The sequence below is a fragment of the Salmo trutta genome, chromosome 34 (genome assembly GCF_901001165.1).
Source record: "Salmo trutta chromosome 34, fSalTru1.1, whole genome shotgun sequence".
In the NCBI taxonomy this organism is placed as follows: Eukaryota; Metazoa; Chordata; class Actinopteri; order Salmoniformes; family Salmonidae; genus Salmo; species Salmo trutta.
The window spans coordinates 32,487,859-32,551,954 of NC_042990.1; the positions used below are offsets into that span (position 1 = coordinate 32,487,859).

General features: G+C 43.3%; 1 protein-coding gene across 1 annotated transcript; it reads right to left on the reverse strand.

Annotated features, from left to right (window-relative positions):
- Positions 1-7,570: 7,570 nt before the first annotated feature.
- elp2 (elongator acetyltransferase complex subunit 2) lies at positions 7,571-55,756 on the reverse strand. The gene is made up of 22 exons (XM_029732653.1): positions 55,602-55,756; positions 55,331-55,409; positions 55,104-55,174; positions 54,796-54,937; positions 50,475-50,552; positions 50,158-50,222; positions 49,948-50,014; positions 44,825-44,968; positions 44,351-44,446; positions 43,897-43,997; positions 31,600-31,731; positions 30,361-30,510; positions 25,471-25,662; positions 25,031-25,100; positions 24,831-24,929; positions 22,824-22,881; positions 19,834-19,906; positions 17,141-17,339; positions 14,500-14,621; positions 13,804-13,949; positions 12,104-12,217; positions 7,571-8,309 (listed from the first exon to the last, which is right to left on the reverse strand). The coding sequence occupies exons 1-22, from the start codon at positions 55,731-55,733 to the stop codon at positions 8,138-8,140; spliced, it is 2,502 nt and encodes an 833-aa protein (XP_029588513.1). The 5' UTR covers positions 55,734-55,756; the 3' UTR covers positions 7,571-8,137.
- Between the last annotated feature and the right edge of the window lie 8,340 nt (positions 55,757-64,096).

Sequence of the window (64,096 nt, forward strand, 5' to 3'; positions counted from 1 at the left end):
CACAGGGCGCCAGTGGCAAATTTGCCAATCTTGGTGTTCTCTGGCAAATGCCAAACGTCCTGCACGGTGTTGGGCTGTAAGCACAACCCCCAACTGTGGACGTCGGGCCCTCATACCACCCTCATGGAGTCTGTTTCTGACCGTTTGAGCAGACACATGCACATTTGTGGCCTGCTGGAGGTCATTTTGCAGGGCTCTGGCAGTGCTTCTCCTGCTCCTCCTTGCACAAAGGCGGAGGTAGCGGTCCTGCTGCTGGGTTGTTGCCCTCCTACGGCCTCCTCCACGTCTCCTGATGTACTGGCCTGTCTCCTGGTAGCGCCTTCATGCTCTGGACACTACGCTGACAGACACAGGAAACCTTCTTGCCACAGCTCGCATTGATGTGCCATCCTGGATGAGCTGCACTACCTGAGCCACTTGTGTGGGTTGTAGACTCCGTCTCATGCTACCACTAGAGTGAAAGCACCGCCAGCATTCAAAAGTGACCAAAACATCAGCCAGGAAGCATAAGAACTGAGAAGTGGTCTGTGGTTACCACCTGCAGAACCACTCCTTTATTGGGGGTGTCTTGCTAATTGCCTATAATTTCCACCTGTTGTCTATTCCATTTGCACAACAGCATGTGAAATTTATTGTCAATCAGTGTTGCTTCCTAAGTGGACAGTTTGATTTCACAGAAGTGTGATTGACTTGGAGTTACATTGTGTTGTTTAAGTGTTCCCTTTATTTTTTTGAGCAGTGTATATATTCATATATTTGTATATATCATCAACGGAGTTTCTGGAAAATCTATTACAAAATATAATATGAGAAATATACAGTACCAGTCAAAAGTTTGGACACACCTACTCATTCAAGGGTGTATTTATTTTTATTATTTTCTACATTGTAGAATAATAGTGAAGACATCAAAACTATGAAATAACACATGGAATCATGTAGTAAGCAACAAAGTGTTAAATCAAAATATATTTTATATTTGAGATTCTTCAAAGTAGCCACCCTTTGCCTTGATGACAGCTTTGCACACTCTTCTCTCAACCAGCTTCATGAGGTAGTCATGTGGAATGAATTCAAATTAACAGGTGTGCCTTGTTAAAAGTTAATTTGGGGAATTTCTTTCATTCTTATTGCGTTTAAGCCAATCAGTTGTGTTGTAACATGGTAGTGGTGGTGTACAGAAGAAAGCGCTATTTCCACATTATGGCAAGAACAGCTCAAATAAGCAAAGAGAAACAACAGTCTATCATTACTTTAAGACATGAAAGTCAGTCAATCTGGAAAATTTCAAGAACTTTGAACGTTTCTTCAAGTGCTGTCGTAAAAACCATCAAGCGCTATGATGAAACTGGCTCTCATGAAGACTGCTACAGGAAAGGAAGACTCAGAATTACCTCTGCTGCAGAGGATAAGTTCATTAGAATTACCAGCCTCAGAAATTGGAGCCCAAATAAATGCTTCACAGAGTTCAAGTAACAGGAACATCTCAACTGTTCAGAGGAGACTGTGTGAATCAGGCCTTCATGGTCGAATTGTTGCAAAGAAACCACTACTAAAGGACACCAATAAGAAGAAGAGACATGCTTAGGCCAAGAAACACGAACAATAGACATTAGACCGGTGAAAATCTTTCCTTTGGTCTGATGAGTCCAAATTTGTGATTTTTGGTTCCAACCGCCATGTCTTTGTGAGATGCAGAGTAGGTGAATGGATGATGTCCGCATGTGGTTCCCACCGTGAAGGATGGAGGGGGAGGTGTGATGGTGCTTTGCTGGTAACACTGTCTGTGATTTATTTAGAATTCAAGGCACACTTAACCAGCATGGCTACCACAGCATTCTGCGCGATACGCCATCCCATCTGGTTTGTGCTTTGTGGGATTATCATTTGTTTTTCAGCAGGACAATGACCCAACACACCTCCAGGCTGTGTAAGAGCTATTTGACCAGGAAGGAGAGTGATGAAGTGCTGCATCAGATGACCTGGCCTCCACAATTTTCAACCTCAACCCAATTGAGATGGTTTGGAACGCAGAGTGAAGGAAAAGCAGTCAACAAGTGCTCAGCATATGTGGGAACTCCTTCAAGACTGTTGGAGTGAATGCCAAAAATGTGCAAAGCTGTCATCAAGGCAAAGTGTGTCTACTTTGAAGAATCTAAAATATATTTTGATTTAACAAACACTTTTTTGGTTTCTACATGATTCCATGTGTTATTTCATAGTTTTGATGTCTTTACTATTATTCTACAATGTAGAAAATAGTGAAAACAAAGAAAAACCCTTGAATGAGTATGTGTGTCCAAACTTTTGACTGGTACTGTATATAAAAATAAACTTAATTCTGTTACTGTCTTTGTCAATTTAATATGTGGTATTCCATACACACATTGTAGAATTTAAGTTCAATTTAATAACCTTATGTTAAATGCAAAATATAATATGTATGAGAAGGGCAATAACTTGTTTTATTATTCCAGAAACATAGAGAAATATATATACCAATCTTTATGTTCTAAACATAGATTTTTCATAAGAAACCTTGACGTTCACAACGGCCACGATGATACTTGGAACTCATTGGAAGCGTTTTTTTATTTACAGTATCTGTAACTATGGTATGTACAGTTGAGATAGATATGAAAACGTGTATAAAATAAGTATCACACTGGAATACAATAACATTTTGGAACCATGGGTTGTTATGGGGCGTTTTGAACAGAATTCTTCTTTAAAATGTCTGAATGTTATGGAACAGCCTTTACTTTTCACATCGTCGTCAAATAAAGTGAGACTGAAAATAACTTTAGAAATGTTTTGTTTTGATCAATTCAAAAAGCCTAATAGGTTAAAGAACTCCAGATTGTTTCAGTCTGCCCGTATTCAGAGGCCTATTTATGTACTGTTGCCTACCTTTAGGCTAGTGCTTTTTACATATAGCTTTAAATGAAATAGGAAGTCAAGTAAAGCACAGTTAATGTTTTTGTTATTGTGATCTCAGTTATGTTCATTATAACGGCAATTAAAACAACTGTTTTATGCACAAGGCAAGGTTGTCGAAGGCCTCGATTCAATGTTAAGCTGTGTTGGGCGACATCCGCATAGCAGATGCTTTACAGGTGTAACTGCGGTATGAGCTGTAAAATCGGTGAGCGGCTGCTCTTCCGTGTCACCAATCACGCCCTTACTATCCCTACCATGTTAGAAGTTCATAACGCCGGTAGAAAGTGTAGACTCTATTGATGATAGAAATAAGGACATGTTTTCAAGTTCATTTGGAGCGGGGAATGTATAGCCTAATTGAGGTGTAGATAACGGAACATTACGCATTTGAGTGTTTGAACTTCTAACACAGCTGCGTGGGCTTTGTCTGAATGTCGGGTGTGGTTTCGTTGCGTCCAATGGCAGTGTCCGCGATAAGGTGATGCAAGCAGCCGCTTGTGGATTTGACAGCTCCAACACAGTTCCACCTCCAAAACAACCGCTATAGGGATGTCAGCTAGCGCAGATCTGATATAATCTAGCCCTGATCATTCATGAGCTACTTTGCTTTATCACCTCAGAACCCTTCTAGGAGGAGTACAAATGAATGCATTACCACAAAGAATGGAGTGCAATTATTTGCTGTCGAAAAGCATTGTGGGGAAAAATGGCAGTCATGATTCCACAGTAGTCTGGACCTTTGATGTATTTTTACTTGCGCAAACAGGGCATTTTAAATTATTATGTTTCTCTTACTTACAGAAAATCACAGAAAAAAATATTTATTCCTTTTCTTGCAAAAAAAAAATTCAGATGCATGGGATTATCAGATTTTTCAAATAAACAATTGCAAAAAATCTGTTGATTAATAAATTGCTACAGTGATTACATTTTTATTTCCATCACTGATCATCATAAAGAAGAAAACAAAATTAAGAAAAAACAAAAAAACTAAAATTGCTTGAAAGTGTAAGGCCTAAAGCCTACTAAACTATAGCCAAATATGATGTACGGGGTAAAATGGAATCAGGCATAAACAGACCGGGTCGCAGCACATGAGCTCAGCTGTCTACAATCCATACACATTACACAGAGAGAGAGCCAGGAAGGCAAATACATTAGTAATGAAAATATCCATGTGCAGAGGTTGATAAATAATACAACTGTCAAGGCACAATGGCAAACAAGATGTGGAATGTGTGTGGAGTCCTGTGAGTGAGTGTGTGAGAGACAGAGAGAGAGCGAAAGAGAAAGCGAGAGAGGCCTTTCCATCGTGCTGTCAAATATTGACCATGTAAGTGCTAGACAGAGGGCTCAGAGGCCCAGAACAGTCCTCTATGGGAGGTAGGACTGAGGCTACAGCAAGACAACCTCAAGGCCTACTGTACTGTACACCTATGGACCTCTGTACACTTAAAGCTGCAAGCCAATATGGTATTATGTAATAATCTGTTTTCTGTTCAGAGGCTCTGCGTTTATACAGCCAGCCCAATTCTGATCTTGTTTTCACTAATAGTTTTTTTGATCAATCAGATCAGCTCTGAAAAATATCTGATGTGATTGGTCAAAAGACCAATCAGTGAGAAAAAAAAAAAATCTGAATTGGGTTGCCTGTGTAAACACAGCCAAAGTGATCCACTGATTCAAAGGATAATGTATACATAATGCAAATCGACTGTGGAAAAGGGTTTCTGAGCCCAGCTGGCATTGCCCAGTTCTACCACTACTACTGGTATTGTGGAAGATATACCATTTAGGTTACTGTATATGACTGGTGTAGAGGGGAAGGGGGGTGCTACTGTGCTCTGGAGAGATGTGTTTAACCTGAACAGCCTCTGTAAAGGTCACACTGTATAAAGGGAAGATTGAGGGCTAATTAAGCTGACCTGAGTGAGAATACAATGAATGCAAGCATGTACAAATGATAGGCCTTCACATGGTTTTTCAGGTGTGGTTGTCCCAATCTGGAAAACAATTATGGTTATCCAATATGCTGCTGTGTGCTAGTTAAGGTACTACCTACAATAGGAGGAAGAGTGTTGTGAAATTATAGTACATTTTTTTTGTAGTGTTACTACCACTGCCATATCTTACCATCATGAATCAATTGTGGAAATATGATTCAAATAATTAGAGTAATTTGTATGGGATATGACGGTATTAAAAATCTGTAAAAAAAATGAAAATAATATTTTTAACCTTTATTTAACTAGGAAAGACAGTTATGAACAAATTCTTACTTACAATGACGGCCTACCCCGGCCAAACCTGGACGACGCTGGGCCAATTGTGCGCCAACCTATGGGACTCCCAATCACGGCCGGATGTGATGCAGCCTGGATTCGAACCAGGGACTACAGTGACGCCTCTTGCACTGAGATGCAGTGCCTTAGACCGCTGTGCTACCGGTCAAAAGTTTTAGAACACCTACTCATTCAAGGGTTTTTCTTTATTTTTACTATTTTCTACATTGTAGAATAATAGTGAAGATGTCAAAACTATGAAATAACACATATGGAATAATGTAGTAACCAAAAAAGTGTTAAAGAAATCCAAATATATTTTATATTTGAGATTCTTAAAATAGCCACCCTTTGCCTTGATGACAGCTTTGCATACTCTTGGCATTCTCTCAACCTGCTTCAGGAATGCTGTTCCAACAGTCTTGAAGGAGTTCCAACATACGCTGAACACTTGTTGGCTGCTTTCCTTCACTCTGCGATCCGACTCATCCCAAACCATCTCAATTTGGTTGAGGTCGGGGATTGAGCAAGCCAGGTCATCTGATGCAGAACTCCATCACTCTCCTTCTTGGTCAAATAGCCCTTATACCGCCCGGAGGTGTGTTAGGTCTTTGTCCTGTTGAAAAACAAATTATAGTCCCACTAAACGCAAACCAGATGGGATGGTGTATCGCCGCAGAATGCTGTGGTAGCCATGCTGGTTAAGTGTGCCTTGAATTATAAATAAATCAGACAGTGTCACAAGCAAAGCATCCCCACACTATAACACCTCCACGCTTTACAGTGGGAAATACACATGCAGATAATCTGTTCACCCACACCGCATCTCACAATAACACGACGGTTGGAACCAAAAATGTCAAATTTGGACTCATCAGACCAAAGGACAAATTTCCACCGGTCTAATGTCCATTGCTCGTGTTGCTTGGGCCAAGCAAGTCTCTTCTTATTGGTGTCCTTCAGTAGTGGTTTCTTTGCAGCAATTTGACCATGAAGGCCTGATTCACACAGTCTCCTCTGAACAGCTGATGTTGAGATGTGTCTGTTACTTGAACTCTGTGAAGCATTTATTTCGGCTGCAATTTCTGAGGCTGGTAACTCTAATGAACTTATCCTCTGCAGCAGAGGTAACTCTGGGTCTTCCTTTCCTGTAGTGGTCCTCATGAGAGTCAGTTTCATCATAGCGCTTGATAGTTTTTGCCACTGCCCATGAAGAAATGTTCAAAGTTCTTGAAATTTTCCGGATTGACTGACTTTCATGTCTTAAAGTAATGATGGACTGTTGTTTCTCTTTGCTTATTTGAGCTGTTCTTGCCATAATATGGACTTGGTATTTGACCAAATAGGGCTTTCTTCTGTATAGCAACCCTACCTTGTCACAACACAACCGATTGGCTCAAGGAAAGGAAAGAAATTCCACAAATGAACTTTTAAGAAGGCACACCTGTTAATTGAAATGCATTCCAGGTGACTACCTCATGAAGCTGGTTGAGAGAATGCCAAGAGTATGTAAAGCTGTCATCAAGGCAAAGGGTGGCTATTTGAAGAATGTCAAAAAATATATATATTTTGATTTGTTAAAACTTTTTGGTTACTACATGATTCCATGGGTTATTTCCTAGTTTTTATGTCTTCACTATTATTCTACAATGTAGAACATAGTAAACATAAAGAAAAACCATTGAATGAGTATGTGTTCTAAAACTTTTTACCCGTAGTGTATATTATTAGACAAGGGGGCCCAGATTGAATAATGTCTCCATATACATGCTCTGCCATTAGAGAGAGTGAGTTATGGCCTACACTTGCACGCTACCATGAGTATATTGATGTCCAACAAGTAACCATGGCTCCCTCTGGTTTCTTTGCAGCAATTTTACCATGAAGGCCTGATTCACACAGTCTCCTCTGAACAGCTGATGTACAGTACATCCTAACCATAGGCTATGATCCTAATGGCAACCTATTCCCTATTTAATACACTACTTTTGAACAGAGCCTAATGTGCTCTGCTCAAAAGTAGTGCACTATGTAAGGAATAGGGTGGCATTTGGGACGCACTCATGGATTTCCTCTGGCTCTCTCCTTGAGAATGATAAACTGTACCCTATTCTACCCTAGTACTCTACTGTATCAAGCATAAGAGAAGGGAATCTACTGCTAAGTTGTAGTCTATATTAAGTTAATTGTATGGTATATCAACATATTTTATAAATGATTTATATTTGTTTAACTTTATTTAGCTAGGGAGGTCAGTTAAGAACAAATTATTATTTATAATGACGACCTACCCTGGCCAAACCCGGACGACGGGTACTGGTTCTGGTACTAACTCACAGGAATCAATCTATGTATACAAAAAGAGCTTTATTCAGATATGTAACTTATTTTACATTAAAAGTATCAGTACTGTGTCATTTTTTTCTAAGGACATTTCAAGCATTCAGAACATGAAGAGACCGCAATACACCACAAAGAAAGAAGATATGATAATCAACAAACCAGGGGACATTCAAACATGACTTGATTTGACAGTTACTGAACCCTAACAAATGAATACATTAACATAAAAGTATGTTGAAACGGTGAGCCTAATACCACTCATCTCAGACCTTAATAAGAGCATAAATACAGAAGATTAAGACCAGGGCTGCATCGAGAGAGAGAGAAGTCCTGGGCTAGGGGCATCCTGAAAGCAGCCTGTAGCCCAGATCACCAGACAACCAGACCTGGCCGTGTGACTATCTTGTCTGAGCTAGCTGGCTGGTTGTCACACAGGGTGAATGGAATGACCCAGTGAACAGCCAGCCCCAGGTCTGCTCCACTCCTCTCCGCTCCAGACAGCCCTGTAGTCTCAGTCAGCAGTATCAGGATACCACGATCTAATGGTGTCAGTGTCTCCGGCCCAACGCAAGCTACACAGCCAGTCTGTTGATGTTAAAGATTTTGACAGAGTGGTCTGCCCCTGCACTGGCAAGCTGTACCCAGGAGCTGCCCTCGCCCCTGCCTTCCTCCTCACCCCCCTGGCCAGCTCGGCCCGCCCTCGGCCTCCAGCGCAGCCTCTTCACCGTCAGCGAGTGACTCTGACTGGAGGGGGGAAGCGTTGTCAAGGAAACAACACAGACAGTCATAGTGTATGATTGTGTTGTCTCCATACTGTACTACAGTCATAGTGTATGATTGTGTTGTCTCCACACTGTACTACAGTCATAGTGTATCATTGTGTTATGTCTCCATACTGTACTACAGTCATAGTGTATCATTGTGTTGTCTCCATACTGTACTACAGTCAGTGTATCATTGTGTTGTCTCCATACTGTACTAGTCATAGTGTATCATTGTGTTGTCTCCATACTGTACTACAGTCAGTGTATCATTGTGTTGTCTCCATACTGTACTACAGTCAGTGTATGATTGTGTTGTCTCCATACTGTACTACAGTCATAGTGTATCATTGTGTTGTCTCCACACTGTACTACAGTCATAGTGTATCATTGTGTTGTCTCCATACTGTACTACAGTCATAGTGTATCATTGTGTTGTCTCCATACTGTACTACAGTCAGTGTATCATTGTGTTGTCTCCATACTGTACTACAGTCATAGTGCATCATTGTGTTATGTCTCCATACTGTACCAGTCATAGTGTATCATTGTGTTGTCTCCATACTGTACTAGTCATAGTGTATCATTGTGTTATGTCTCCATGCAGTACTACAGTCATAGTGTATCATTGTGTTGTCTCCATACTGTACTACAGTCATAGTGTATCATTGTGTTGTCTCCATACTGTACTAGTCATAGTGTATCATTGTGTTGTCTCCATACTGTACTACAGTCATAGTGTATCATTGTGTTATGTCTCCATACTGTACTACAGTCATAGTGTATCATTGTGTTATGTCTCTATACTGTACCAGTCATAGTGTATCATTGTGTTATGTCTCTATACTGTACCAGTCATAGTGTATCATTGTGTTATGTCTCCATACTGTACCAGTCATAGTGTATCATTGTGTTATGTCTCCATACTGTACTACAGTCATAGTGTATGATTGTGTTGTCTCCATACTGTACTACAGTCATAGTGTATGATTGTGTTGTCTCCATACTGTACTACAGTCATAGTGTATGATTGTGTTGTCTCCATACTGTACTACAGTCATAGTGTATCATTGTGTTGTCTCCATACTGTACTACAGTCATAGTGTATCATTGTGTTGTCTCCATACTGTACTAGTCATAGTGTATCATTGTGTTATGTCTCTATACTGTACTAGTCATAGTGTATCATTGTGTTGTCTCCATACTGTACTACAGTCAGTGTATGATTGTGTTGTCTCCATACTGTACTACAGTCATAGTGTATGATTGTGTTGTCTCCACACTGTACTACAGTCATAGTGTATCATTGTGTTATGTCTCCATACTGTACTACAGTCATAGTGTATCATTGTGTTATGTCTCCATACTGTACTACAGTCATAGTGTATCATTGTGTTGTCTCCATACTGTACTACAGTCAGTGTATCATTGTGTTGTCTCCATACTGTACTAGTCATAGTGTATCATTGTGTTGTCTCCATACTGTACTACAGTCAGTGTATCATTGTGTTGTCTCCATACTGTACTACAGTCATAGTGTATGATTGTGTTGTCTCCATACTGTACTACAGTCATAGTGTATCATTGTGTTGTCTCCACACTGTACTACAGTCATAGTGTATCATTGTGTTGTCTCCATACTGTACTACAGTCATAGTGTATCATTGTGTTGTCTCCATACTGTACTACAGTCAGTGTATCATTGTGTTGTCTCCATACTGTACTACAGTCATAGTGCATCATTGTGTTATGTCTCCATACTGTACCAGTCATAGTGTATCATTGTGTTGTCTCCATACTGTACTAGTCATAGTGTATCATTGTGTTATGTCTCCATGCAGTACTACAGTCATAGTGTATCATTGTGTTGTCTCCATACTGTACTACAGTCATAGTGTATCATTGTGTTGTCTCCATACTGTACTAGTCAGTGTATCATTGTGTTGTCTCCATACTGTACTACAGTCATAGTGTATCATTGTGTTATGTCTCTATACTGTACCAGTCATAGTGTATCATTGTGTTATGTCTCTATACTGTACCAGTCATAGTGTATCATTGTGTTATGTCTCCATACTGTACCAGTCATAGTGTATCATTGTGTTATGTCTCCATACTGTACTACAGTCATAGTGTATGATTGTGTTGTCTCCATACTGTACTACAGTCATAGTGTATGATTGTGTTGTCTCCATACTGTACTACAGTCATAGTGTATGATTGTGTTGTCTCCATACTGTACTACAGTCAGTGTATCATTGTGTTGTCTCCATACTGTACTAGTCATAGTGTATCATTGTGTTATGTCTCTATACTGTACTAGTCATAGTGTATCATTGTGTTGTCTCCATACTGTACTACAGTCAGTGTATCATTGTGTTGTCTCCATACTGTACTACAGTCATAGTGTATCATTGTGTTGTCTCCATACTGTACTACAGTCATAGTGTATCATTGTGTTATGTCTCCATACTGTACTACAGTCATAGTGTATCATTGTGTTATGTCTCTATACTGTACCAGTCATAGTGTATCATTGTGTTATGTCTCTATACTGTACCAGTCATAGTGTATGATTGTGTTGTCTCCATACTGTACTACAGTCATAGTGTATGATTGTGTTGTCTCCATACTGTACTACAGTCAGTGTCTCATTGTGTTGTCTCCATACTGTACTACAGTCATAGTGTATGATTGTGTTGTCTCCATACTGTACTACAGTCAGTGTATGATTGTGTTGTCTCCATACTGTACTACAGTCAGTGTATGATTGTGTTGTCTCCATGCTGTACTACAGTCATAGTGTATCATTGTGTTGTCTCCATACTGTACTACAGTCAGTGTATCATTGTGTTGTCTCCATACTGTACTACAGTCATAGTGTATCATTGTGTTGTCTCCATACTGTACTACAGTCATAGTGTATGATTGTGTTGCGTCTACCTCAAGCAGACTGTATGGTAATATATAAGAATGAATTATATTTCTAGGGTTAGGTCAACCATGGTTGCATGATGAGTAGTGTAATATGCCTGAGACCTAAAGACTTGTGTTAGCTCCCTGAGTGTGTCACATACAGACATAATGCACAAAAAGAAAACCTGATGAAGCATAGACGTTCTCATATGACATTTCCAAAGGTGCTGAATCTGCTAAATGTTGTTTTATACAGTAGTAGAGGAATAAACCAAACGTTCACAGATCAGGTAACATTACAACATTGTTAGAACATTCCACAGGCGTTGGCCTTCAGTCCATAGATTTCCTGTCCTTCTCTTCATGACTCAGTGGAAACGGCAGCCGGTGGGGCCTTCACAAAAAGAGCCTGTTGATTGCAATTTCCTCTTCAATAACCCTCCGTTCAATACACAGCTATTCAAACCCACTTGAGGACGTTCATTCTCTGGCTACCTTCCAGATGCCACCCTATTCCCTATATAGTGCACTACTTTTGACCAGGACCCTTAGGGTAGGGAATAGGGTCCACTTTGGACGTACTCTAAAAACTCTCGGCAGAGTCATAAAACCTCCTGCCTAAAGAGTTAGAGTACCTTTTGTTTTTTTTTCTCCATTGAGATATATTGTCTTGAGGCTTGAGCGTAGAATAATGGAACCAGTGCTTATAGGACAGCTGGACTAAAGGCCTGTAGTTAGTCAGTGCCAAAAGGTGTGTGTGCGGGGGGATATTTTAGAAACTGAAATGTGTGATGAAAGCTTGGGATTGTGTGTTTTTGGGGCGTGCATGCATGCATACCGGTGTGTGTGTGTAAAGGATACGAGGAGTCTGTTTCTCCATATCTGGTCCAGTCTGATGCTCCAGCAGGCTCCTCAATGCGTTCCCACTTATACAGCAGGACCTGACCACTCTCCAGCCCCACCGCCAGCAGATAGCTGGAGGAACATACATCAATCAAACTTTATTGACCCAGATGGACATGTGGTTAACAGGCAGGCTTATTGTCCCAGATGGACATGTGGTTAACAGGCAGGCTTATTGTCCCAGATGGACATGTGGTTAACAGGCAGGCTTATTGTCCCAGATGGACATGTGGTTAACAGGCAGGCTTATTGTCCCAGATGGACATGTGGTTAACAGGCAGGCTTATTGTCCCAGATGGACATGTGGTTAACAGGCAGGCTTATTGTCCCAGATGGACATGTGGTTAACAGGCAGGCTTATTGTCCCAGATGGACATGTGGTTAACAGGCAGGCTTATTGTCCCAGATGGACATGTGGTTAACAGGCAGGCTTATTGTCCCAGATGGACATGTGGTTAACAGGCAGGCTTATTGTCCCAGATGGACATGTGGTTAACAGGCAGGCTTATTGTCCCAGATGGACATGTGGTTAACAGGCAGGCTTATTGTCCCAGATGGACATGTGGTTAACAGGCAGGCTTATTGTCCCAGATGGACATGTGGTTAACAGGCAGGCTTATTGTCCCAGATGGACATGTGGTTAACAGGCAGGCTTATTGTCCCAGATGGACATGTGGTTAACAGGCAGGCTTATTGTCCCAGATGGACATGTGGTTAACAGGCAGGCTTATTGTCCCAGATGGACATGTGGTTAACAGGCAGGCTTATTGTCCCAGATGGACATGTGGTTAACAGGCAGGCTTATTGTCCCAGATGGACATGTGGTTAACAGGCAGGCTTATTGTCCCAGATGGACATGTGGTTAACAGGCAGGCTTATTGTCCCAGATGGACATGTGGTTAACAGGCAGGCTTATTGTCCCAGATGGACATGTGGTTAACAGGCAGGCTTATTGTCCCAGATGGACATGTGGTTAACAGGCAGGCTTACAGCTAGACATGTATAACAGTTTAACACATCACACAAAAGGCTAAATAACACAGAAACGTCATCAACTTTAGAAGCCAGCTGGAAAAAAAGTACATGTGGAAATAAAGCGCATGTGGAAATAAAGTGCATGTGGAAATAAAGCGCATGTGGAAATAAAGTGCATGTGGAAATAAAGTGCATGTGGAAATAAAGCGCATGTGGAAATAAAGTGCATGTGGAAATAAAGCGCAAGTGTGAATAAAGTGCATGTGCAACTCAAAGATGGGTTACTAGGCCATAGACAGACAGCGCGCACACACAGGTGGCTACAAGGGAAGCATACACACTCCATCCATACACACTACCATCCATACACACTACCATCCATACACACTACCATCCATACACACTACCATCCATACACACTACCATCCATACACACTACCATCCATACACACTACCATCCATACACACTCCATCCATACACACTCCATCCATACACACTACCATCAACATATGAAACCCCTAGGAACTCTTGTTGATCTGAAACGATTGGACAGGTTAACGGCTAAAGCTTCCGTATGCCTTCTGATAGGCTGTGTATATATTTCAACCATATTGCTAATACCTATCCAATTGTAGGCCTACAATAGTGTCTAGGGTGAAGGGGGCTAGTGGATCAATTGTACCTGTTGCCGGGGCACAGGATGGGGCAGAAGGAGACAGCAGTGGCCGAGTCTCCTACGTCTAATATGGAGGAACAGGGCCGGATGACTGGGGGTTCATCAGGGGTCACACTGGCCTCAGAACTACTGCAGTCACCCCACACTATCACCTGTAGAGAGAAACATGAGTTATACTGGAACATCACACTAACACACTGTGTGTAGAGTCCCAGGTGGTACCATATAGCCTATGTAGTTCTATGGGCCCTGGTCAAAACTAGTGCACTGTAAAGGGAAAAGGTTGCCATTTGGGATGCAGCCTATGATGAACACTATTTACGGCCTCTTCCTTACTATTGTGACCTTTATTTACTGAGGAGCTCATTTGTAAGGAACAACCTTCGAAGGTTGATGCTGGTTTGAGATTAGCACATCATTATGTTTCATGCCAGTCTTGCATTGACGTCAAAGGACTCTTAGGCTGGGGATCAGGGCCCGTTTCAAAAAGGTTCTCAGAGTAGAAGTTCTGCTCTCGGATCGGAACCCCCCACCCTCTTATTCATCATGATTTAAACGGCAAAACTGATCCTTGATCAGTACTCCTTCTCTGAGAAACTTTGTGAACAGACGCTCAGACCTAAGTGAATAGACGTTGAAGTCCGGAGAATACAAGCTACCTCTACTAACACCACCAAGGTCTTGCTGGTGTAGAATAATTACCTTCTTGTCTCGACTCGACGTCACAAAGTACTTGTTGTCGGCGCTCCAGTCACATGACCATATGATGCGCGTGTGTACGGCCGTGTCCTTCCTGGTAGATGTGTACAGGGAGAAATGGGGTTCTGGACGGGGGAGACACACACAGGCACAATAAATACCCATCTACCTTGCACTTTGCATTAGTATTGAACCACAAAACTTTCAAAACAGTACATAACTGCTCAGTGGTAATAATGAATCTCTCCACTGACACACAACTAAAGCCAAAGACTCAGTTCCTCCTCTCCATGTCTGTCATTAATGTTGGTTGTGACACACTGTTGTCTGTGTTGTTCCAGCAGCCAGCCCTCTAGAGAGACACTGTTGTCTGTGTTGTTCCAGCAGCCAGCCCTCTAGAGAGACACTGTTGTCTGTGTAGTTCCAGCAGCCAGCCCTCTAGAGAGACACTGTTGTCTGTGTAGTTCCAGCAGCCAGCCCTCTAGAGAGACACTGTTGTCTGTGTTGTTCCAGAAGCCAGTCACAGCATTGTTTTCCCCCTCTAGAAAGGATGTTTGTGTTCAGGCTGGCTGTCTGTCTCCGTATCAGCCCACCTCCAGACAGAAACACACAAAACACAGACCCAGACACACAAAGCATGTTTCTAGTCCCACCGTTTGTATAGGCATGTTTCCAGTCCCACCGTTTGTATAGGCATGTTTCTAGTCCCACCGTTTGTATAGGCATGTTTCTAGTCCCACCGTTTGTGTAGGCATGTTTCTAGTCCCACCGTTTGTGTAGGCATGTTTCTAGTCCCACAGTTTGTATAGGCATGTTTCTAGTCCCACAGTTTGTACAGGCATGTTTCTAGTCCCACCGTTTGTGTAGGCATGTTTCTAGTCCCACCGTTTGTATAGGCATGTTTCTAGTCCCACAGTTTGTGTAGGCATGTTTCTAGTCCCACCGTTTGTGTAGGCATGTTTCTAGTCCCACAGTTTGTTTAGGCATGTTTCTAGTCCCACAGTTTGTATAGGCATGTTTCTAGTTCCACAGTTTGTATAGGCATGTTTCTAGTCCCACAGTTTGTATAGGCATGTTTCTAGTCCCACAGTTTGTGTAGGCATGTTTCTAGTCCCACAGTTTGTATAGGCATGTTTCTAGTCCCACAGTTTGTATAGGCATGTTTCTAGTCCCACAGTTTGTATAGGCATGTTTCTAGTCCCACAGTTTGTATAGGCATGTTTCTAGTCCCACAGTTTGTATAGGCATGTTTCTAGTCCCACAGTTTGTGTAGGCATGTTTCTAGTCCCACAGTTTGTGTAGGCATGTTTCTAGTCCCACAGCTTGTATAGGCATGTTTCTTGTGTGCGAACTCAGCGTGTGTGCGTGTGTGTGTGTGTGTGTGTGTGTGTGTGTGTGTGTGTGTGTGTGTGTGTGTGTGTGAGGGGGGGTCGGAACACAATTGAGTGAAACGCTGAGGGGAAAGGGACTTTAAGAACTCTGTGATTCTTGGCATGGTTTCTTTTTTTTGTTGTGCCGCGCAAATTAACATGTACAAGTGGAACACTAGAGTCAAAACAAATAATAAATACAAAAAATTGTGACAAGCCACAAAGCACATTCCACCCAATAGTTGTCACAGTATTTGGAGGTAACAAATGTGATCTCTGGTTAAAGAAAGAGTTTTGACTTCCGTTTGATTACTAATACCTAGTCTGCCTATATCAGCCCATCTCCAGATAGAGCCATGCTAGTAGCAGTGTACACACACACACACACACACACACACACACACACACACACACACACACACAAGCTGACAAGGTAAAAATCGGTCATTTTGCCCCTGATCAAGGCAGTTAACCCACTGTTCCCCGGGCGCCGATGACGTGGATGTCGATTAAGGCACCTCCCCGTACCTCTCTGATTCAGAGGGGTTGTGTTAAATGTGGAAGACACATTTCAGTTGAACACATTCAGTTGTACAACTGACTAGGTTTCCTTTCCCTGTCCTTTCCCTGCACACACACACTTGTTATGTCGCAGCTTAGGGAGGCCTGACTTCTCTCTACCTCCAGCTACAGCCACTCTCCATCCCTGTCTTAACGGGCCGGCTGGTCCGTCCTGTACTGTGCTTTCCAGCCCCTTGATTAGCAAGTCTAGACTGGTTAAGAGAGAGAGTGTGTCTGTGCGTGCACGCATGTGTGAGCCTGTGAGTAATTCAGGGCTCAACTGGAACAGACTGCCAGTTGGCCGGGCGCAGGGGAACCCACCAAGGCTCCCGCCACAGGAAAATAGGGAAAGAAAAACCGTTGATTCACCGGTTAGGGCCGTGTCACTGGTGATTTACCTGACTGGGTTTAAATGGTGATTTACCTGACTGGGTTTAAATGGTGATTTACCTGACTGGGTTTAAATGGGGATTTACCTGACTGGGTTTAAATGGTGATTTACCTGACTGGGTTTAAGACGTTGGTTTGAGACGTTGGTTGTATGGCTCTGCACTATCCTTAGGCTAAGTAAAACAGGACTAAACTCAAACTAAACTAGCTCTTGGCTGCTTAAACACCTGACATGAAACTGAACTCCAAAAGCAGGGAGAAAATACTATTAAAAGAAAAAGCATAATACCAGTAAAGCAGACAGACAGGACCCCTCAGCTCACCTGTGTTTGTAGTGGTGGCAGCGGGGTCGTCCCGTCTCCATAGCGACCAGGTCCTGTCCCGGGACACGGCCAATAGGAACAGTCCGTTGGGAGAGAAGGCCATCTGGGTGACAGTGAGGCTGTGGCAGGGCAGCGCCTGTAGCTGGCGCCAGGAAGTGGCACTCCAGAGCAGCACGGCCGCATGCTCAGCCTTAGAGGCCTAGAACCAGAGAAGAGAAGCAGCTGGAGGACCATACTGAACTAGCTCAGCTTCAGAGGCCTAGAACCAGAGAAGAAGAATAGTGGTTGGAGGACCATACTGAACTAGCTCAGCTTCAGAGGAATAGCACCAGAGAAGAGAAGCAGCTGGAGGACCATACTGAACTAGCTCAGCTTCAGAGGCCTAGAACCAGAGAAGAAGAATAGTGGTTGGAGGACCATACTGAACTAGCTCAGCTTCAGAGGAATAGCACCAGAGAAGAGAAGCAGCTGGAGGACCATACTGAACTAGCTCAGCTTCAGAGGAATAGCACCAGAGAAGAAGAATAGTGGTTGGAGGACCATACTGAACTAGCTCAGCTTCAGAGGAATAGCACCAGAGAAGAGAAGCAGCTGGAGGACCCCACACATAGCTGACAAGATAGTCATTGGAACCTATACCATTCATTCTATGTTAGATACCATACCATTCCAGCAATTAATGCGAGCTTGTCCAAGTGCTGTATAGATTAGCTAATACCATCTCCATTCCTCACCAGGGGACAAACAGTATACAATTCTCCTCCCTCTGTGTTTGGTAAACACTCATTTTAAACTTTGACTCAAAGATGTACTAGCAACCCTGGTCTAGTCTATTGAAGTGGCTTAAAAAAATAGAGGCCTATGTTTGTATTGGCTAAAGGAGAGACAGCAGGAAAGATAATGGGCCAAGTTAGAACCCACAGCAAATATGTGCTGTAGGTGACGGCATGGACTGCTGGACCACCCAGATCAGGTGAAGTCTGCCTTCAAATCACATCATTCCAGTTGTTAGGAATCTGAATGATCCTGATGGCTGCTAACGGACTTCAACTGACAGATAACAGGTTATTTATCTGAAAAATAGACACTTTCAGATTGATTTTGCTCCGATTAAAAAGCTGACTGTCCACCCGCACTGACACTGACCTTTACCAAGTCCAGCAGCAACGTTGGGTTTCCCGTGTGCTAACGTGTGTATGTCAATCTGTCTGTCTGTGTTTAGTGAGTCTGCCAGATCAGAGGCGGTAGGGGTGACCAGGGATGTTCTCTTGATAAGTGTGTGAATTGGACCATTTTCCTGACCTGCTAAGCATTCAAAATGTAACGAGTACTTTTGGATGTCAGGGAAAATGTATGAAGTAAAAAGTACATTATTTTCTTTAGGAATGTAGTGAAGTAAAAGTAGTCAAAAATATAAATAGTAAAGTACAGATTGGTTTTTGCCTTAGCACTACACAGCCGATTCAAATAACTAATCATCAAACTTGATCATTTGAATCAGCTGTATAGTGTTAGGGACCCCCAACAAAAATGTGCACCGAGTTTGGGAAACCCTGCTGTAACCAGTAAATTACATATTTAAGGAGGAGGATCTACAACACATATTTAGAAATAAGTTATGATGCAATGTCAACATGATCAAACACAAGTTAACCTTTAGTATTAACCCTTCAACTGATATATCATTGTCAACTAACAAGAAATCAAAAAGATCCTTGTGCGCTCAGTTGAGAACCGGGATACTGTCTCTGGCAATTGAAGTAGGTAGGTTCAATACCATAGATGAAGAAGAGAGGATACGTCTGTGATTTAGGGGGATGGCTTAACATTGGTTGGATCAGAGCTAGCTAGCTTTTGTGTGTAGAGCGGCACCAGAATTTTAAATAAAAACACATCTTACATTTACGTCAGCAGCCAACAGTAGACCCGCAACGTCAGCAGCCTACAGTAGACCCGCAACGTCAGCAGCCTACAGTAGACCCGCAACGTCAGCAGCCTACAGTAGACCCGCAACGTCAGCAGCCAACAGTAGACCCGCAACGTCAGCAGCCAACAGTAGACCCGCAACGTCAGCAGCCAACAGTAGACCCGCAAGGTCAGCAGCCTACAGTAGACCCGCAACGTCAGCAGCCTACAGTAGACCCGCAACGTCAGCAGCCTACAGTAGACCCGCAACGTCAGCAGCCTACAGTAGACCCGCAACGTCAGCAGCCTACAGTAGACCCGCAACGTCAGCAGCCTACAGCAGACCCGCAACGTCAGCAGCCTACAGCAGACCCGCAACGTCAGCAGCCTACAGCAGACCCGCAACGTCAGCAGCCTACAGCAGACCCGCAACGTCAGCAGCCTACAGCAGACCCGCAACGTCAGCAGCCTACAGCAGACCCGCAACGTCAGCAGCCTACAGCAGACCCGCAACGTCAGCAGCCTACAGCAGACCCGCAACGTCAGCAGCCAACAGGAACATAAAATAAAATAACGTTATTAAACGGCTCCCATTATTTAAATTAAATGTTTCGGAACAGTATAGATCACTTTCGTTCCCGGTTCTGATTCCTCTATTTGTTAAAACAATTTATATGGTTTTCAGTTATGTTCCCGGAACCAGTTCCAACCCGCTAATAAAAGTACAATGTGCTTTGCTACAGTCACAGATCGACGTTTGGCATTTGACCTCCAGCTTGTCACACTACCTTACATGCCGACGCCACCACCATCCTCCCACTGTCAGACGCCAGACAGAACATCTCAAAGCCATGTCCGTACCTGGAGAGAGAGGGAGGGAGAGAGCGAGAGAAGATGAAAAAGAGAGAGAGTGGAGGGGAGGGAGGGAAGAGGAGTGATGAGAGCTTAGTCACTAGATAAGACTGTGTAAAAAGACAAGTGGTCAAACTTGAAGCACAAACAATCCTCCTGAAAGCTTTAAAATGGTGCATCTAAGAATCTCAGAATCACGCTTCTGGTGTCAAAGCTGCCAGGCTCTAAACAGGGGCATTTGAAATGGAGCGACTACGTCCCAAATGGCCCACTATTCCCTATTTAGCGCACAGGGCTCTGGTCAAAGATAGTGGACTACATACAGTTGAAGTCGGAAGTTTACATTCGCCAAAGTCATTTAAACTCAGTTTTTTCACAATTCCTGACATTTAATCCTAGTAAAAATTCCTTGTCTTAGCTTAGTTAGGATCACCACTTTATTATAAGAACGTGAGATGTCTGAATAATAGTAGAGAATGATTTATTTCTTTCATCACATTCCCAGTGGGTCAGAAGTTTACATACACTCAATTAGTATTTGGTAGCATTGCCTTTAAATTGTTTAACTTGGGTCAAACGTTTCAGGTAGCCTTCCACAAGCTTCCCACAATAAGTTGGGTGAATTTTGGCCCATTCCTCCTGACAGAGCTGGTGTAACTGAGTCAGGTTTGTAGGCCTCCTTGCTCGCACACGCTTTTTCAGTTCTGCCCACACATTTTCTATGGGATTGAGGTCAGGGTTTTGTGATGGCCACAACTTTGGAAGTATGCTTGGGGTCATTGTCCATTTGGAAGACCCATTTGCGGCCAAGATTTAACTTCCCGACTGATGTCTTGAGATGTTGCTTCAATATATCCACATCATTTTCCATCCTCATGATGCCATCTATTTTGTGAAGTGCACTAGTCCATCCTGCAGCAAAGCACCCCCACAACATGATGCTGCCACCCCCGTGCTTCACAGTTGGAATGGTGATTTTCGGCTTGCAAGCCTCCCCCTTTTCCCTCCAAACATAACGATGGTCACTAAGGTCAAACAGTTCCATTTTTGTTTCATCAGACCAGAGGACATTTCTCCAACAAGTATGATCTTTGTCCCCATGTGCAGTTGCAAACTGTAGTCTGGCTTTTTAATGGCGGTTTTGGAGCAGTGGCTTCTTCCTTACTGAGCGGTCTTTCAGGTTATGTCAATATAGGACTCGTTGTACTGTGGATATAGATACTTTTGTACCTGTTTCCTCCAGCATCTTCACAAGGTCCTTTGCTGTTGTTCTAGGATTGATTTGCACTTTTCGCACCAAAGTACGTTCATCTCTAGGAGACAGAACGCGTCTCCTTCCTGAGCAGTAGGACGGCTGCGCGGTCCCATGGTGTTTATACTTATGTACTATTGTTTGTACAGATGAACGTGGTACCTTCAGGCATTTGGAAATTGCTCCCAAGGATGAACCAGACTTGTGGAGGTCTACAATTTGTTTATGAGGTCTTGGCTGATTTCTTTTGATTTTCCCATGATGTCAAGCAGAGGCACTGAGTTTGAAGGTTGGCCTTGAAATACATCCACAGGTACACCTCCAATTGACTCAAATGATGTAAATTAGCCTATCAGAAGCTTCTAAAGCCATGACACCATTTTCTGGAATTTTCCAAGCTGTTTAAAGGCACAGTCAACTTAGTGTATGCAAACTTCTGACCCACTGGAATTGTGATACAGTGAATTATAAGTGAAATAATCTGACTGTAAACAATTGTTGGAAAAATGACTTGTGTCATGCACAAAGTAGAATTCCTAACCGACTTGCCAAAACTATAGTTTGTTAACAAGAAATTTGTGGAGTGGTTGAAAAACGAGTTTTAAAGAGTCCAACCTAAGTGTACGTAAACTTCCGACTTCAACTGTAGGGACTAGGGTGACATTTGGGACCCAGCCAGAGAGCGGAAGGTTTTCTAGCTGGAATTATGTAGATTCTACTCACACAGGCTGCAAAGGTTAAGAAGACACAGATACCTTATTGGTAAAGCACGCTAGAGCTAGACTGTGGAATTAAACAGTGACGTACGGGACTCCAGAATAGCAGACTGCAGGGCACACGCACACAAGAGCGCAGAAACATCTCATCCTCTCAACCTACCAAACCTTCTAAACATTTCATATTCAGAAATATACTCAAAATAGAAACCCTACCACAGAATCAAAAATATGATGCCACATGAATTTTAATGTTGCTATTACGCATTCAATTATACAATACATTCCTTGCCAAATGGGAGTAAGAAAAGTGCTATTCAAAAACAATGGCTGCACTTGCAGTAAATGTCACAGCTGTATGTCATGTTAATGCAGGACTGACTGATAAATAGATTTAACATTGGCAACAAATGGAGGCGATATATTCTCCTGGGCAGAGAAGAGGCTCATGGGGAAATCTGCATTCTGATTGGTGGGAGGTCTTTGGCTGGCTGGCTCTGAACGGGGTTTAGAAAAATGTTCAGACCCATTAATCCTCACAGGGGGCGAAACAAAACATAACCAGTTATTTGTCTATAAATATGAGAAATGCGTTGAAATGTCGTGTTGCAAGGAAAATGGATGCTGCTCACAAAAGGTTGAAATCATAGATGCCTTGTGTACATTCCTAGAAAGCAGGAAACAGTGCTGAAACGTTTTCTGACAAGTCCCCATCTGATTCTGTCGTTGATGAAGCGTGTGCAGAAGTGGTACTCTAACATTGGCTGTCTTTACACATGCAGCCCAATTCTGATATTTGGCAAAACAGCTGATCCGATTGGTCAAAATACCAATTAGTGGAAAAATATCAGAATTGGGATGCCTGTGTAAATATAGCCATTGAGACCGAAAATGTGTGTGTGCGTGTATGTGTGAAGATGGAATGAAAGGACTGTTAGAATGATCATGGGACACTAACAGTTTTTGGACCTCAGGCCATAGTGTGTTTTGAAGGAGGTGGTCCTCTGGAGGTGGCTCTGTGGACACACACACAAAATTACAAAGAAAGTCAATTTCAAAAGAATTACATAACTATTGTATTTAACATATTCTAAATTCACCCTAATGGGAACCATTTTCCAATTGACTAAAATGAAGATTGTATCTATGTGGAGATTGTATCTATGTCGCTGGCATTTATGATTTTCTTGTGTAACAACCCTAATGTTAAGCAGGGAGGGAGAGAGGGAGTGACAAGAGGGAGATAATTAAAGAAGAGACACACAGGAGACGAAACAGAATAAACAACAGAATTGACCGCCTCAAGACAACGTTCTCTCTTGGATTCTTCACAGCGCTCATCGTTAGCATTTAGCTCCAATGCGTAACCCACAACTGACAATTTCTGAAAAGCCATTTTGTAACAACGACGCTTTATCTCCCAATTTTCAATGGCTGTTAGCTTTGAGGGGTGCTGCGAAATGAGAATCAAATGTACCCCTTCTCTCATTCTCCACCCATGCCAAGACAACTTCACTATCTACTCCTGCAGACACAGTGTGTATCCCAAATGGCACCCTATTCCCTATGGGCCTTGGTCAAAAGTAGTGCACTATGTAAGGAATAGAGTGCATATTTGGGACGCAAAAACTTACGCAACCCTTACTCTCCTTCATTACATGACATATAAAGCCTCGTTCCCTCTTGCTGTTATTTGTCCCAGGCTTCCTGTTTCTCCCAAATTGTTCCTTCTCTTAATCCTCTCTAGTAGTTAAGCAGAGACATAGCATTACTCTGTTAAGTGATTATTGTGTTGACAACTCACTATTGTGTTGACTACTCACTATTGTGTTGACAACTCACTATTGTGTAAACTCATTATTCTGTTAACGACTCATTATTCCGTGTCCACCTCATTTCCCTCTCCCCGTAGCCCTGTACATGCAGACACACATAGCCCTGTAGCCTAGTCATTGATATTTTAACTTCGCTCTGTGCACACACACACACACACACACACACACACACACACACACACACACACACAAACTCATTAATATCCTAACTCTGTAATCCTATAAGACTTCATTGTAATGATGATCTCAAGATAAGGAGATTTTTACAATAACAATGAATGACAACGCATGACACTGTTTGACTAGAGGCAAGGCACCCAAAGCTCCCCATCCCTTGATTCTCTTTCATTGTGGATTTATTCCTCCTGTTATTGTTTCTATTATTTTCCTTCTTGATTTCTCTCTGCGTTGTTGGGAAGGGTCCGTAAGTAAGCATTTCACTGTTAGTCTACACCTGTTGTTTACAAATGTGACAAATACAATTAGATCTGTCACTCATCTTCCTCTCGCTAACCCTCACTCCACTCTTTACACTGTCTCCCCCAGTCTCGCCCTCTCCCCCAGTCTCGCCCTCTCCCCCAGTCTCGCCCTCTCCCCCAGTCTCGCCCTCTCCCTCTCCCCCAGTCTCGCCCTCTCCCCCAGTCTCGCCCTCCATCTCTTTCTCTCTCCCACTCCCCTCGCCCTCATCCCACCATCCTTCACTTCCTGCGCTGCTTCTCATCCTTATTTAGTAATTACATGTCTCCAGGTGCTCCGATTCATCCCCCTCTTCTAAAATGCAGGCATGGAGAGCAGAGCATAGCAGAACAGAACCTAGCAGAACAGAGCAGAACAGAGCAGAACAGAGCAGAACAGAGCAGAACAGAGCAGAGGCATCTAATAACTAGCCAGTCACGAAGGCTGGATATCATTGTCCCTTAAAAGAATAAAGAGAAATATGGAGAGAGTGAAGGAGAGATGGGCTGCACTGACTGAGGCAGTGTAGAAAGGAAGTTTATCCCATCCCAATAAAACACAGTATTAAGGTTTATGTAGGTCTTATGTATTGTGGGAGCCATGCCTCAGACAAATGCGGCTTTTAAATGGGCCTAATATTCTAATATGGATGGTAAGTTTTCAGTATACAATACCATTAAGGGTGAGAGGGTGGAAGTAGGACTCTTGGTATTGGTCAGAAACACTGTTGAACCCGGTTCCCTCCTCTTCATTGGTCTTGGGAGCAAGATCACCTGTCAATCAAAATAAGAAACTATCAAAATCAGCCAGATGTAACGAGACATTGACCGTTATGTGCAGAAAGACCACGTTTAGGATGGACTTAGAGCCATACCTTGAAACACAGCCTTATTGGAGAGACCTAGGGCAGGGGTACTGGCCCCTTCTGGTTGATCTACAGTGTCCTGGGAAAGAGAAACAGACACACCCACAGACATACAGGGGAGAGGGGTCAAGGGGGAATTTCAATGTTCTAGGCTCTTTCCCAGTTCATTTCACCTCGAGTCCTCGCATCCTTTTCCCTTGCCTCCTGCTCAAAATGCATTGGAGAAGAAGGTCCGGGGGGAGGGATCTTCTCCAATATGGCTGATGGGGAGGCATGGACATAGGATGCGAGGAATCATGGAAGGACGAATTGAGATTGAGGCCAACAGTAGCCATTGGGGGTGATGTAGGAAGCAACTGGCGTTGATTGACACACTGCTCAACCAATAACAAAACAGAATGTTGGTACTTTGACCAACAGCAAAGCAGGATTTTGGAACTACTACTCACACTGGAGGCCAGCAGTTTCGCCAGAGGCGTGCCAGAGATGTTTGCAAAGTTCTCCACAAAGTTGCGGGGGGCGCGGAACACCCGGAGGACCTTCTCGTCGGCCCCGGAGACGTACTGGAAGCGGCCCACCATGGCCAGACACTGCATGTCATAGCCGTGAATCTGGGGGCGAGAGATCTCGTGCCAGGTAGGCTGTAGTTAAGACACAGGGGACAGAGGGGAAGAGCTACTGAAGACATACTGAGATACAGTATTACATTTAGCGATCTCGTTCCAGGTGGGCTGTGGGAAGGGCTGTGGACACCTGCTCGTCTAACATCTTATTCCAAAATCATGGGCATTAATATGGAGTTGGTCCCCCCCTTTGCTGCTATAACAGCCTCCACACTTCTGGGAAATCTTTCCACTAGATGTTGGAACATTGTCTGCGGGGACATGCTTCCATTCAGCCACAAGAGCATAAGTGAGGTCGGGCACTGATGTTGGGCGATTAGTCCTGGTTCGTAGTTGGCGTTCCAATTAATCCCAAAGGTGTTCGATGGGGTTGAGATAAGGGCTCTGTGGAGGCCAGTCAAGTTTTTCCACACTGATCTCGACAAACCATTTCTGTATGGACCTCACTTTGTGAACGAGGACATTGTCATGCTGAAACAGGAAAGAGCTTTCTCCAAACTGTTGCCGCAAAGTTGGAAGGACAGAATCGTCTAAAATATGTCATTGTATGCTGTAGCGTTAAGATGTATCCTTCACTAGAACTAAGGGGCCAAGCCATAAGACTCCTGAACATCTAATCAAATGGCTACCCAGACTATTTGCATTGCCCCCCCCACCCCTTTTTACACCGTTGCTACTCTCTGTTATTATCTATGAAGAGTCACTTTAATAACTCTACCTACATGTACATATTACCTCAATTACCTCGACTAACCGGTGCCCCCGCACATTGACTCTGTACCGGTACCCCCTGTATATAGTCTCGCTATTGTTATTTTACTGCTGCTCTTTAATTACTTGTTACTTTAATTTCTTATTTGTATTTTTTTAACTGCATTGTTGGTCAGTAAGCATTTCACTGTAAGGTCTACTACACCTGTTGTATTAGGCGCATGTGACTAATACAATTTGATTTGAAAACCATGAAAAACTATTTTTGAATATCTAGCTCAGAATGACCTTTCCAAAAGTTGTTTATATATTATAGAGATCAGTCCATTCGGGAGCCAAGATCATTTATTTATAAATCCCATCATTAGATGTTTGGTAGTTGGGTTTCCCAAGGGACTCCATAGGCCAGCATAGACGACCTAAGTTGAAAATATCGAAAAAAGGAGTTGCCTGGTGTAATAATATTTGGAAGATAAAATGCACAACGCAGGGGACGAGAGGACTAGGATTGACGATCAATAGGAGTTGGTTTTCAGTTCAACATCTGTTTAGGATCTGTGGGATGTCAGTCATGAACTCAGAGCTACGTGTGTTACGTGGGCCACGTTTTCATTGGTCTGTACATTGAGTCTGGAGTGGGATACTTGTTATTTGGCCATTAGCCAAGTTGTCCGGCGAGAACTTCTGATTTGCCAACCCCAGGCTAGGGTGAAGGGTTATAAGTGGCATCCTGTCCTTCTTCTGTGTGGAAAAGCTGAGGAGAGGGTGAGACTGAACATCTGACTCCCAGCAAAACATCTTGATTTGTCCTCTCTGAATAAACCTATTTTTCTCTCCCTGATTTGCTTTAGAGTTTGTGTTACTGAAAATAACAGAAATAGCTAACACTGGTAATGTGTATGCATCTTTCAAATCTTGGAAAGTTCTCAAACTATTTCTGTCCATGATATTGGTAAGGTTACGTATTCCATATTTGGACTATTGGATGCAAAAGGCCGCCCTCTCCAGATGGCAAGGTATTATTGTGAAATATTGGAGTATGGACATGCCATTTTGATTCGCAGTTCCAATGTTTTTCAATTTGCGGTAAATAGAAATTGTGTGAGCAATAATAGGACCAAAGCGTAATTTACATTGTTTAAGGGATATACTGTATCAGTGAAGACCACCTTTTCCAGGGCAATAGGAGACACCACCTTTCTCTCTATACTCAGCCAGGGGGCAGAAGAATCATTTCAATGTAGGATGGGGTGAAATGCTAGAATCTGGAAATACAATTTAAAGTCCTCATAAGTCTTTCCCTTTTTGTAAATGTATACATTTTATCCGGGATGATATACCTTGCCATATACATTTGAAACCACACCATGAATGTGATCACAACAGCCAGAAGATACTGTACATTGTCTAGATATAGTAAAATATCATCTGTGTATAATGTGATGAAGTGATCAATAGATTTGAGAGAAATTGGTGTTATTTCCTTCGATTGACCAATTAACTGGGCCAGAGCTTCCATGGATAATAAGAATAGCAGAGGCGAAATTGGATCGCCTTGTCTGCTGCTTCTAGTGATTCTGAACAGAGCAGAGCTGATATTGTCTGTTATAACTATGGCTGAGGGATTGGCATATAGTATTTTAACCATATTAATGAAATTGGAGCCGATTCCCATATGTTCCAAGACAGACCAGAAATATGACCATTCTAGTCTATCAAAAGCTTTTTCTGCACGGAGAGATAATACAGCCCAAGGAGCTGTTGTTTCTGATGAAGCATCTACGGCATGGGTTTTATAACCATTACCCAACGAGGTCCGGAGCCTACTGGTTTTCTGTTCTACCTGATAATTAACTGCACCCTCTAAATCAGTCCCTGATTAGAGGGGAACAATTCAAAAAAGCTGTGGAACTGGCTTCGAGGTCCAGAGTTGAGTTTGATGGATCTAAGGTATGTAATATCGACTGAGGTTATCCAAGGATAAATGCTTTTTAACAGACCCACTTTGGTCCGTGTGGATCAATTTGGGTAAGTAAGTCTCGAGACATGATGACATTGTGGAAAATAATAATATATGTGTTTATCAAAGATCGGGGCGATAGTGAGAACACTGGGTGGCATCCCTACTTTAAAAATATATATATTATAAAAGCAAAATTAGTGATGCGTTAAATTGGGAGAAATATGAACACTTGTGAACAGCAATAGTAATTATTTCAAGCAATAGCTTCCTCTGTTGAGAGAATATTTTAGAAAGGCCTTAGTGTGGCTTGGTGTGGATTTACAATCAGAGGTGTACCGTTCTTTATAGAAGTGGGAGAATCTTTGATTGATTCATTTGGATTCTGATAGTAATTCCCCTGTTTCAGATTCAACAGTTGCTATATCAGCTAATTGATCATTACTGTGTAGCTTTTTAGCCAGTAAACGACTGGGACGATTAACATGGAAGTATTACATTTACGTGATTTAGCAGACGCTCTTATCCAGAGCGACTTACAAATTGGTGCATTCACCTTATGATATCCAGTGGAACAACCACTTTACAATAGTACAGCTATATCTGTTTTGGGGGGGGGGGGTTAGAAGGATTACTTAATCCTATCCCAGGTATTCCTTAGTGGTGGTTGAGTGTTACTCGAAGGCGGGGGGAGATACTGAAGAGATAGTGAGATCAAATTTTAGAGTTCGAGATCTCATGCCAGGTGGGCTGTGGGGAGGACAGGAGGGAAGAAATAGTGGAGGATATGTTAGAGGAGATCTCCTATGACTGCATCCCAAATGACACTATTCCCTATAGCAGTAGTGTACTATATAGTCATTATAGGGGATATGGTGCTATTTGGGATGCTACCTATATCTTTCATGTGTCTTGTTTGTTATTTTCATCTAATACACCTGAATGTATCCCTGGTGTACGATGTGACGTTGCGATGAGTTCAGAGCAGGGGTTAGGAAATATGATGGCAACATTTAATACATATGCATAACTTTGAGAGAAGTATTCATTTCACAGTAAAAGGGTTTATGTGATCCTTTGAAATGGATTCCCACAATAGGTATTCTGGGAAACATTCTAAAAACGTACTATTCTTTTAAAAAATTACATCAGAAAGAAATAAGCAATTTGAAGAGTGTGGTTACGTGCATGAATACATTTGCCATTTTTAACAAGGTTTTCCTGCCAGACAGACAAATTACAGTGTAAACGTAAACAACAAATTGTTGACTCCTTCGTCTTCCATTAGAAAATGAAGGAATAGTAAAACTAATTCATCTTCACAAACTGTTAAAATGCTACTGTAAATGTCAAATGAAACACAATATAACAGTCTTACTAAAAACATGCAAAACCAGAGGATGATATTTGGTCATTACCAAGGGGAAAAACACTGAGCAATAAAGACACTTGAGTTTTAGGGCCACAGTATGTAGCCAGACATTTGGGTAAAGACCGTACTAAAGAGGCGGCAGGGATCCAAGAGGTTAGAGCGTTGGGCCAGTAACCAAAAGGTTGCTAGATTGAATCCCCGAGTTGACGAGGTAAAAATCTGTCGTTCTGCCCCTGAAGAAGGCAGTTAACCCACTGTTCCTAGGCCGTCATTCAAAATAAGAATTTGTTCTTAACTGACTGGCCTAGTTAAATAAAAGGTTAAATAAAAACACATTTTAAAAATGTAGTACTGCATACAAAAGTATATTTTCTCTGCTGTCAAATAGAATTGCATTATGGTTTTATTACTGGAGCTCTTTGGGGGCATCAACATGATGTCTATGTGGTATTTTGGTGTCTACACTGCATATTTGAGTCTGCCTATAGGAGTGAAAGGGGTTTAGAAGTTGCATCAGGGACAGAGACACTCCAACCCTAATCTAGTGCACCTGATTATAAGAATTAGCTGGTTGCTAAGCTGAATCAGGTTAGTTACAACTGGGGATGGAGCAAAAACCTACAGGAGGGTAGCTCTCCAGGAACAGGATTAGAGAGCCCTGGGTTACATGTACCTGTGTTTGGTCCTTCCTCTTCCAGGGTGTTAGTAGCCTGGTGGTCTGGTCTGACCCTACACTGAGGATGAATTCCCCCTCAGGGTCCCAGCTCAGGTCCTGAACCGCGTTGAAGTGACCAGATATCACCACCCCTGGACTCCACTCTCCCTGGGACATAACAAACAGACAGATACAGAGAGTCAGTGACCACAGGTAACTGCCAAAAGAAAGGAAACACCAACATGAAGTGTGTTAATAGGGCGTGGGGGCACCACGAGCCACCAGAACAGCTTCAATCCGCATTGGCATAGATTCTACTAGTGTCTGGACCTCTATTGGAGGGATGTGACACCATTCTTCCACAAGAAATTCCATAATTTGGTGTTTTGTTGATGGTGGTGGAAAACGCTGTCTCAGGCACTACTCCAGTCTCTCCTATAAGTGTTGAATTGGGTGACAGACACACACCCTTTAAACCCCCGATGCTCCTTTGAGACACCTTTTTCAAAGTCACTGAGGTCTCTTCTAGTCATGGTAGACACAATAATGACCCTAAGCATGATGGGATGTTAATTGCTTTATTAATTCAGACAGAAACAGATTGAGTCAGTGACCAGATATCACCACCCCTGGTCTCCCCTCTCCCTGGGACACCACACACAGACATGCCCTTTTCACACTGCTGAGACAGGTAACTGGGAATCAGACCCGATACCTTCTCCACACTATCCTGGTGACCCCAACCACACTGTGTTAACTCAGATGTGTTTCTTTCATGTTGAACCAGGCCAGTACAGATCAGCTCAGTTAGACTCAGATCAGTGTGAAACAACAAGGGTATAACAGAGAAGTCAGCCACTCAGTCAGGTCTGGTTCCCAGGGTAACAGAGAAGTCAGCCACTCAGTCAGGTCTGGTTCCCAGGGTAACAGAGTAGTCAGCCACTCAGTCAGTTCTGGTTCCCAGGGTAACAGAGTAGTCAGCCACTCAGAGTCAGGTCTGATTCCCAGTCATACTCTCCAACAGTCTGGGTCTTTAGTCAGTTTAATTACACTAAGCACAGTCGCTCTCTCTCCATCCCTCCCTCATTTGGGACAGACCCACTACTGTGCAGTTTAATCATTAGTCTATCTTCACAATCAGGGGGCTATGTGAAGTGTCGTTGGCACTGCACTGCTGTACAGTCCCAGAATTCTCACCTCTTTGTCGTGGTTCTGGTGCCAGAGATGTAGAATAATTAAATAGAATAGAAGTCTCACCTCTTTGCCGTGGCTCTGGGTCCAGAGATGCAGCGCTCCGTGGAAGGCATGGGCCAGGATCATGGATCCATCTGGACTCATCTGACAACCGTAGAAACCCAGTGTGTTTCCCCCCACCTCCCCTACACGCACCTGGAGAGGAGAGAGAGAGGGAGGGAGGGAGGGAGGGAGGGAGGGGAGCGAGAGAGAGAGGGAGGGGAGGGAGAGAGGGAGGGAGGGGAGAGGAGAGAGGGAGGGAGAGGAGAGAGGGAGGGAGGGGGAGGGAGAGGAGAGAGGGAGGGAGGGAGGGAGGGGAGGGAGAGAGGGAGGGGAGGGAGGGAGAGGAGAGAGAGAGAGAGAGAGAGAGAGAGAGGGAGGGAGGGGAGGGAGAGGAGAGAGAGGGAGGGAGGGGAGGGAGAGGAGAAAGAGTGAGCGAGCGAGCGGGAGGGATGTTTAAATACAGCAGTCAGTCGTCGTTATCTAAAGTAAAAGTACGGCTCCAGACAGTCCACCTGAACCCACACACATAACGGTCTGGTCTCAGCTGTGTGATGATCGTTACATTTTTGGGGTCAGAACCTTTGCTTCACAGCAGTCTCACTGCGGGACCAACAGAAAGCAACATTTTATTTTGCACATTTGACCCTGCTGGAGCAGTTTGTTTGCCAAAATACACAGCTTTTAAGGAACTTTTTTGAGAGTCAGAGCAGTAGGGCCAGGAGTTTTTCCAAAACACATGACATTAGGACCAGTGGAGGTTAAATGACATTAGGACCAGTGGAGGTTAAATGACATTAGGACCAGTGGTGTAGTGGAGGTTAAATGACATTAAGACCAGTGGAGGTTAAATGACATTAGGACCAGCGGTGTAGTGGAGGTTAAATGACATTAGGACCAGCGGTGTAGTGGAGGTTAAATGACATTAGGACCAGTGATGTAGTGGAGGTTAAATGACATTAGGACCAGTGGTGTAGTGGAGGTTAAATTACATTAGGACCAGTGGTGTAGTGGAGGTTAAATGACATTAGGACCAGTGATGTAGTGGAGGTTAAATGACATTAGGACCAGTGGTGTAGTGGAGGTTAAATGACATTAGGACCAGTGGTGTAGTGGAGGTTAAATGACATTAGGACCAGTGGAGGTTAAATGACATTAGGACCAGTGGTGTAGTGGAGGTTAAATGACATTAGGACCAGTGGTGTAGTGGAGGTTAAACACACGTAAACCTTATTTACGCCCATTTTCTGGGAAAAATGCATTGAAAGTATAGGGAGCGTTACTTTATCCACCTAGACCGATGATCAGCGTTTACAAACCTATTTTTTTCTACCCTTACATCACTAATTAAAACTCTGGACCTAGCTAGTTCGAGGCTAGTCAGGCAAACCTCCTGACCGTACTAATAAGAAACAACCAATAGATAATCCTAGGTATTAGAGCTACTGTCCACTGATTTACAGTGCCTTCAAAAAGTATTCATACCCCTTGACTTATTCCACATTTTGTGTTACAGCCTGAATTAAGAACAGTAACTCGGCCACTCAAAAACATTGACTGTCTTCTAGATAAGCAATTGCAGTGCATATTCGGCCTTGTGTTTAGGTTATTGTCCTGCTGAAAAGTGAATTGATCTCCCAGTGTCTGGTGGAAAGCAGACTGAAACAGGTTTTCCTCAAGGATTTTGCCTGTGCTTAGCTCTATCCCATTTATTTTTTATCCTGAAAAACTCCCCAGTCCTGAACGATTACAAGCGTACCCATAACATGATGCAGCCACCACCATGCTTCAAAATATGGAGAGCGGTACTCAGTAATCTGTTGCATTGGATTTTCCCCAAACATAACCCTTTATATTCAGGACATGTATCTTCTAATGCAATAATGAAAGCAATCCCAGTGCTCCATATCACATTAAACAAATGGGCGCCAAAAAGCGCATAGCTCGAGAACATATTAAGACTAGACTTGGATTTGTGTAAATTGGATTTGGGTGGGAGAGCCTTTAACCTGGGAATGTAATCGCTCCATACAAGTAGGTTACGTCTCAAATGGCATCCGAATACCTATCAGGTGTCGGCAAAAGGCGACCCCGCCGGTGATTTAGTAAAACAATAGAACAATTAATTGGATTTTTGTTTTTAGTCAAAAAAGACTAACATCACCAGGAATTCAGCGAAACATTTTCCTAAATATTCCCATGAATAAACATATGTGATTGTGTCTCGATGTAATCAAGCTATGAAATTAATGTTATTTTCAAATACATCTCTTTTTTGGGCTTAGTTGTGATCAATTTGCAGGGTACAAATGATTGAATTATGTTCCGGCCACCCGACCATCCGCTTCGACAAAAATCGGCCTGCGGCAAACAGAATACAATCTGGTCTTTCAACATCACAACCACCTGCTTCACACTTTAATAATGCTGCAGTACATTTATGTAAATCTATATTGAGAGAAATGATGTACTGGTAGTTCAATGGAAAATGTGCAGTGTATAAACTAGAGACAGAATGCTTTCTTTTCACAGGTGGAGTAAGTCTATCATCAGCACCCATATTCAAAAGAGTGCTGATCTAGGAATAGGCCCCCGCCTGTCAATAAAAGGCTAAACTAATCCTAGATCAGGACTCCTACTCTAGGACGCTTTATGAATACGGACCCCAATTTGGACAATTTCCCAATTAAGTAATTTGCCAATTAACAATAACCAAATGAAGAGGACCTTTCAGGCAGAGAGAATTCTGGAGCAAAAGAGGATTATAATTGAGTGATAACATTAAGACATAATAAGAAAATGTAATCCAAATGAAGTCATCGCGTGTACGGGTCCAGCTCCTGACAGTAATATCCAGGGGGAAACAATATTAAAAACCTAAATCAAAATAACAAGACAGCCTACATTAAAAACCCTTTCTTGTAGGCTGTGTAACCAGGGCCATTTGCAGAAGGATTAAAGTGCAACACAGAAAAACTTTCACTCAGCAACATCTACCACACTAGTAAACATACGAGTATTAAAAAAGAAGAAATACAAACAGATATTTGCTGAAACTCAATATTTGCTCAGGAGAGTATAACGCATGAAGAAAACACGTACAAGAACCTTGCTATATTGTCATATCCAACTAGGCCTAAATCTTTGTTCATGAAGAGTTCATGAAAGCCTGGGTCCTATACCGATTGAGCTGCTCATCAGGTCACACCACTCAACCTACCGGACCAAAGGGCATGCCCTTTTACAGAACCCTGGACATAGTCTCTAAAGTGATGTAGTCGGGCTGTTTTGGAGAATATAGTGAGACAATTAAAAGCTTTAGACGACCCTAGCAGCTAAACCTGGCCCAAAGGAAGGGATCCGTTCCAATCAATAGAGGGGATAGAGAGAGAGAGATAGAAATAGAGAAAGAGAGCCTCTCTCTTTCTCTATTTCTATCTCTATCTCTCTCTCTCTCTAGAGAGAGGATAAAGCGAGAGAGCGAAAGAGAGGATAGGAGAGAGAGGATAAAGCTAGAGAGAGAGAGGAGGAATAAAGCGAGAGAGAGAGAGGATAAAGCGAGAGAGAGAGAGAGGATAAAGCGAGAGAGAGAGAGAGAGAGAGGATAAAGCGAGCGAGAGAGAGAGAGAGAGGATAAAGCGAGCGAGAGTTGTAAACTTGGCAGTAGAAACTCTTAACAGTTTATTTCACCTCTCAGCTTCCCTATCAAATCGAAGAAAACCGAAGAAAATGAACAACAATGACAAATGGTTTGATGAAGAATGCAAAACCTAAGAAAGAAATTGAGAAACCTGTCCAAACAAAAACATAGAGACCCAGAAAACATGAGTCTACGCCTTCACTATGGTGAATCACTAAAACAATACAGAAATACACTACGGAAAAGAAGGAACAGCACATCAGAAATCAGCTCAATGTAAAAAAAACACTAAACAAACACAAATAATTATCTATCCAAAATGGAGATGTATGGGTAAACCACTTCTCCAATATTTTTGGCACTATAACAAAGAACACACAGCAAATACATACACATGATCAAATACAAACATTATAATCAACTATTAAAGACTATGAGAACCCATTGGATTCTCCAATTACCTTGAATGAAAAACAGGACAAAATAAAAACCCTCCAACCCAAAAAGGCCTGTGGTGTTGATGAATTCCTCAATGAAATGATAAAATATACAGACCACACATTCCAATTGGCTATACTAAAACTCTAACATCATCCTTAGCTCTGGCATCTTCCCCAATATTTGGAACCAAGGACTGATTGACCCAATCCACAAAAGAGGAGACAAATTTGACCCCAATAACTTCCGCAGGATATGCGTCAACAGCAACCTTGGGAAAATCCTCTGCATTATCATTAACAGCAAACTCGTACATTTCCTCAGTGAAAACAATGTACTGAGCAAATGTCAAAATGGCTTTTTACCAAATTAAAGTACGACAGACCACATATTCACCCTGCACACCCTAATTGACAAACAAACAAACCAAAACAAAGGCAAAGTCTTCTCACGCTGTGTGGATTTCAAAAAAGCCTTTGACTAAATTTGGCATGAGGGTCTGCTATACAAATTGATGGAAAGTGGTGTAGGGGGAAAAACATACGGCAAAATAAAATCCATGTACACAAAAAGTGTGCAGTTTAAATTGGCAAAAATCACACATTTCTTCCCATAGGGCCGTGGGGTGAGACAGGGATACAGCTTTAGCCCCAACCTCTTCAATATATACAGTTGAAGTCGGAAGTTTACATACACTTAAGTTGGAGTCATTGAAACTCATTTTTCAACCACTCCACACATTTCTTGTTAACAAACTATAGTTTTGGCAAGTCGGTTAGGAATTCTACTTTGTGCATGACACAAGTCATTTTTCCAACAATGTTTACAGACAGATTATTTCACTTATAATTAACTGAATCACAATTCCAGTGGGTCAGAAGTTTGCATACACTAAGTTGACTGTGCCTTTAAACAGCTTGGAAAATTCCAGAAAATGATGTCATGGCTTTAGAAGCTTCTGATAGGCTAATTGACACCATTTGAGTCAATTGAAGGTGTACCTGTGGATGTATTTCAAGGCCTACCTTCAAACTCAGTGTCTCTTCGCTTGACATCATGGGAAAATCAAAAGAAAATCAGCCAACACCTCAGAAAATAAAATGTAGACTTCCACAAGTCTGGTTAATCCTTGGGAGCAATTTCCAAATGCGTGAAGGTACCATGTTCATCTGTACAAACAATAGTACGCAAGTATAAACACCATGGGACCATGCTGCCATCATACCGTTTAGGAAGGAGACACATTCTGTCTCCTAGAGATGAACGTACTTTGGTGCGAAAAGTGCAAATCAATCCCAGAACAGCAAAGGGCCCTGTGAAGATGCTGGAGGAAACAGGCACAAAAGTATCTTTATCCACAGTAAAACGAGTCCTATATCAACATTACCTGAAAGTCCGCTCAGCAAGGAAGAAGCCACTGCTCCAAAACCGCCAAACTACGGTTTGCAACTGCACATGGGGACAAAGATCGTACTTTTTGGAGAAATATCCTCTGGTCTGATGAAACAAAAATAGAACTGTTTGGCCATAATGACCATCGTTACGTTTGGAGGAAAAAGGGGATGCTTGCAAGCCGAAGAACACCATCCCAACCGTGAAGCACTGGGGTGGCAGCATCATGTTGTGGGGGTGCTTTGCTGCAGGAGCGACTGGTGCACTTCACAAAATAGATGGCATGATGAGGTAGGAAAATTATGTAGATATATTGAAGCAACATCTCAAGACATCAGTCAGGAAGTTAAAACTTGGTTGCAAATGGGTTTTCCAAATAGACAATGACCCCAGGAATACTTCCAAAGTTGTGGCAAAAGGGCTTAAGGACAACAAAGTCAAGGTATTGGAGTGGCCATCACAAAGCCCTGACCTCAATCCTATAGAAAATTTGTGGGCAGAACTGAAAAAGCGTGTGCTAGCAAGGAGGCCTACAAACCTGACTCAGTTACACCAGCTCTGTCAGGAGGAATGGGCCAAAATTCACCCAACTTATTGTGGGAAGCTTGTGGAAGGCTACCCGAAATGTTTGACCCAAGTTAAACAATTCAAAAGGCAATGCTAGCAAATACTAATTGAGTGTATGTAAACTTCTGACCCACTGGGAATGTGATGAAATAGATAAAAGCTGAAATAAATTATTCTCTCTAATATTATTCTGACAATTCACATTCTTAAAATAAAGTGGTGATCCTAACTGACCTAAGACAGGACATTTTTACTAGGATTAAATGTCAAAAATAACAAATAATACATGCAGAGCAGAATTAGGCCGATATCCGCGAATTATGAAAAAAAGAGCCGTTAAATTCTACAACCACCTAAAAGGAAGCGATTCCCAAATCTTCCATAACAAAGCCATCACCTACAGAGAGATGAACCTGGAGAAGAGTCCCCTAAGTAAGCTGGTCCTGCGGCTCTGTTCACAAACACAAACAGACCCCACAGAGCCCAAGGACAACAACACAATTAGACCCAACCAAATCATGAGAAAAGATCATTATAGAATGCTATTTGGCCCTAAACAGAGAGTACACAGTGGCAGAATACCTGACCACTGTGGCAGAATTGTCAATGGTGTTTGTTCTTCACTGGTTGCCCTTTTCTTGTGGCAACAGGTCACAAATATTGCTGCTGTGATGGCACACTGGGATTTCCTGACCACTATGACTGACCCAAACTTAAGGAAAGCTTTGACTATGTACAGACTCAGTGAGCATAGCCTTGCTATTGAGAAAGGCCACCATAGGCAGACCTTGGTCTCAAGAGAAGACAGGCTGCCCACAAAATGAGGTGGAAACTGAGCTGCACTTCCTAACCTCCTGCTAAATGTATGACCATATTAGAGACACAGATTTCTCTCAGATTACACAGATAAACAAAGAATTTGAAAACAAACCCGATTTTGATAAACTCCCATATCCATCTGTGCCATCACAGCAGCAAGATTTATGACCTGTTGCCACAAGAAAAGGGCAACCAGTGAAGAACAAATACCATTGTAAATACAACCTATATTTCTGTTTATTTATTTTCCCTTTTGTACTTTAACTATTTGCACATCGTTACAACACTGTATATATACACACACACAATGACATTTTTCATGTCTTTATTCTTTTGGAACTTCTGTGAGTGTAATGTTTACTGTTCATTTTTATTTTTTATTTCACTTTTGTATATTATCTACTTCAATTGCTTTGGCAATGTTAACATATGTTTCCATGCCAATAAAGCCCCTTAAATTGAGTGAGTGAGAAGGGGCTAAAGAGAGAAGGAAGGGATAGAGAGTAGTAGTAGTGGTATTAGTAGCAGAAGCAGTAGTAGTAGCAGTAGCAGTAGTGGTAGAAGCAGTAGCAGTAGTGGTAGAAGCAGTAGTAGTAGTGGTAGCAGCAGTAGTAGTAGTGGTAGAAGCAGTAGTAGTAGTGGTAGAAGCAGAAGCAGTAGTAGCAGAAGCAGTAGTAGTAGTGGTAGTAGTAGCAGTAGTAGTAGCAGCAGTAGGTATACTCTTAGTCCTACTCAAGTTGGATTTTGGGTTGAAATTTGAATAACATTCACCAAACATTAGGCCTACAAATTCCCTCTCCTTGTAGCGTAATGATACATGTAACCTGGGGGCCATAGCAGCAGCTTGGCAGGGAGGTTTTTAGTGCCAACTTCATTATTCTCCCTCCTAGAGGCCCAGCCATCAATGACCTTCAAAGACACATTTCTGTTGATCCTAAGGCTGCGATAAGGCGGAACTAACGACTGCTATAAATCTGTCCGCTTTCACTTAAGTGGCACCAATCTCCCCCAGCCATTCAGGGGATAGACAACAAGGAGGAGAGACCCATCTCCCCCAGCCATTCAGGGGATAGACGACCAGAAGAGACCCATCTCCCCCAGCCATTCAGGGGATAGACAACAAGGAGGAGAGACCCATCTCCAGAGACCCATCTCCCCCTGCCATTCAGGGGATAGACGACCAGGAGAGACCCATCTCCCCCAGCCATTCAGGGGATAGACGACTAGGGGAGATCCATCTCCCCCAGCCATTCAGGGGATAGACGACCAGGAGAGATCCATCTCCCCCAGCCATTCAGGGGATAGACGACGAGGAGATACGAGGGGGGACAGAGCGATGCAACATTAACCCGATTGATTTTTATTCCACACACAACAGCCCCGCCGTAAATCATGCAAAATTCACAGAAGCACACAACAAAAACGACATCAGTCTTGTTTAACAGGGAAAACAATATGGATGTGAGGCGCAACGCGGGCTCTTATCGCTGGCCAGCGGGTAGAGGGGGAGGAATAGAACAAGAACTACAGAAGACAGGGGGAGGCATATTTCATTCTTCAAGAGAAAGGAGGGAGAAGGACTGAATGATGTCTGGAAACGAATGAGAAGGCCATACGGTACAGTAAAGAGATGCTTTGACCATCTACAGGTTTATACAAAACAGCCTTCCTCTATTGGTTTCTTCCATCTAAGGAGTTTTCCCTGGCCTTTGCTACTGTCTCTGCTTGCTCTTTGGGGTCTAGGCCGGTTCCTGTAAAGCACTTTGTGACAACTAGATAAACAAATTAATTTACCTACATGTACAAATTACCTCGACTAACCTGTACCTCCTCACATTGACATGGTACTGGTACCCCCTGTATATAGCCTCGTTATTGTTATGGAATTGTGTTAGTTTTTTACTTTTTAATTGTATTTTTTTCTTTAGTTTATTTGGTAAATATTTTCTTAACTAGTCCAACGCTCTAACCACCTGCTTTACATTGCACTCCACGAGGAGCCTGCCTGTTACGCGAATGCAGTAAGAAGCCAAGGAAAGTTGCTAGCTAGCATTAAACTTATCTTATCAAAAACAATCAATCAATCAATCATAATCACTAGTTAACTACACATGGTTGATGATATTACTAGTTTATCTAGCCTGTCCTGCGTTGCATATAATCGCTTAGGTACACGTTGCTCCAACCATAAACATCAATGCCTTTCTTAAAATCAATACACAAGTATATATTTTTAAACCTGCATATTTAGTTAATATTGCCAGCTAACATGAATTTCCCCTTGCTCTGCATGGGTAACGCTGCTTCGAGGGTGGCTGTTGTCGATGTGTTCCTGGTTTGAGCTCAGGTAGGGGCAAGGAGAGGGACGGAAGCTATACTGTTACACTGGCAATACTAAAGTGCCTATAAGAACATCCAATAGTCAAAGGTATATGAAATACAAATCGTATAGAGAGAAATAGTCCTATAATTCCTATTATAACTACAACCTAAAACTTACCTGGCATACAGACACAGGCATACAGACACAGGCATACAGACACAGCCACACGAACACAGCCACACGAACACAGCCACACGAACACAGCCACACGAACACAGCCACACGAACACAGCCACATCTGAGGGAGGGAGGGATGCTCTGGTCTATTGGTCTCCCCAGTCCCTAATTATCAGTATGACTCGTTAGTACTTGGTGATTTACACCACCCCACTGCTCGCCCAGCCCTCCGCAAAATTTCACCAATTACTCTAATCATCATGGAGGGGTGAGGTGTTAATTAAGACGTAGCCAAGGTTGGTCATGTACTGCCTGGCAAGCTCAGTGGACCTTTAAGTCCTGGGGTGTGTTCAGTAGGGAACGCCATAGCAAAACGTTTCATAACGGAAAATGAAAACAAGCGTTTCTTATTAGACAAGTTCTGGTTGTTCCTCCCCCAATTCACTTCCCTTTTAAAACCTTTTCTCCTCACTGAACATGAACCTGATCTATACTAAATAAAAAATATATAAAAACGCAACATGCAACAATTTCAACGATTTTACTGAGTTTCGTTATATGAACTGTAATCAGTCAATTGAAATAAATTAATTTGGCCCTAATCTATGGATTTCACATGACTGGGCAGGAGTGCAGCCATGGTTGGCCCTGAGGGCATAGGATCACCCACTTGGGAGCCAGGCCCACCCACTCAGAATGGATTTTTCCCCACAAAAGGGCTTTATTACAGACAGAAATACTCCTCAGTTTCATCAGCTGTCTGGGTAGCTTGTCTCAGACGATTGTGCAGGTGAAGAAGTCGGATGTGGAGGTCCTGGGCTGGCGTGGTTATACATGGTCTGCAGTTATGGACATACTGCCAAATGATCTAAAATGGCTTATGGACGAGAAACGAACATTCAATTCTCAGGCAACAGTTCTGGTGGACATTCCTGCAGTCAGTATACCAATTGCATGCTGCCTCAAAACATCTGTAGCATTGTGCTGTGTGACAAAACTGCACATTTTAGAGAGGCCTTTTATTGTCCCCATCACAAGGTGCACCTGTGTAATGATCATATGCCACACCGGTCAGGTGAATGGATTATCTTGGCAAAGGAGAAATGCTCACTAACAGGGATGTAAACAAATTTGTACACAAAATGTGAGAAAAATAAGCTCTTTGTGCGCATAGAAAAATTCTGGGATCTTTATTTTCAGCTCATGAAACATGGGACCAACATTTTACATGTTGCGTTTATATTTTGTTTCAGTATAGAAAGGGATATGTATCCTTCTGGTGCAGACAGGACATGTGAAAGGCCTTAGCAATGTCATCTATCCCAATTGTGAATGTGTCATTGATAACAGTGACAAAACTCTTCCCACTGTCTGTGTGCTTCCATTAACCTGGACTTTGTCCAGCACTTTTTAAGTGTGGGGTTTTTGAGATTGTAATATCCTTTGACAAAAGAGTATTATTAATGTGAATTACACCTATTGAGCTTTCCACTGGATGTGAGCACAGTGGGGAGGAAGAAATCTGCAATTAGATGTAAATCATTGAGGTGTACAATAACAGACGTTGGCTTCCTTTGTAAGGTTTCTCCCCGTTTGAAAAATGAGGGGGGAAAAAAAATAAACTGTTGACATATCTTATGCACTTTCACACTGAACAAAGACAGGAGCTATTCCATGTGTGTTTTCATTCTGCCTTGCTGTGTCCAAAGCTCTGGCCAGAGGAGCAATGTTATCTTTTCCAGAGACCTGCTGCTGCTTTTCCTTCGATTGACGACCTTGTTCTAATCAACGTCAGGTGTAGGAGCCTGGAACACTTTTTAACTTTGTTGCAGATCCTTATCAGTCTCCTGGTGTCAAGATAAGCAGTATTATCAGTCTCCTGGTGTCAGAGCGGAGGAACTGAATTTCTGCCACCGTACGCGCAAACGCCAAGATCAAACAAACTCCATGTCATTGGTCACCTGTAGACTGTTATCCTTCCATCATGTCATCTTCCGCTATGAGAATGCCACTCAAAGCCCTGTTCAGGTTGGATTGGGGTGAGGGCCTGGCCCTATAGTCAAAGTGTCTAGACTGAGTGCTGATCTAGGATCAGCTTTGCATTTTTGATTACAATGAATAAGATTACAAGGACAAGGTGGACCTGATCGTAGATCAGCACTCCTACCATGAGATGCTTTATGAATATGGGCCAAGGTCTGCTTTTAGGCTGATAGCCAGTGAGGGGGGTCATCACTATCTAGCCATGCTACAAAACAGGGCTCTACGCTGACTTAAAAAATATATATTTTTTACAAGGAGCACATGTGCGCGCCTAAGTTGAAAAATGTAGGCACACACACAAAAGAATTTGGGAACACAATACAAAATAGTAGAGGTAATAAAGCTAGAATCCTTCATGATTCTAGGTGTTCTGGTGCTCCCCAATAGAAACGGCATGTCGCACAGCTAATTATCTAGGCACATACGCAAGTCAAATGTTTGTACAGTAGAGCTCTGCAAAGTTCTCTCTGACATTGGGATTTAAACATGATTCTGGTGATAAAGCCGACTATGGCCTTTGTAGTAGCACACTCATCTATTGATTTCAGGAGATGTTAAGAGTGGTGGAGGAGAAGAAAGGTTATATAAGGTCCCTCCCAGAATTCAACACTCCTGAAACTCAGGGGCAGATGGGGAGGAACTTACATCTTCCACACTTCTGTTAAATTTAGCCCAGCACTGAGAGAAACAGCAGATGTTCTGAGAGAGAGAGACAAAAACTGAGAGACCGACATACAGAGAGACAGAGAGAGAGAGAGAGACAGGAGTGTGTGTGTGTGTGTGGGGATGACCTTTACCAGAGGTCTGTGTCCTGAACACCACCCTATTCCCTCTTTAGTGCACTACTTAAGACCAGAGACCAAAGTAGTGCCCTATAGGGAACAGGATGCTGTTTGGGACACAACCAGAAGTAGACACTGACCTGCTCCACCCACACCCCTGAGCCTTCCTCCTGAGCCCACAGGATCATGGTCTTGTCCATGGAAGCAGAGAGCAGGCTCAGAGACTGGTGCTGGTCGCCACCTGTAGGGGAGACAAAGAGCTTCACAATGAAGGAACACAGTAGTGAAATTGCCCCTAGATGCTGATCTGTAGGATCAGGCTGATCTGTAGAAGAAACGTCTTCCTCAGAGCCACAATACAGCAACGCATGTTGGATGGATAAAAACATCATGAAAGTACCGCAGCGGACAGACAGTGAGTGATGTGAACTATTAAGAGTTAAGGGTTCGCCCTTTCTGATTTCATGGGTGTGTGGAACAAATCACTCTCCCTCCATCCCCATGAAATCATTTAGTATGACACCTCCGCATCACAGTGAAATAAGTCAAGTGTGATCTGGGGAACAAATGGCGTATAGGTTGACAGTAGAGTACCTTTGATGACAGGGGGCTGCCAGTGGACTCCATAGACCTTGTTCTCGTGGCCGGCAAGGACTGACTCTAGCGTCACTGCAAATGCTGAGGAGGCATCTGGGGCAAAAAGACAACATGCATGAATCTAAAGTCGAACGGTATGATTGTACAATCACAAGCTCCATCCATATTTGTGTTAAAAGGCATGTTTTAGAATTGTACGGTTTTTGCCAGGGATTGAACAATCCAAATGTCCCCTGATTAAAATAATAATACGACATTTAAAATACATTTAAATAAAAATGCATCAATCCAATGAACATCGACAATGATGACATTCACATTAATGATCACGTGATTCTTGATTCTTCTTGCTAGACAGACATTGAAACAGACTGTGAAAGTGACTCAAACCTGACATTTTGATTTAGTCATTCATTTTGAATAATTCTAATGAACACATTTTTCTAATGAAACCTGATACTGTCTGCTCACCATTCTGTGTCAGTGTAAAGACATCTTCAGTCATCCTAATGGTGCGTTCGTCCTGCACGTTTCTCTTCGTCCTAGACTTGGCAACCAGCCTCCAAACCCGGATCAGACAGTCCTGAGCACAGCTAGCCAGTAACAGATCGCCGTCTGCCAGCATAGAGGTAGACATTAGTTGATTTGAATTGAACCTTAATTCATTAACCTTTAACCTTTATTAATTGAACCTTTACTTAATCAGGGGGCAGCAGGTAGCCTAGTGGTTAGAGTGTTGGTCTAGTAACCGAAAGGTTGCAAGATTGAATCCCCGAGCTGACAAGGTAAAAATCTGTTGTTCGGCCCCTGAACCAGGCAGTTAACCCACTGTTCCTAGGCCGTCATTGAAAATAAGAATTTGTTCCTAACTGACTTGCCTAGTTAAATAAAGGCTAAATATATATATTGTTTTGAAATCAGGATGTCCTGTTGAAGTCAGAAGACATCTTTGACAAGTGAAACCCGAGGTAGACTCATTATTGTCATTTAACGTTATCTATTCCCTATATCCTCTGAGCAAAATGAGGTCACTACAGAGGGAACAGGGTGCCATTTCAGATGCACTCTAGGTAAGACGGCTGAGAAGAGAGAACACTTTCTCTAACTACGACTACCTGGGGAGGAGAGAGGTTGAAAGAAACGGGGTGATTAGGTGGCCATGGTAGTATGAGGGGGCCAGGACACCAGGGTTAACACCCTTTCTCCTGTAACGAGAGGGGACCTTTAGTCACCACAGAGTGTCAGAACATTGGCTGAACCATGTCCTACGAGGGCTGGAATGAAAAAGACTGATCTCAAAAGACAGGGCTGTGGAGATAGTTGCTTGAAGGATACAGTATATCTGAGTGAGGGGGGGAAGAAATAAAGCATTGACTGGGCTCTGCTGCAGCCGTTTCATGCATTATGGAAAGACGTCCGTCTACAAAAGTGAAATCTAATTAAACAGACGTCCCAGTCATAAAAGGACAAATTTTCATTTTCTTTTACCCTTCTAAGGTGGAGAGCAATTTTACCCTGCCTGTGGGGCTGGTGCATATAAATTAATCTCTGACAGCATCCCAAATGGCACCCTACTCCCTATATAGTGCACTACTTTTGATCAGAGCCTCTGGTTAAAAATAGTGCAATATGTAGGGAATAGGGTGCCATTTGGGACAAACACTGTCTCTGCCAATACTGGCCGACCAGCTTGGAGTAAGTCATCAACTGAGTGGGATGAGTCTAGTGATGAGGGTCGGTGAAGGAGATGAAATAGCTTTTACAAACCCTGGTGTGCATCCCAAATGGCACCCTACGCCCTGAATAGTGCACTACTTTTGACCAGGCCCAATAGGGTGGCGCAGCGGTCTAAGCGCGAGTGGCGCAGCGGTCTAAGCGCTGCATCTCAGTGCTAGAGGCGTCACTACAGACCCTGGTTCGATCCCAGGCTGTACCACAACCGGCCGTGATCGGGAATCCCATAGAGCGGCGCACAATTGTCCGGGTTAGGGGAAGGTTTGGCCGGGGTAGGGGAAGGTTTGGCTGGGGTAGGCCGCCATTGTAAAATGCAAATTTGTTGTTGACTGACCTAGTTAAATAAAGGTGAAATAAAATAATGAATAAATAGGACTCTGGTCAAAAGTAACACACTATATAAAGGGCATACGGTGCCATTGATGATGTAGCCCTGAACAGAGAACTGCTCGAGTACCTCTGGACTGGGTTACACAACCACCTGTACCTAACTAGCCAGCAGGGTTACACAACCCCCTGTACCTAACTAGCCAGTTACACAACCCCCTGTACCTAACTAGCCAGCAGGGTTACACAACCACCTGTACCTAACTAGCCAGCAGGGTTACACAACCCCCTGTACCTAACTAGCCAGTTACACAACCCCCTGTACCTAACTAGCCAGTTACACAACCCCCTGTACCTAACTAGCCAGCAGGGTTACACAACCACCTGTACCTAACTAGCCAGCAGGGTTACACAACCCCCTGTACCTAACTAGCCAGCAGGGTTACACAACCCCCTGTACCTAACTACCCAGCAGGGTTACACAACCACCTGTACCTAACTAGCCAGCAGGGTTACACAACCACCTGTACCTAACTAGCCAGCAGGGTTACACAACCCCCTGTACCTAACTAGCCAGCAGGGTTACACAACCACCTGTACCTAACTAGTCAGCAGGGTTACACAACCACCTGTACCTAACTAGCCAGCAGGGTTACACAACCCCCTGTACCTAACTAGCCAGCAGGGTTACACAACCCACCTGTACCTAACTAGCCAGCAAGGGTTACACAACCACCTGTACCTAACTAGCCAGCAGGGTTACACAACCACCCTGTACCTAACTAGCCAGCAGGGTTACACAACCCACTGTACCTAACTAGCCAGCAGGGTTACACAACCACCTGTACCTAACTAGCCAGCAGGGTTACACAACCACCTGTACCTAACTAGCCAGCAGGGTTACACAACCACCTGTACCTAACTAGCCAGCAGGGTACACAACACCCTGTACCTAAACTAGCCAGCAGGGTTACACAACCCCCTGTACCTAACTAGCCAGCAGGGTTACACAACCCCCTGTACCTAACTAGCCAGCAGGGTTACACAACCCCCTGTACCTAACTAGCCAGCAGGGTTCACAACCCCCTGTACCTAACTAGCCAGCAGGGTTACACAACCACCTGTACCTAACTAGCCAGCAGGGTTACACAACCCCCTGTACCTAACTAGCCAGCAGGGTTACACAACCACCTGTACCTAACTAGCCAGCAGGGTTACACAACCACCTGTACCTAACTAGCCAGCAGGGTTACACAACCCCCTGTACCTAACTAGCCAGCAGGGTTACACAACCCCCTGTACCTAACTAGCCAGCAGGGTTACACAACCACCTGTACCTAACTAGCCAGCAGGGTTACACAACCCCCTGTACCTAACTAGCCAGCAGGGTTACACAACCCCCTGTACCTAACTACCCAGCAGGGTTACACAACCCCCTGTAGCCAGCAGGGTTACACAACCACCTGTACAACCCCCTGTCCCTAACTAGCCAGCAGGGTTACACAACCCCCTGTCCCTAACTAGCCAGCAGGGTTACACAACCACCTGTACCTAACTAGCCAGCAGGGTTACACAACCACCTGTACCTAACTAGCCAGCAGGGTTACACAACCCCCTGTACCTAACTAGCCAGCAGGGTTACACAACCACCTGTACCTAACTAGCCAGCAGGGTTACACAACCCCCTGTACCTAACTAGCCAGCAGGGTTACACAACCCCCTGTACCTAACTAGCCAGCAGGGTTACACAACCCCCTGTACCTAACTAGCCAGCAGGGTTACACAACCACCTGTACCTAACTAGCCAGCAGGGTTACACAACCCCCTGTACCTAACTAGCCAGCAGGGTTACACAACCACCTGTACCTAACTAGCCAGTTACACAACCCCCTGTACCTAACTAGCCAGCAGGGTTACACAACCCCCTGTACCTAACTAGCCAGCAGGGTTACACAACCCCTGTACCTAACTAGCCAGCAGGGTTACACAACCCCCTGTACCTAACTAGCCAGTTACACAACCCCCTGTACCTAACTAGCCAGCAGGGTTACACAACCACCTGTACCTAACTAGCCAGTTACACAACCCCCTGTACATAACTAGCCAGTTACACAACCCCCTGTACCTAACTAGCCAGCAGGGTTACACAACCACCTGTACCTAACTAGCCAGTTACACAACCCCCTGTACCTAACTAGCCAGCAGGGTTACACAACCCCCTGTACCTAACTAGCCAGCAGGGTTACACAACCACCTGTCCCTAACTAGCCAGTTACACAACCACCTGTACCTAACTAGCCAGTTACACAACCACCTGTACCTAACTAGCCAGCAGGGTTACACAACCCCCTGTACCTAACTAGCCAGTTACACAACCACCTGTACCTAACTAGCCAGTTACACAACCACCTGTACCTAACTAGCCAGCAGGGTTACACAACCCCCTGTACCTAACTAGCCAGCAGGGTTACACAACCACCTGTACCTAACTAGCCAGCAGGGTTACACAACCACCTGTACCTAACTAGCCAGCAGGGTTACACAACCCCCTGTACCTAACTAGTCAGCAGGGTTACACAACCCCCTGTACCTAACTAGCCAGCAGGGTTACACAACCACCTGTCCCTAACTAGCCAGCAGGGTTACACAACCACCTGTACCTAACTAGCCAGTTACACAACCCCCTGTACCTAACTAGCCAGCAGGGTTACACAACCCCCTGTACCTAACTAGCCAGCAGGGTTACACAACCACCTGTACCTAACTAGCCAGTTACACAACCACCTGTACCTAACTAGCCAGTTACACAACCACCTGTACCTAACTAGCCAGTTACACAACCACCTGTACCTAACTAGCCAGTTACACAACCACCTGTACCTAACTAGTCAGCAGGGTTACACAACCCCCTGTACCTAACTAGCCAGTTACACAACCACCTGTACCTAACTAGTCAGCAGGGTTACACAACCCCCTGTACCTAACTAGTCAGCAGGGTTACACAACCACCTGTACCTAACTAGCCAGCAGGGTTACACAACCCCCTGTACCTAACTAGCCAGCAGGGTTACACAACCACCTGTACCTAACTAGCCAGCAGGGTTACACAACCCCCTGTACCTAACTAGTCAGCAGGGTTACACAACCACCTGTACCTAACTAGCCAGTTACACAACCACCTGTACCTAACTAGCCAGTTACACAACCCCCTGTACCTAACTAGCCAGCAGGGTTACACAACCACCTGTACCTAACTAGCCAGCAGGGTTACACAACCCCCTGTACCTAACTAGCCAGCAGGGTTACACAACCACCTGTACCTAACTAGCCAGCAGGGTTACACAACCCCCTGTACCTAACTAGCCAGCAGGGTTACACAACCCCCTGTACCTAACTAGTCAGCAGGACATACAGATTATACCACAAATCTATTTTGTCAAACTATCTGATTCTTTGTCAGATTTATGTAAGTCACACCAGATAAAACAAGGCAATGAAGAAACAGATTGTTAAAACAGTGGTGTGATCCTCACCTACACAGGCCCACTCCACACCACGGATCCAATCCTCATGCCCTTGCAAGGAGAGGACTTTCCTGAACTGTCAGAGACACAGGGAAAGGTGGTCGGCATCAATGTCAATAAATATGTTTACACATCATTAACCCAACATACTAAATGTATTCATGTTAACATGACATTACCTTTATTTGTTGGCCCATATAGTCAGCTACTTGAGCTTACCTGTCCATTGCACTGTGCATACAAATGGATTCTGCAATCGTCGCCCCCGCAGGCAAGTATGGGAACTGCAATGAGTGTATTGTGTTAGTCCTGCCACGCTTGCTGAAGTCAGGCCGCATAATAACACAGTTGCATCTGCCTCATGTTTTTAAGACAGATTGAGTGGGGGGGAGGAAGGGGGGGGGCGGACAAAGCATCAAAAGGAACAGGAATGTGAAAGGCAGTCGAGATGACATGCGGAACACTTCAAGATGATCTGAGGTGTGGAGAGGGTTCACTGGCAACCATCAGCTACCGCTGCTGTGGAAACAGCTTACCTCTGCTGCCTGGCAACCACGCTAGCGAGACATCCATCATAAACCCGCTCCCAAAGGATATGGTATGGGTGCACTCCGCTTCATAGAAAGAGGAAAAATAAGTACAGAAAAATGTGCATTAATGATAGGGCATGAAAATGATGAAAAATCATTGGGTTCCATAAATCATCTGCTCCGCGATGATTTCATTAACTTATCCTAGAGAGGTGAGATGGCTAATAGCCAGGATAGTTCCATTGACGCTAGCTGCAGAGACATTTGTCAAAGGGTGACATATTTAACTTCTTTCCCCAGAAACCAAGGGGACTTCCTGGTACTAGCTAGCACTAGCAACACATACTGGTAGCAGAGCTCTGGCTGGGCTACATCAGACAACGTGCCCTGAGGACAGACCCAGCAAGCATCCCAAATATCTCCCTATTCCCTATATAGTGCACTACTTTTGACCCGGGGCCCAAAACAATCTGGTCAAAGTAGTGCACTATGTAGGGAAAAGGGTACCATTTGGCTACACGGCCATCTCCATGACTGTCATGTAACATCAGCGTTCGCTTCCCCCCCACACCCAGAGAGGGAAAAAAATAACCAACGCTACAAAGGAAACATGTCGCCACCAGGGACGGATCTCAAATTAAAACAGCACTGATACTACATGGAAATGTCTTTAACTTTGACCTGACAAGAAACTCACATCAAAATGAATAGGACCTGATTTTTTATGAAATATCATCAAAGAGGAGGAAGATGATAGCAGCTAATTTACAGTAACCCCCTCCCACTATTCTCTTCATCCTCCTCTCCTCTCCTCTCTCACAGAACTTATAAGGCTGAGAAGAGAACAGTCCAGTGAAAATAATGACATCCCAGCATCCCAATGGATGCTGGGAACAGACGGATCTGTCTGTGCTACCACAGCATAGCAGCAGATGTCAGGCTAGCTGGAAAATTCAGCACAGATAAACTCACAGATGTCTCGCTTCGTGGTGAAGTTTCCCCTAGGTACAGATCTACGATCACCTTTCCTCATCCAATCTTAACCTTATCCATTATTGGGGAAAATGCATCTACATTGGTGATTGGGGGGGGGGGGGGGGGGGAAATCAGTTAAGTTACATATCTGGATTCTTCTCTCCTTTTTTTCAAGTTCCTTGGTGTCCACATCACTAAGGAATGAATATGGTCCACACACACCTACATGTACACAGTCGTGAACAGGCCACGACAATGCCTCTTCCCCCTCAGGAGACTGAAAAGATTTGGCATGGGCCCTCAGATCCTCAAAAAGTTCTACAGCTGCACCATTGACAGCATCTTGACTGGCTGTATCACCGCTGGGTACGGCAACTAGACGGCACCCGACCGCAAGGAGCTACAGAGGGTGGTGAGTACGGTCCAGCACATCACTGGGCCTGAGCTCCCTGCCATCCAGGAGTTCTGTACCAGGCGATGTCAGAGGAAGGCCCTAAAAATTGTCATAGACTGCATCCACCCAAGCCATACACCGTTCTCCCTGCTACCGCATGGCAAGTGGTACCGATGCGCCAAGTCTGGAACCAACAGGACCGTGAACAGCTTCTACCCCCAAGCCATAAGACTGCTAAATACCTAACCAAATAGTTACCCGGACTACCTTCATTGACCCTTTATTTTTTTTATTAACTCTCTTGCACTTGACTATGTACACACACTGGACTCTACCCCCACACTCACACAGATCCCAACCCCCCCCCCCACACACACACACACAACACTCGCATACTCACACCACACACATACTTTCACCACATACGTTACTGCTACAGCTCAGTCTATTATGTATCCTGTTTAGAGGTCGACCGATTATGATTTTTCAACGCCGATACCAGTTATTGGAGGGCCAAAAAAAGCAGATGCCGATTAATCGGACGGTTTTACATTTTTATTTATTTATTTGTAATAATGACAATTACAACAATACTGAATGAACACTTATTTTAACTTAATATAATACATCAATAAAATCAATTTAGCCTCAAATAAATAATGAAACATGTTCAATTTGGTTTAAATAATGCAAAAACAAAGTGTTAGAGAAGAAAGTAAAAGTGCATTATGTGCCATGTAAGAAAGCTAACGTTAAGTTCCTTGCTCAGAACATGGGAACATATGAAAGCTGGTGGTTCCTTGAGTCTTCAATATTGCCAGGTAAGAAGTTTTAGGTTGTAGTTATTATAGGAATTATAGGACTATTTCTCTCTATCCGATTTGTATTTCATATACCTTTGACTATTGGATGTTCTTATAGGCACTTTAGTATCGCCAGTGTAACAGTATAGCTTCCGTCCCTCTCCTCGCTCCTACCTGGGCTCGAACCAGGAACACATCGACAACAGCCACCCTCGAAGCAGCGTTACCCATGCAGAGCAAAGGAAACAACTACTCCAAGTCTCAGAGCGAGTGACGTTTGAAACGCTATTAGCGCGCACCCGCTAACTAGCTAGCCATTTCACATCGGTTACACCAGCCTAATCTTGGGAGTTGACAGGCTTGAAGTCACAAACAGCGCAATGCATTGCTTAGAGCTGCTGGCAAAACGCACGGAAGTGCTGTTTGAATGAATGCTTACGAGCCTGCTGGTGCCTACCACCGCTCAGTCAGACTGCTCTATCAAATCATAGACTTAATTATAATATAATAAACACACAGAAATACGAGCCTTAGGTCATTAATATGGTCGAATCCGGAAACTATCATCTCGAAATCAAAATGTTTTTTTCTTTCAGTGAAATATGGAACTGTTCCGTATTTTATCTAACGGGTGGCATCCCTAAGTCTAAATATTCCTGTTACATTGCACAACCTTCAATGGTATGTCATAATTACGTAAAATTCTGCCAAATTAGTTCGCAACGATCCAGGCAATGAACGCAAGAGAAGTGACACAATTTCATGTTAGCAGGCAATAGTAACTAAATATGCAGGTTTAAAAATATATACCTGTGTATTGATTTTAAAGAAAGGCATTGATGTTTATGGTTAGGTACATTGATGCAACGACAGCGCTTTTTTCACAAATGCGCATGTTAAATCATCACCCGTCTGTCGAAGTAGGCTGTGATTCGATGAGAAATGAACAGGCACCACATCGATTATATGCAACGCAGGACACGTTAGATAAACTAGTAATATCATCAACCATGTGTAGTTAACTAGTGATTATGTTAAGATTGATAGTTTTTTATAAGATAAGTTTAATGCTAGCTAGCAACTTCCCTTGGCTTCTTGCTGCCCTCGCGTAACAGGTAGTCATGCAGGCTCCTCGTGGAGTGCAATGTAAGGCAGGTGGTTAGAGCGTTGGACTAGTAACCAGAAGGTTACAAAAACGAATCCCCCCTGAACAAGGCAGTTAACCCCCGTTCCTGGGCGTCATTGAAAATAAGAATGTGTTCTTAATCTGACTTGCCTTGCCTTGTTAAATAAAGGTGTAATAAAAAAAATATATAATAATAATAAATAAAATAGACAAATCAGTTGCCAAAAATACCGATTACCGATTGTTATGAAAACTTGAAATCGGCCCCAATTAAATCGGCCATTCTGATTAATCGGTCAACCTCTAATCCTGTTGCCTAGTCACTTCACCCCTATATATACGTATATAGCCACCTCAATTACCTCATACCCCTGCACATCGACTAGGTACTGGTACCTGTATATAGCCATGTTATTTTTACTCGTTATTGTTATTCACAGTGTATTTATTACTCGTGTCACTATTTAAATGTTTGTAATATTTATCTTCAACTCTGCATTGTTGGAAAAGGACCTGTAAGTAAGCATTTCACTGTTAGTCAACACCTGTTGTTTACGAAGCATGTGACAAATACCATTTTTATTTTAAAACTGACCCACGATCAGTGTCTAGGGGCAACTTCACCCTACACCACCTCATGTCGCTCTGTCTCAAATAAAATAAGCGGACTTTTGGCTAACATTGTGGGTTTTTGTAACCTAATCATGTTGAGACAGGGTACTTGAGAGTACTACTGAGGCGGCCTATGAGCCCTGGTCAAAAGTAGTGCGCTACATAGGTAATAGGGTGCCATTTGGGACACAGCATATGAGTCCAAAGGCCAATATCACTGATCTGATTGCCTTACCCAATCTGACTGTCCTAAAGAGTTCCTTTACCTGTTCCATGTCACAAAAAAAACAAAGTAAAGTAGCCTTGCCCGAGTCAGTTTCCATCTCCTGGTCCTGTAGCGTGAGGCAGCTTGATGTACAAGTACACCCCCTGTACAGGACACTTGTCTATCACTGGGACAAAAAAAGCTTCCCTTACCTTTGTTTGCAGTGTAGAGCCATAGTTTTACAGTGGAGTCGGAGGCTGTGGAGGCGATGAGTAGCTTACTGTTGTCCAGGTGGATGGCATCCACAGCACACACTGGTCCAGTATGTCCAACACACTCAACACACTGTTTAAACTGGGGCACGGGGCACAAACACAAAACATATGCCTTAGAAAGGATCAATATAAGTGAAACTATTGCTGTGTTTAGATAACGTGTCAAATGTACACAGAAGTGTCAATACAGATCCTCAACGTATGGTATGAGGCCTATTCCTACTTCTAGTGGCTTTAAAACACACCTTCCCATCGTGGGCCTCCCACACAATCAGTAGACTGTCAGACCCTCCTGACACCAGGTGAGTTTCTCTACCTGTAACAGCCATCAGGGAGGAACAACCAATTGTCAGAAACAGTCTATCAAAGCAAAGGATGAAGCATATAAAGCACATTATCAGCATATCAAAGCATTGGATGAAACTTATAAAACACATTATCAGCATACCAAAGCATGCAGGTAACTACTCACCACAGTCCTCTCTGTGGACCCACTGGACTGTGTTCACCCTCCCGGTATGTCCATTGAGGACAGCAACAACACCTTTCTCCTGTATAATGGTATGTAAAGAATAAAGCTGACTGTCACAGCAAAAATAACAACCCAAGGACATCTAGCACAATACAAAATAAAGCTGATTAACGTGAACTGTCAAAAATGACGAGACTGATGATGTAGCTAGCTATAGCTAGCCTATGCTGCAACGACACGAATTATTAAAATTGTGAAAGAGATATATAACCTGTGGGTCATAGAGAGCGACAGAATGGCATGTTCCATATGCAATGAGACCCCCACGACCCCATGAAAGAACATTTGGGGTTCGATTTGCACAACATGCGACATGACATGTTTCTATTATGGGAGCCGCCATCTTGTATGCCAGCCGGTAGAGTTACCGTAAATATGGGTGTACGCACCGCACAAGATTCTACGAACGTTCCGCTCCCATACAGCAATGGATAAAATTATCTGGAACACACTCTGGACTAACGGTATATTTTTGTTTCACTGAGGGGACATCCGCTAAAGTATTACTGGCAAACATAACCCACGGTTTATCATGCAAATAAATTGTGTCTAAATGAGAGGGGACATTCCAGCTATTGAACTCTTCTGCTCATTATTCGGTAGGATCCAGTAGGTGGTGCAATACACTCATTGAATAAAGTAATTGATATGATAACAAACTAATGGCAAATTAAAATATTTAAATTGGGCTTGAGAAAGTATATACATATATTATAGTGAATTCATTAAAAGTATTGGATTTGAATAGGGAGATACCAGAGATAATGACGTTGTGTAGCCTACCCTAGCTGGTTTGTGTATTTAATGTGTCACAAGTGAGCATTTAGGTTTTTAAAAGTATTTGTGCTTTGTGTACTGAGTGGATTGAAATGTCCCCCATTTAAACGTTAAAACCATGGAATTAAAGCAAAGCTAAGCTCACTAAATGCATTCCAACTCATATTGCAATTACCATAGCATACCATGGGTTTTAAGTTTTAGAATTGTTTATATGATTAAAGTTGTCAGGCTGACCCCTTTGAAACACAGCTGTGTACTAGTGTTGGCTTAGAATAGTCCAAAATGACCTAGTATGACTAAAGACAGTTTTACAGGGGACCCCAAAATAGTTTGACCTATCATTTCTGGTTGCTCAAGTCATAAACCACGGCAATGGGAAAGACATAACTGGACTGTTTCTCTGGGAATGGTCTGGGCTTTGGGAATAATTGAGTTAAAATAGAGGCTATATTGGACAGTTAACATTTACACTGCTGTAGGCCTACATTAAGATGTGGTTTAGCGCTGTGGATGAGGGTTGTATTGCATTTAGCTTTGTTTCTGTGAAATACATAAGCCAGTGCTTTGAACACTGACGACAGAATTAATGTGACAAGAAGAGTGTTGCAGCCTTTTGTTCCATTATGTCATGTGTCTCCACCGTATCCTCTGTACTGTCAGCCTTGCTGATTTGCATGTCAGAAGATATAACATGCAAAGAAAGCAAGACGAAGCCATCTTCAAACAGCCCAACATATACAGGGTCATGGCAGAGCTGCCAGTGGCATATGATCACAGGCACACTGTATGAAAGGTTACTCTGTCAGTAGGCTACTGAAGATGTGGTTGACCTGAGCTGGTCTGTCAGTTCTGGGCTGGTAGGAACTGCTCCTCCAAACAAGGTATATAGCAAAGGTCTCCGACGACAGTTTTGACAGAAGCAGTTTAAAAACCACCTCTTGACGTGATCACAAGGAAGAAAATGGGTTGTCATCTCGGAACCCTCTGAGACGACATGATTCATGACAAATAAATCAAGGAAGAAGAAGAGCGATGGGAGAGAGAGAGAGAGAGAGAGAGAGAGAGAGAGAGAGAGAAGGCAGGTCCCGGAGGGTTGGTATTTGGACTCATCATTATCAACATTTCAGGAAAAAAATGTCCCTTATGGACCCTGGTCAAAAGTAGTGCACTATATAGGGAATAGGGTGCCAATTTAGGATGCACACAGAGACACTCCAAGTGACTTATCTCAGTGAAAGCGACCTCTTGGGTGAGAAAACCCCAACGGATGTCATCTCAGGGGCGGCTGAGAGAACTGATAGGGTACGCAACACCACAAAAATCTATCTGTCAAAGAGACTCACATTTTCTATTATCTCCCACTTCCTCCTTGACAAGACAGTGCTCCTTACTAGCCTATACTGTATGTTCTGCAGTAGGCCCTTCACTATACCGTAGTCTGGTCCACTTATCTATTTCAGATTGGATACTGGGACTATGATTCAATTGGAGTTATGCTGGATTTCAAAAGTGCCCCTACACAATAAAGTGGCAAAATACCTTTAGAGTAGAGTGGGATAAACACTTTCTCTGTCCAGGAGACACATTCCTATTCCCAGGCTGTATCCAGGCTGTATCACATCCGGCCGTGATTGGGAGTCCCATAGGGCAGTGCACAATTGGCCCAGTGTCGCCCTGTTTGGCCGGAGTAGGCCATCATTGTAAATAAGAATTTGTTTTTAACTGACTTGCCTAGTTAAATATAGGTTAAATAAAAAATAACAAAAAATATTTTTAAATCACCCTAAGAATCATACATCTACAATACAGTCTGCATCCTAAATGGCACCCTATTCTCTATATAGTACACTGGCCTCTGGCCAAAAGTAGTACAATATAAAGGAAATAGGGTGCCATTTGGGGCACAAGCAGTAACTCCCCCTGCTATTTCACACAGCCACTAAATATGGCACCAGCCATTCTGAAGGCTTTGTTGTGCCGGCTCTCTGATGTAAGCCACAGACACATTCTGCATCAGAAATTATCACTTTATTATCTCGCCCAGCACCGGACATATTGGGGGAGCAGGTACAGCTAATCACTACGGCCAGCAGAGGTCAAACCTCTGTCATTCACAAGGGAGACGCAACCCCCAAAGTGTGTGTGTGTGTGTAATGTTATCCCTACCTGCACACATCAGCTTGCAGAGCGGACAGAGGATCTGTAGTTTAGCGTGCAGGATAGAGAGAGAGGCCCGGAGAGTATTAATTGAGCATGTGTGGGATTTAACGACAGCGGAAATACCCAAACAAAACACAGCAGCCAGATTACTATGTCACTTTCTGCAGCCTGCTTTTGTTTACAGGTAATTCAATGAGCCTAGCCCATTAGGGCCTCCCTCTGGCATGCTGGGCAGCAGTGGCATGGGCATATTGGGAATATAGCACTGGCAGGCTGGGTGGCACAATCACCAGCTTGCACCTGTGGTCTCAAATGCCAGAGCAAAAAGTAGAGGTATGGGAATATTTCCTTCATTGCCCTTTCCGTAAGGAGCCACTCTCTGGAAGCAGAAAAACAACTTTGTTTCTATGGTTCATGGTTGTATCAGTGTCCTTGCAGTGTCGTTACCCTAAAACCTACATACCTTTGGCGCAAAAAAGACATGCTACAGGAAATTATATATGAAAGCTGTTGTACATTTTTAGAACTTACATTGCATAACTCTATTTCAGACAAGATATGACACCATTGCATTTTGCAGTGAAAACTACCACTCAAACTTAGTTCATGGATTATTTGAATAATCATATGCCTGCCCATGAACCCAATATTCCTGAGAAAATAGTTAAAAATCCTTAATCTGCATATCCTAGGAAACTTACTGACTACGCAGCTGATTCCACATTTCACTGTGCACAAAATCACCCTCCTTTCATGATCTTTACATTCAGCTCAGCAGTTCTGTTCCCAAGAGCAGCACAGCCAAGAAGAAAGATACAGAGAGTGAAATAGCAGTCAGCGGTTCTGAAGAGCATTATAACTTCAGCGGCAGCTGTTAGTAAAACAATCACACAATGCCAACACATCTTGTATTTAACGGCTAATAGCAGTGCTTGATTTGGGATGAAAGAAGTGCAGAAGCTGTCTTTTTACAAGTCCGGACTTGGACAAACTTGTAAAAAGACAGCTTCTTCTCTTCTTTCATCCCAGATCAAGCACTGTCTATTATGGACTACAAAGGGAAGCACAGCCGCGAGCTGCCCAGTGACATGAGCCTACCAGATGAGCTAAAAAGCTTCCATGCTCGCTTCGAGGCTAGCAACACTGAACCATGCGTGAGAGTACTAACTGTTCCGGACGACTGTGTGATCACGCTCTCCGTAGCCGATGTGAGTAAGACTTTTAAACAGGTCAACATTCACAAGGTCACAGGGCCAGATGGATTACCAGGAGGCGTACTCCGAGCATGCGCTGACCAACTGGCAAGTGTCTTCACTGACATTTTCAACCTCTCCCTGACCGAGTCTTTAATACTAACATGTTTCAAGCAGACTACCATAGTCCCTGTGCCCAAGAACACCATGGTAACCTGCCCAAATGACTACCGACACGTAGCGCTCAAGTCTGTAGCCATGAAGTGCATTGAAAGGCATGGCTCACATCAACACCATCATCCCAGAAACCCTAGACCCACTCCAATTTGCATATCGCCCCAACAGATCCACAGATGATGCAATCTCTATTGCACTCCAAACAGCTCTTTCCCACCTGGACAAAAGGAGCACCTACGTGAGAATGCTATTCATTGACTACAGCTCAGCGTTCAACACCATAGTGCCCTCAAAGCTCATCACTAAGCTAAGGACCCTGGGACTTAACACCTCCTTCTGCAACTGGGTCCTGGACTTCCTGACGGGCCGCCCCCAGGTGGTAAGGGTAGGTAACAATACATCTGCCATGCTGATCCTCAACACAGGGGCCCCTCAGGGGTGCGTGCTCAGTCCCCTCCTGTACTCCCTTTTCACCCATGACTGCATGGCCAAGCACGACTCCAACACCATCATTAAGTTTGCTGACGAAACAACAGTGGTAGGCCCGATCACTGACAGCGTTGAGACAGCCTGTAGGGAGGAGGTCAGAGACCTGGCAGTGTGGTGCCAGGGTAACAACCTCTACCTCCACATTATCAAGACAAAGGAGATGATTGTGGACTACAGAAAAAGGAGGACCGAGCACGCCCCCATTCTCATCGACAGGGCTGTAGTGGAGCAGGTTGAGAGCTTCAAGTTCCTCGGTGTCCACATCACCAACAAACAATCATGGTCCAAACACACCAAGACAGTCATGAAGAGGGCACGACAACACCTATTCCCCTCAGGAGACTGAAAAGATTTGGCATGGGTCCTCAGATCCTCAAAACGTTCTACAGCTGCACCATCGAGAGCATCCTGACTGGTTGCATCACTGCCTGGAATGGCAACTGCTCGGCCTCCGACCGCAAGGCACTACAGAGGGTAGTGCGTACGGCCCAGTACATCACTGGGGCCAAGCCTCCTGCCATCCAGGACCTCTATACCAGGCGGTGACAGAGGAAGGCCCTAAAAATTGTTAAGGACTCCAGCCACCCTAGTCATAGACTGTTCTTTCTGCTACCGCATGGCAATCTGTACAGGCGTGCCAAGTCTAGGTCAAAAAGGCTTCTTAACAGCTTCTACCCCCAAGCCATACAACTCCTGAACAGTTAATCAAATGGCTACCCGGACTATTTGCATTGTCCCCACCCCTTCCTGTTTATTATCCATGCATAGTCACTTTACCTGTACCTACATGTACATATTACCTCAATTACCTCGACTAATCGGTGTCCCCGCACATTGACTCTGTACCGGTACCCTCTGTACCTGAACCCCCTGCTTATAGCCTCACTACTGGTATTTTATTGTTACTCCTTAATTATTTGTTATATTTCTATTTTTATGTGTTTTTCTTAAAACTGCATTGTTGTTTAAGGGCTTATAAGTAAGCATTTCACTGTAGAGTCTACTACACCTGTTGTATTCAGCGAATGTGACAAATAAAATTTGATTTTATTAGATTGTATTCACCCGAAATTAACAAATGGTATGCTATAGAGACCTCTTGATTCTTTTTTCATATGCATTTTTCATTACACCCCCCACACACAAAGTTGTCAACATGTGGTCAACCCTCCATCTGGAGAGCTCCTGGGTGTGCAGGCTTGGCTTTTGATCCAGTCCTTAAACACCCAAGTCTGCTATCAAAGTACTGTTGCGCAGCTGATATTTAGGCTACAATGTGGTTTGACCAGGGCTTGAACAAAGGCCTGCACCCCCAGTAGCTATGCTGGAGGATGGTTGCCACCCTTGATATAACATTTTGCAACATTTCAACCAAATACTTTTGTTTTTATCTAATTATTCCCTCATTCAATGAATCAGGGATCAAATGGACAAGGTAAGCTACTTCAAAGCAAGGTATCTTACTAGACATGTTTATATATAAGGCTCAAATATGAATGTTCCAGGGAAGATCTATGCACAGCAAGTCATTTGTCAATTTTGCTGTTCTTAGAATATTTTTTGTTGTCGCAATTACATGGCTACTGTTTAATGAAATGGAATCACCATTTTTCCACGGTGCAGATTTATGTAGTGCCGGTAGAAATAAGGCGTCGACGAGATTAATGCTTAGTTAGGTATAGTTAACTAGCGAGATAACTGCTACAAGTTATGTTTTGAATTGGCTATCTACTTAGTCTATCTGTCATTATAGCCTACCTGCTGCTGAAATGTCGCACTCGCACAGGCACACACGCAGCACACACAGACACGCACTGAAGGGTCATATTTAAGTGTGCCTTCATTAATTACATTAACAAAAATTATGAAAAACATTTCCATTCCTTTTCATGACCGGTGATAGGCTACTTTGTTTTATAGAGGAGCTGGTACTCAATTCCCCCAAAATGAACAGCTCCCATTAGAAGTGCCGGTACCGCGCTCCGGAAAGATCCGGTCCAAGTCAAGCACTGCTAATATGCCTACACTAGGACAGTGCGGATATGCTTAAACAAAAAAAAAATGTTTGTCAGATTGTTCTGTTTTTGTTTGTAAAAAAAAAACTGTCAATTTGTCTGGGAGATTAGAAAAAAAAGCGACATTAGAAAAAAAGACATCGAAATACAATATGGCAATAAATGAAAAAGACTGCTCTGAATAGCTAGTGTTCTATTCATCTGGGAGGATGCCTCTTGGTATTGACAAAATGAATCAGCGAGTCAATGTAACAATGTTTGGCAATTTCCCTATTGCAGAACAACACAACTGTATACTCCGTAGAGGACAACTCTACATGGACTACTTTGTAATTGCAGTGCCTCTGGACTTGTTAGTCTCCTGTTTTTGATCACTTGTAAATGTAGGAGATGTTGTTCTTGATAAATGTAAAGCATAAGCTAACTCTGAACTTTATGATAACCCCTGAATTGTAGAGTAGACTAATAAGCAAAACCCCCGTACATCGTCAAAGTTTAACACACAATCCAGTGTCCAAGCATCCAATCTCACTCGAATTCCATTCAGCGTAATGATGTGGCCCAGTCGATTCTATGACGGCTGATCTGAGAGCTGTGGTTGTTCTGCATCCTCTATATAAACATGTTGGGTAGGACCAAAGCACTACGAGATGTGGTTGTTCTGTATCCACTATATAAACATGGTGGTTAGTAGGGAGTTTCTAGGATTTGAAGATATTTGGGGTTTAGCCCAAAATCAGTAGGGGGGTTCAGGGGCATTCTCCCCCAGCAAAAAAAATGAATTTCAACAGCTAAATGCATGAATTTGGTGCACTTTGAGATGAACATTGAGAGATTAGAAATGTTTCTGGTAACTTTCACCATCCCACCTGCCACAGCAGACACTGCCAGTATTCAATTACAGTAGCTACTGTGGGTCTCTCTACTCTGGAACACTACACTCTACTCTGGAACACATACATCTACAATGTATTGCTAAAAACCAATCAACAACTTCAAACATAGATTCTTACCTGGCCAATGAGCCAAACTGATTCAAGAATCCCACAGTACCTAAACACTCTTTCTCTCACACACAGATGCATGCGCGCGCACACACACACACACAGTGCAGTAATTAGAATCCATAGAGCAGCTTTAAGTGATAGTCTACTGTGTGTTCACTCCTCTGCCTCTCTCCATTTCTTTCTCATCTGTTGCTGTCTCTGTGGTCTGCCCTCTTCTGTTGCTGTCTCTTAGTATTCTATGTTGCTGTCTCTTAGTATTCTATGTTGCTGTCTCTTAGTATTCTATGTTGCTGTCTCTTGTATACCCTCCTCTCTTGTCCTTTCCTGGTTTTAAAAAGTGTAAAAGTAAACAATTGTATTAATAGTAATTTCACAGGCGTTTTCCCCTCACCTGAAAATACTTTGTCAACCATGTTTTACTTTTCCAATGTCTGTATTTCACCTGTTATCATTTGTGTAAATAAATACAACTCATTTGAATCTATAGAACAGCTTTAAGTGATACAGTTTACTGCTGGTCTACTGTGTGCTCAACCCACCTCTGTTCTCTCTCCATCTGCCTTCTTCTGTCACTTTCTCTGTATCTTGTCTGTTGCTGTCTGTGTCTTGTCTGATGCTGTCAAAATCCGACTAATTTAATTTGTCGGGTAAACCTATTTTGCAGATGTTATCGCAGGTGCAGCGAAATGCTTGTTTCTCGCTCCAACAGTGCAGTATACCTAACAAAACAATATACACAAATCCCCAAAAGTTTAAAGAAAGAAATCAATAAATATCTGAAATGGTGTGTATAGACATTATGGACAGTATATACATATGAAGTGGGTAAAACAGCATGCAAATATGATAAAACATTATTGTCTCAGGTTCTTGTTTGTTACTGTC

Bases quoted from the DNA above. Each gene is read 5' to 3' on its own strand.
- elp2 (XM_029732653.1), bottom strand. From the start codon at position 55,733: ATGGCGGCTCCCATAATAGAAACATGTCATGTCGCATGTTGTGCAAAT. The intron at 44,447-44,824 runs GTGAGCAGACAG...TTTTTGCCCCAG, and splicing joins CTTTACACTGACACAGAATG to ATGCCTCCTCAGCATTTGCA. The intron at 22,882-24,830 runs GTATTGTATACT...GTGTGTCCACAG, and splicing joins CCACCCTCTCACCCTTAATG to AGCCACCTCCAGAGGACCAC.